The following is a 72089-nucleotide window of genomic DNA, read 5'->3' on the forward strand; positions in this document are numbered from 1 at the left end:
GACTTTTTCTCCCGAAACCCTAGTTCATGTGCCCATGTTCATCGTGCCGTAACATTGCATCCGTAGCTTTGTTTTGGGCAGATAGCACATCAAAATGTTCGTCTCAGATAGTACATCATTTCTTTCCATTGCATCATTTTCATTTGACTTCATCTTGATGCCCGAAATGCTGTTAGAAGAGTGCTACTTGAGATAATTGTCAGATCTGCCACTCCATTTAGATATTTGTCATTTTTGCCATGATTATTGTGTGCATGATATGCCCTGGTACTCTACACATGTTTTGTTAAGGGTTTTGCCATCTTTCCAGAGGTGCAACCCATGTATTTTTGTGATGTGTGTGGTTACTAGCACAAGCTTGCAAAGTGAGGCACTTGGTAATGCTGATTTCAGGGACTTAGCATTTCCACAGTCCTTGATCTGTTTATCTCATATGGCCATATGTTCATGTTGTTTCCTAGTGATCCGTGCTTCTTTTGAGGATGATCAGTAAGGATGTTTTATTAATATTGTAGTGCTCTATCCATGCATGTATTTGTTTGCAATTATGGAGCACCCTAGCTTGAGTCAATCAAGCTCTACTTTTGCTACTTCGTCAATCTGGGCGGATTGTCTACTTGTTAGCGATTTTGCCGATGATGTTGTAGTTGATCCGTGCATGCTATGCTATTGTTCTTGCCATGTCTAGCTTGTATTTTGTGCATTCTTGATGGATGTATGCTTAACTTTTCATGACTTGCTCCGTAGTGAGTGCATCGAGCTCGTAAACATGCCTACTTGAGATATGTTTCAGCATGTGCCAGTTTTCACTAAGTCTGAAAACTGATTATGCTTTTGCTATGTTCACATGCTTGCAAATGTGTTTTCTGATCCCTTTTGGCTCAAGGTCACCAAGGGACTTTTGTTAAGCTTTTTGAGTAGCTCCTTGCCATGTTTTACGTTGCCATGTTCAGGTTCTGTAGAATGTAGTTTTGTTGCTCCAAAGAGTGCTACCTGATCTGAATTTCCAGACAAGTGTTAATTTCACCAAGTCTGAAATCTATTTACCATATGCAATTTGGCCATGCTTGTTTGAACCTGTTAATGGATGAATTGGCCATAGCTCGGTGCTAGACTTTTGTTAAGCATCTTGAATTCAACCCTTCCATGTATTTTGTTGTCATGTTTGGGTGCTTTAGCATGTTCATCTCGTTGCATTTAGATGGCTACTTGTTGTAAATCTCAGACCGTGGCCATATTTGAATTGCTTGCCATTTCCAAACCGTAACTCCGATTCCGGCGTTCTTTATATGGTTTTCAAGCGATTTCATCTCATGTTTCCAGTGGCACACTTGGATTTCCATGTTGAGGCCCGGTTCATGCATTCCTTCTCACATCTTGCATATGCATCCCGCATCGCATCCCGCATAGGATACCATGTTTGCATCATATTGTTTGAGCTTTGCACGTGGTTGATTGTGTCCTTGTTGCTTGTTTGTCTTGTTTGGGTAGATCCGGGAGACGAGTTCGCTAACGAGGAGCCCGTTGAGTTTGCTTTCGAGGATCCAGTCAACTCTGACAACTTCGCAGGCAAGATGATCATACCCTCGAAATCCCTACTATCTTTGCTATGCTAGATTGCTCGCTCTTTTGCTATGCAAATGCTAAGATGCCTAGCACTTGCTTTAAAGCCTCCCAAATTGCCATGTCAAACCTCTAACCCACCATGTCCTAGCAAACCGTTGATTGGCTATGTTACCACTTTGCTCAGCCCCTCTTATAGCGTTGCTAGTTGCAGGTGAAGATTGGAGGCCGTTCCTTGTTGGAACATTATTTACTTGTTGGGATGTCATTATATTCCCATGTTATTTTAATGCATCTCTCCTAGTGTTTTGTTCTACTCTTGCCGCCCTAGTTTCCGTCATATCGGTGTTATGTTCCCGGATTTTGCGTTCCTTACGCGGTTGGGTTATAATGAGAACCCCTTGATAGTTCGCCTTGATTAAAGCTTTTCCAGTAGTGCCCAACCTTGGTTTTACCATTTGCCACCTAGCCTCTTTTTCCCTTGGGTTTCCGGAGCCCGAGGGTTATCTTATTTATACCCCCCCCGGGCCAGTGCTCCTCTGAGTGTTGGTCCAACCTAGAGCCCCTTGCAGCGCCACCTCGGGGAAACTCGAGGGCTGGTTTTAGTTGTATGGATTGCTTATCTGAGTGTGCCCTGATAAAGAGATATGTGCAGCTCTTATCGGGATTTGTCGGCACATTCGGGCGGTGTTGCTGGATAAGTTTTAACCTGGCGAAGTGTCTTGAAGAACCGAGGTACCGAGTCTGATCGGAACGTCTCGGGAGGAGGTCTATTCCTTCGTTGACCGTGAGAGCTTGTCATGGGCTAAGTTGGGACTCCCCTGCAGGGATTTGAACTTTTGAAAGCCGTGCCCACGGTTATGGGTAGATGGGAATTTGTTAATGTGCGGTTGTAGATAACTTGAACCTTAACTAAATTAAAATGAACCAACAGTGTGAGTTACCATGATGGCCTCTTCTCGGCGGAGTCCGGGAAGTGGACACGGTGTTGGAGTAATGCTTGCGCAGGTTGTTCTCTAGATTACTCACTCGCGCTTTGCCTCCTCTTCTCGCTCTCTTTTGCGAACAGGATAGCCACCATATATGCTAGTCGCTTGCTGCAGCTCCACATATATTTACCTTACCTTACCTTTTAAGCTTAAATAGTCTTGATCGCGAGGGTGCGAGATTGCTGAGTCCCTGTGGCTCACAGATTACTATTACACTAGATGCAGGGCCTGATGATTCCGCTCCAGGTGATGCGCTCGAGCACAAGTGGGAGTTCGACGAGGACTCTCAGCGATACTATGTTTCTTTTCCTGATGATCAGTAGTGGTGCCCAGTTGGGGGTGATCGGGACCGTGTCGCATGTTGGGTTGTCTTTTATTTTGGCGCCGTAGTCGGGCCATGAGTGTTTGGATGATGTAACGTTATTTATGTACCTTGATTGACATGGCGAGTGTAAGCCAACTATGTTATCTCCCCTTTATTATTATATTACATGGGATGTTTGTGAAGATTGCCTAACTTGCGACATATGCCTTCAATGCCATTATGCCTCTAAGTCGTGCCTTGACACGTGGGAGATATAGTCGCATTGAGTGTGTTACAAGTTGGTAATCAGAGCCTACCCCGACCTTAGGAGCCCCATTGCTTGATCGTTTTTAGTAGCCGAGTTGTGTCAAGAAAAATGTTTTGAGTCATTTAGGAATTATATATCGGAGAGGTAAGGAATTCTTTTACTTCTCAGTCTCCTCATCGCTCTAGTAAGGCATCCTGACGTAGAGTTTTGACTCTTCTCTTCTTAAATTTCACTAAGAAAAAATTTTAGGATCACGCGGGTATCTTGGAATCGTTCCGATGGTTTTATGACGAGAACATTGTCTTGGTGCCTCCTGTCAGGGGTTTTGTGGAAGTGTCCCGGGGAGTGGAGCTCTGAGGTGTTGTCGTCATAATTTTATCATCGCAGTTCTGGAGTACCCGAGTTTAGTACGCCGACATCAAAAATTTCTTTTATGCAGTTCGTTGGTGAGATAACCTCGACGCCACCCAGTACGGGGGCGGGAGTTCGGGAGTATCGCCATAACTTGTATAACGGATGCTTTTCGAAGGTTGAGGTAGATGGTTTCTGAAGTTTTTCTCGGTTATGTGTCGAAGGATGGATACAGCTAGATGTAGGATTTGCTAGATTTGGGTGAGATATTATGCTTCCCCTGTATCCCCAACACCTGATTGCATAACCAGAAAGGTTCGGGAGTTTCATAGGTGGGAATTCTTGTAGCTCTAGTTTCTTCTTCCACGGATATTGGTTTGAGATTGGGATTTCTTACCGAGTATTCGTTCTTGATCCGTACCTTGTTGATTTATTTCTCTACCTAAATTCTAAGTGGCTTCTCAATTTATGGATATGTGACCATTTCAAGAGGAATGCATTCGTTCATTTTGTTCGGATGTGAAGACTATATGTTGCAATTTTCATTCCGTTGGATTCAGCTTCAATATTTGTCTATCAATATGCTAATGGATTTCAACCTCTTCAGGATGGCTCCTCCAACGTGCACGACTCCGAATCCTGATCCGCCACCACCTCCACCTCCTCCAGAGGCATGGCAAGCTGCGATGGCCGCAACCAATGCAAATGCACAGTTGATCATGCAAATTCTCCAAGAGCGCAATCAAGGAAACCAAGGGAACCAAGGCAACAATCAGAATCACTTTGCTACACTCAACTAGTTCCTTGCTAACGGGCCCAAGACTTTCAGCAATTGTGTTGAGGCAACCGATGCTGACGATTGGCTCGTGGATCTATGCAAGCATTTCGAGTGCAGTAACGTCAGGCCTGAGGACTTTGTCAAGTTCGCTTCCTTCCAACTCAAAGATCAAGCTGCAGAATGGTTTCAGCAGTACAAGGATTCCAGAGGTGGACGTGTGATTACTTGGGATGAATTCTGTCAAGATTTCAGAGCTCACCATATCCCTCAGAGCGTGGTTGAAAGCAAGCGTGAGGAATTCCGCAACCTGAAGCAAGGCTCTTTGTCTGTCTATGACTACAACAAGTTGTTTCAGAAGCTCGCCCGCTTTGCCAAGCAGGACGTACCTGATGAGAAGAGCATGATATACCAGTTCAGGGGTGGTCTCAGAGAAGAAATCCAGCTAGCTCTTGTTCTCTTTGAGCCCTTGAGGTACGATGAGTTCTACAACATGGCACTGAAGCAAGAGGCCGCTCAACTGAGGTGTGATGCTTCCAAGAAGCGAGTCAGAGATGCTACTCCTTCCTCTACTCAAGTGGCCAAGCAGCAGAAGTATTGGCTTCCTCCTCCTCCGTTCCGTCAGTCGTATCAGCAGAAGAGCAAAGGTGGCAGTGGTTCTTCCCACCCACCCAGCCCTGGCTTTCAGAACAAGACTTCGTCTCAAGCTCCAAGATCGAGTGCTCCGTATCACCGTCCGCTTTTAGAGGTCACGTGCAACAAGTGCCAACAGAAGGGTCACTATGCCAACAAGTGTTTCAACCAGAGGCGTCTTCCTCCTCCTCCTCCTGTGAGATCGGCAAGTACAGTTGTGGTCAAGCATAACCCCAAGCACGCCAAGGTCAACTTGATGAACGCAGCTCAGGCAGAGGATTCGTCAGATGTCATCATGGGTAACCTTCCGGTTAACGATATTCCAGCTAGAGTTCTTTTTGACACGGGTGGATCGCATTGTTTCATGTCGAGACCTTTTGCATCTAAGCATGATTTTGTTACTCGAGTGTTGTCAAAACCGTTGGCTATTGTTTCTCCGGCCCGTCAAATGACATCTCGAGTATGTGTTCCGGATGTTACAATCACTTTGGGTGACTATAAGTTCTTGTCTTCTCCAAATGTTCTTGGTGACTCGGATATTGATCTTATTCTCGGAATGGATTGGCTTTCTAAGCACAAGGCTCAGCTTGATTGTGCAGCCAGGCAGATTCAATTGACTCATTCGTCTGAGGATGTAATTGTCTTTGCCACTCGTGATGATACCATCCGTCTGTTTTCTCTCAATGAGAAGGGTGAACTGGATGCCATCTCGCAAATTCCAGTCGTTTGCGAATATGAAGACGTCTTTCCAGAAGAGCTTCCAGGAATGCCTCCGCACCGGCCAGTTGAATTCGTCATTGATCTTGAGCTCGGCATGAAACCTATGTGCAAGCGTCCTTACAAGCTCGGACCTGAAGAGTTGAAGGAGCTGAAGAAGCAACTCGATATTCAAGAGAGAATGGGTCTCATCCGGCCTAGTTCTTCTCCGTGGGGTTGTGGTGTTATTTTTGTGAAGAAGAAGGATGGAACGGACCGACTTTGTGTTGATTACCGTCCATTGAACAAGAAGACCATCAAGAACAAATACCCACTTCCCAACATAAACGAGCTTTTCGAACAACTCAAAGGTGCCCAAGTATTCTCCAAGCTTGATCTCCGTATGGGTTATCATCAGATTCGAATCTGTGAGCAAGATATTCCCAAGACGGCTTTCAGGACAAGCTATGGTTCATACGAATACACTGTCATGTCTTTTGGCCTCGTCAACGCTCCTCCGACGTTCGCTCGCATGATGAACTTCATCTTCAACTCCTACACCAATGACTTCGTTTTGGTCTATCTCGACGACATTCTGCTTTTCTCGAAGAACAAGGAAGATCATGCCAAGCACTTGCGTTTGTTACTTGATAAGCTAAGGGAACACCAGTTCTATGCCAAGTTCTCCAAGTGCAAATTTTGGCTCGATGAGGTTCTTTATCCTGGTCATATCATCTCTGCCAAGGGCATTGCCGTGAATCCTGAGAAGGTGTCTGCAATTGTGAATTGGGAACCTCCTCAGAACGTAAAGCAACTACGTAGCGTCCTCGGTCTCGCAAGCTATTGCCGAAGATTCGTTGAAAACTTTTCTAAGATCGCGAAGCCTCCCTCAAATCTTCTCCAGAAGCACGTCAAATATGTTTGGTCTCCGGAGTGTGACATTACTTTCAATACTTTGAAAGAGAAATTGATCACTGCTCCAGTTCTGACTCCGCATGATGAATCCAAACCGTACGATGTCTTTTGTGATGCCTCTCTCCAAGGTCTTGGCGCAGTATTGATGCAAGAGAAGAAAGTTGTTGCCTATACCTCTCGCCAGTTGAAGCCCAATGAGAAGAACTACCCCACTCATGATCTTGAGTTGGCGGCAGTTGTGCATGCTCTTTTGACTTGGAGACATCTCTTATTGGGAAGAAAAGTGGACATTTTCACGGATCACAAGAGTCTCAAGTACATCTTCACTCAGCCTAATCTCAACCTCAGGCAAACTCGATGGGTCGAAATGATTCAAGAGTATAATCCGAGTATCGAGTATACTCCAGGCAAGGCCAATGTGATTGCTGACGCATTGAGCAGGAAAGCTTAGTGCAATAGTCTGATTCTCAAGCCTTATCAACCCGAGCTTTGTGAAGCTTTCCGCAAACTTAATCTGCAAGTTGTTCCTCAAGGTTTCCTCGCCAACCTTCAAGTCTCCCCTACCTTGGAAGACCAGATTAGCCAAGCCCAGCTTCTTGATGCTATGGTGAAAAAGGTGAAGATTGGGATTGCCAAGAGTCAACCCAAGTACAAGTGCTACCGCCTTGATGACAAGGACACTCTCTTCTTCGAGGATCGTATTGTTGTACCCAAAGGTGAACTCTGTAAAGTGATCATGAACGAGGCTCACAATTCTCTCCTCTCCAGCCACCTTGGGAGTACGAAGATGTATCAGGACCTCAAGAAGGCTTATTGGTGGACTCGAATGAAGCGTGAGATTGCTCAATTCGTGAATGAGTGTGATGTCTGCAGAAGAGTGAAGGCAGAACACCAAAGGCCAGCGGGTCTCCTCCAACCTCTTGCCATTCCAGAATGCAAGTTTGACCACATTGAGATGGACTTCGTGACTGGGTTTCCAAAGTCCAAGCATGGCAATGATGCTATATTCCTTGTCATCGACAAACTCACCAAAGTGGCTCACTTTTTGCCTATCAAAGAGTCAATCACTGCAGCTCAATTGGCGGAACTCTATACCTCTCGAATTGTCTCTCTCCACGGTATTCCACAAGTGATCTCTTCAGACCGTGGCAGCATCTTTACCTCCAAGTTTTGGGATTCTTTTCAGAAGGCCATGGGCACCAACATCCGCTTCAGTACAGCTTTCCATCCTCAAACTAGCGGTCAAGTCGAGCGTGTCAACCAGATTCTTGAAGATATGCTCAGGGCTTGTGTGATCTCCTTCGGCATGAAGTGGGAGGATTGTCTTCCTTATGCTGAATTCTCCTACAACAACAGTTTTCAAGCAAGTTCGGGCAAGGCCCCATTTGAAATTCTGTATGTTAGGAAGTGCCGTACCCCTCTCAACTGGTCTGAAACCGGTGAACGTCAGCTTTTGGGAAATTACTTAATCACAGAGGCAGAGGAAATGTGCAAAGTCATTCGAGATAACCTCAAAGCAGCCCAATCCCGCCAGAAGAGATACTATGATAGTAAGCACCGTGATTTGGCTTTCGAGATCGGAGATCATGTTTACCTCCGCGTCTCTCCTATGAAAGGTACTCATCGCTTCGGTATCAAAGGGAAGCTTGCCCCCAGATACGTGGGACCTTTCAAGATTGTCAGCAAGAGAGGCGATCTCGCCTATCAACTCGAGCTTCCTTCAAACTTTGCAAATGTTCATGATGTGTTCCATGTCTCTCAGCTTCGAAAGTGCTTCAAGACTCCTGATCGCACCGTCAACTTCGAGGACATTGAGCTCCAAGAAGATCTCTCCTACCGTGAGCACCCAGTTGCTATTCTTGAAGAGACTGAACGCAAGACTCGCAACAAGTTTATCAAATTTCTCAAAGTCAAGTGGTCACACCATTCCAACAGTGAAGCTACCTGGGAACGCGAGGATCACCTCCGTTCTGAGTACCCGGCGTTCTTTCAGTCCTAGATCTCGGCACGAGATCCTTTTGTAGTGGTGGAGTGTTGTAACACCCCGGATGTAACTTACCCAATATGTATTCCAACTCTTGCCGTTTCCGGCGTTAAGTTATTTTATTTTCTCGGGTTCGGGTCTTTGTCTCCATGTGTTTTTATCGTTGTCATGCATCTCTTATCATGTCATCATGTGCATTGCATTTGCATACGTGTTCATCTCATGCATTCGAGCATTTTCCCCGTTGTCCATTTTACATTCCGGCGCTTTGTTCTCCTCTGTTGGTCATTTCTACCTTTCTTTCGTGTGTGGGGATTAAACATTTCCAGATTGGACCGAGACTTGCCAAGCGGCCTTGGTTTACTACCGGTAGACCGCCTGTCAAGTTTTGTACCATTTGGACTTCGTTTGATACTCCAACGGTTAACCGAGGGACCGAAAAGGCCTCGTGTGTGTTGCAGCCCAACACCCCGCCAATTTGGCCCAAAACCCACCAAAACCTTCTCCATCTTCTAGAGCGTTCGATCACGATCACATGGCCGAAAACCGCACCTCATTTGGACTCTCCTAGCTCCCTCTATGCCTATATAAAGAACCATCCTCGAAAATCCGGATCTCCCCCGTCCAAACCCTAAAAAAATATCCCCTCCTCGCGCGCCGGACAAAGTTCTCGCCGACGGACGTGTCCGTTTCGTCCCGCCGCCGCCACATGTCGCTACGCGGTTCGCCCGGCCTCCACCCCACTTCGCCGGCCCGGGAGCCCGCGACCGGCCCCGGCGGCCCGGTTCCGCCGCGCCGCCCCACGGGTCGCCCCGCCGCCCTCGCCTCCAACTCCGGCGGCCCGCGCCGCCCTGTGCCATCACCGTTGACCTCTGCACTCCTATGGCCGGAGCCGGACCCCACCGCCGCCATCTTCGTCGACGCCGGCCCGGCCCCGCGCCGCCCGCCGCCGCCAAGTCGCCGCCCCGGCGAGCTCCCTCACCGGCCGGCGAGCCCCCCTCCTCCGCCCCAAGTTCCCCGACGTCTCCGGCGAGCGTGTGCTACAGTAACCCCGGTGACCTCGGGAGGCATGCAGATCTCAGATCCAAATCACCTCGGTTGACTTTTTCTCCCGAAACCCTAGTTCATGTGCCCATGTTCATCGTGCCGTAACTTTGCATCCGTAGTTCCGTTTTGGGCATATAGCATATCAAAATGTTCGCCTCAGAGAGTACATCATTTCATTCCATTGCATCATTTTCATTTGAGTTCATCTTGATGCCCTAAATGCTGTTAGAAGAGTGCTACTTGAGATAATTGTCAGATCTGCTACTCCATTAGATATTTGTCATTTTTGCCATGCTTATTGTGTGCATCATATGCCCTGGTGCTCTACACATGTTTTTTTAAGGGTTTTGCCATCTTTCCAGAGGTGCAACCCATGTATTTTTGTCATGTGTGTGGTGACTAGCAGAAGCTTGCAAAGTGAGGCACTTGGTAATGCTGATTTCAGGGACTTAGCATTTCCACTAAGTCCTTGATCTGTTTATCTCATATGGCCATATGTTCGTGTTGTTTCCTAGTGATCCGTGCCTCTTTTGAGGATGATCATTAAGGATGTTTTATTAATATTGTAGTGCTCTATCCATCTGTGTCTTTGTTTGCAATTATGGAGCACCCTAGCTTGAGTCAATCAAGCTCTACTTTTGCTACTTCGTGAATCTAGGCGGATTGTCTACTTGTTAGCGATTTTGCCGATGATGTTGTAGTTGATCCATGCATTCTATGCTATTGTTCTTGCCATGTCTAGCTTGTATTTTGTGTATTCTAGATGGATGTATGCTTAACTTTTCATGACTTGCTCCGTAGTGAGTGCATCGAGCTCGTAAACATGCCTACTTGAGATATGTTTCAGCATGTGCCAGTTTTCACCAAGTCTGAAAAGTGGTTATGCTTTTGCTATGTTCACATGCTTGCAAATGTGTTTTCTGATCCCTTTTGGCTCAAGGTCACTAAGTGACTTTTGTTAAGCTTTTTGAGTAGCTCCATGCCATGTTTTACTTTGCCATGTTCTGGTCCTGTAGAATGTAGTTTTGTTGCTCCAAAGAGTGCTACCTGATCTGAAATTCTAGACAAGTGTTAATTTCACTAAGTCTGAAATCTATTTACCTTATGCAATTTTGCCATGCTTGTTTGAACCTGTTAATAGATGAATTGGCCATAGCTCGGTGCTAGACTTTTGTTAAGCATCTTGAATGCATCCCTGCCATGTATTTTGTTGTCATGTTTGGGTGCTGTAGCATGTTCATCTCGTTGCATTTAGATGGCTACTTTCTGTAAATCGTAGACCGTGGCCATATTTGAATTGCTTGCCATTTCCAAACCTTAACTCCGATTCCGGCGTTCTTTATATGGTTTTCAAGCGATTTCATCTCATGTTTCCAGTGGCACACTTGGATTTCCATGTTGAGGCCAGGTTCATGCATTCCTTCTCACATCTTGCATATGCATCCCGCATCGCATCCCGCATAGGATACCATGTTTGCATCATATTGTTTGAGCTTTGCACGTGGTTGATTGTGTCCTTGTTGCTTGTTTGTCTTGTTTGGGTAGATCCGGGAGACGAGTTCGCTAACGAGGAGCCCGTTGAGTTTGCTTTCGAGGATCCAGTCAACTCTGACAACTTTGCAGGCAAGATGATCATACCCTCGAAATCACTACTATCTTTGCTATGCTAGATTGCTCGCTCTTTTGCTATGCCAATGCTATGATGCGTACCACTTGCTTTCAAGCCTCCCAAATTGCCATGTCAAACTTTTAACCCACCATGTCCTAGAAAACCGTTGGTTGGCTATGTTACCGCTTTGCTCAGCCCCTCTTATAGCGTTGGTAGTTGCAGGTGAAGATTGGAGGCCGTTCCTTGTTGGAACATTATTTACTTGTTGGGATATCATTATATTGCCATGTTATTTTAATGCATCTATATAGTTGGTAAAGGGTGGAAGGCTTGGCCTCTCGCCTAGTGTTTTGTTCCACTCTTGCCGCCCTAGTTTCCGTCATATCAGTGTTGATGTTCCCAGATTTTGCGTTCCTTACGCGGTTGGGTTATAATGGGAACCCCTTGATAGTTCGCCTTGATTAAAGCTTTTCCAGTAGTGCCCAACCTTGGTTTTACCATTTGCCACCTAGCCTCTTTTTCCCTTGGGTTTCCGGAGCCCGAGGGTCATCTTATTAAACCCCCCCCCCCAGGCCAGTGCTCCTCTGAGTGTTGGTCCAACCTAGAGCCCCTTGCAGCGCCACCTCGTGGAAAATCGAGGGCTGGTTTTAGTTGTACGGATTGCTTATTTGAGTGTGCCCTGAGAAAGAGATATGTGCAGCTCCTATCGGGATTTGACGGCACATTCGGGCGGTGTTGCTGGATTAGATTTAACCTCTCGAAGTGTCTTGAAGAACCGAGGTACCGAGTCTGATCGGAACGTCTCGGGAGGAGGTCTATTCCTTCGTTGACCGTGAGAGCTTGTCATGGGCTAAGTTGGGACTCCCCTGGAGGGATTTGAACTTTAGAAAGACGTGCCCGCGGTTATGGGCAGATGGGAATTTGTTAATGTCCGGTTGTAGATAACTTGAACCTTAACTAAATTAAAATGAACCAACAGTGTGAGTTACTGTGATGGCCTCTTCTCGGTGGAGTCCGGGAAGTGGACACGGTGTTGGAGTAATGCTTGCGCAGGTTGTTCTCTAGATTACTCGCTCGCGCTTTGCCTCCTCTTCTCGCTCTCTTTTGCGAACAGGATAGCCACCATATATGCTAGTCGCTTGCTGCAGCTCCACATATATTTACCTTACCATACCTTTTAAGCTTAAATAGTCTTGATCGCGAGGGTGCGAGATTGCTGAGTCCCTGTGGCTCACAGATTACGATTACACTAGATGCAGGGCCTGATGATTCCGCTCCAGGTGACGCGCTCGTTCTCAAGTGGGAGTTCGACGAGGACTCTCAGCAATACTATGTTTCTTTTCCTGTTGATCAGTAGTGGTGCCCAGTTGGGGGTGATCGGGACCATGTCGCATGTTGGGTTGTCTTTTATTTTGGCGCCGTAGTCGGGCCATGAGTGTTTGGATGATGTAATGTTATTTATGTACCTTGATTGACGTGGCGAGTGTAAGCCAACTATGTTATCTCCCCTTTATTATTATATTACATGGGATGTTTGTGAAGATTGCCTAACTTGCGACATATGCCTTCAATGCGATTATGCCTCTAAGTCGTGCCTCGACACGTGGGAGATATAGTCGCATCGAGGGTGTTACAATTGTGCATAGAAAAAAAGCAGAATTCTTTCAAAGAGGTTTGAGTGGCTGGGATGTTTCCTATGAAATCTTGTAACGCCCTCGATGCGGCTATATCTCCCACGTGTCGAAGCACGACTTAGAGGCATAACCGCATTGAAAGCAATGTCGCAAGTGAGGTAATCTTCACAAATACATAAGGGAAAGAGATACATAGTTGGCTTACAATCGCCACTTCATACAATACATGAATAAAGCATTACAACATCCAGATACAATCAAGGTCCGACTATGGAACCAAAATAAAAGAAGACTACCTCAAAAGCTACACAGATCCCCGATCGACCCCAACTGGGCTCCACTACTGATCAACTAGAGCGAAACAATACAAAGGACAAGATCTTCAACGGGCTCCTCCTAAGCTTGGTTGCATCATCTGCACGGACTCATCGGCACCAGCAAGCTGGTTTTGGAAGTATCCGTGAGTCACAGGGACTCAGCAATCTCGCACCCTCGCGATCAAGACTATTTAAGCTTATGGGTAAGGTAAAGGTATGAGGTGGAGCTGCAGCAAGCGACTAGCATATATGGTGGCTAACATATGCAAATGAGAGCGAGAAGAGAAGGCAAAGCACGGTCGAGAATCTATGATCAAGAAGTGATCCTAGAACAACCTACGTCAAGCATAACTCCAACACCGTGTTCACTTTCCGGACTCCGCCGGAAAGAGACCATGACGGTTACACACGCGGTTGATGTATTTTAATTAAGGTCAAGTTCAGGCTTTCTACAATCGGACATTAACAAATCCCCATCTGCCCATAACCGCGGGCACGGCTTTCGAAAGTTCAAATCCCTGCAGGGGAGTCCCAACTTAGCCCATGACAAGCTCTCACGGTCAACGAAGGAATAGACCTCCTCCCGAGACATTCCGATCAGACTCGGTATCCCCGTTCTTCAAGACATCCTCGACAATGGTAAAACAAGTCCAGCAAGACCACCCGCTGTGCCGACAAATCCCGATAGGAGCTGCACATATCTCGTTCTCAGGGCACAACGGATAAGCTAAGCGTACAGGAGCCGACGTAACCCAAGTTGCCAAGGGATGGCCCTGCACGGTGCTCTGGGTTGGACCAACACTCAGAGGAGCACTGGCCCGGGGGTTTAAAATAAAGATGACCCTTGGGCTGGCCTAACCCAAGGGAAAAAGAGGCTAGGTGGCAAATGGTAAAACCAATGTCGGGCCTTGCTGGAGGAGTTTTATTCAAAGCGAACTGTCAAGGGGTTCCCATTATAACCCAACCGCGTAAGGAACGCAAAATCCGGGAACATAACACCGATATGACGGAAACTAGGGCGGCAAGAGTGGAACAAAACACCAGGCATAAGGCCGAGCCTTCCACCCTTTACCAAGTATATAGATGCATTAACTAAATAAGGTATATTGTGATATCTCAACAAGTAAACATGTTCCAACAAGGAATAACATCTCCATGTTCCAACAAGGAACAAACTTCGATCTTCACCTGCAACTAACAACGCTATAAGAGGGGATGAGCAAAGCTGTAACATAGCCAATCAACGGTTTGCTAGGACAGGGTGGGTTAGAGGCTTGGTTCAACAATATGGGAGGCATGATAAGCAAATGGTAGGTATCGCGGCATAGGCATAGCAAAAGAGCAAGCAACTAGCAAGAAAAGATAGAAGTGATTTCGAGGGTATGATCATTTTGCCTGAAATCCCGCAAGGAAGAAGAACGAGTCCATGAAGAAGACAAACGGACGTAGACGAACGGGTCCTCACAATGCGACGTTACCAGAACCAACCCGAATAAGCAAACACCGGAAAGAAGCACACAACATAGTAAACAACCACACAAGAACATGGTATGATATGCGAGATGCGATATGGGATGCATATGCAAGATTTGATAAGGAATGAATGAACCTGGCCTCAACATAGAAATCCAAGTGTGCCACTGGAAAGGTGAGGTGAAATCGCTTGAAAACGATATAAGGATCACCGGAATCGGAGTTACGGTTTGGAAATGGCAAGCAATTCAAATATGGCACCGGTCTGCGATATACAGCAAGTAGCCATCTAAATGCAACAAGATGAACATGCTACAGCACTCAAACATGGCAACAAAATACATGGCAGGGATCCACATATAATGCTTGACAAAAGAGGAACACTAAGCTATGGCCAATTCATCCATTAACAGGTTCAAACAAGCCTGGCAAAAGAGCAAACGGTAAACAGGTTTCAGACTTAGTGAAATTAACACTAGTCTGGAATTTCAGATCAAGTAGCACACTTTGGAGCATGAAAACTATACGCTACAGGGCCTGAACATGGCAAAGTAAAGTATGACATGGAGCTACTCAAAGAGTTTAACAAAAGTCCCTTAGTGACCTTGAGCCAAAAGGGATCAAAAAATACAATTGCAAGCATGTGAACATGGCAAAAACATAATCAGATCTCAGACTTAGTGAAAAACTGGAGCATGCAAAATCAGATATCAAGTAGGCATGTTTGCGAGCTCGATGCACTAACTACAGAGCAAGTCATGACAATCTAATAATACACATTATACAAACTAGACATGGCAAGAACAATAACCTAGCATGCACAGATCAACTACAACATCCTCGGCAAAATCGCTAATAAGTAGACAATCTGCCCAGATTCACGAAATAGCAAAAGTGGAGCTCGATTGACTCAAGCTAGGGTGCTCCATAATTACAAACAAAGACATGGATGGATAGAGCACTAAAAGATTAACAAAACATCCTTACTGACCATCCTCAAAAGAGGCACGGAACACTAGGAAAAAACATGAACATATGGCATAATGATAAAAACAGATCACGGACTTTGTGGAATTGCTAAGTCCTTGAAATCAGCATTAACGAATGCACCACTTTGCAAGTTTGTTCTAGTCACCACACATATCAGAAAAATACATGGGTTGCACCTCTGGAAAGATGGCAAAACATATAACAAAACACATGTAGAGCTTAGGGGCATATCATGCACACAATAATCGTGGCAAAAATGGCAAATAGCTAATTGGTGCAGCAGATCTGACAATTAACTCAAATAGCTCTCTTACACCAGCATTTCGGGCATCAAGATGAACTCAAATGAAAATGATGCAATAAGATGAAATGATGTGCTCTTTAAGATGAACATTTTGATATGCTAAACGCGCAAAATGGAGTTACGGGTGCAAAGTTACGACATGATGAAGATGGGCATATGAAACATGGAAATTTCGAGGACTTAGTGAAATTATACCTCCGTGAAAAGTCAATGCGGGACAGAGAGAAGCGGGACGGAACGGATCGGGATGCGGGGAGGCCGTTTGGTTGGACTCCCGGTGGATCTCATCCAGGCGGGGTGGATCTGGCCGGGAAGGGCTCCGGCGAGATGAGGCGCTCTCTGGCGACCGCCGGCGACGATGAAGCGGCGACGGAACGAGGAGGAGGTAGCGGGGAGGCGCGGCTCCGGCGGGGAGGTCCGGCCAGTGGCGCAGCTTGGCGAGGGAGCTCGGAGGCGGGGCAGCTGCACGGAAGCCGGGGCAGCTGCTCGGAGGCGGGGCGCGAGGGGGACGAAGTTAGGGTTTCGGGTAGGAAGGAGATCCGAATTTCGGGGGGGTGTTTAAATAGGCATAGAGGGAGCTAGGAGAGTCCAAATGAGGTGCGGTTTTCGGCGAAGCGATCGTGATCGAACGACCGAGATGATGGAGGAGGTTTAGGTGGGTTTTGGGCCAAAATGGAGGGGTGTTGGGCTGCAACACGCACGAGGCCTTTTCGATCCCTCGGTTAACCGTTGGAGTATCAAACGAAGTCCAAATGGTACGAAACTTGACAGGCGGTCTACCGGTAGTAAACCAAGGCCACTTGGAAAGTCTCGGTCCAATCCGGAAATGTTTAATCCCCACACACGAAAGAAAGGTAGAAATGACCACCAGAGGAGAACGGAACGTCGGAATGCAAAACGGACAACGGGGAAAATGCTCGGATGCATGAGACGAACATGTATGCAAATGAAATGCACATGATGACATGATATGCAATGCATGACACGCAAGCAATGACAAGGCAACAATAGCGAATAACTGGAGGATACCTGGCATATCGGTCTCCGGGTGTTACAAATCTAGTGCAAATGAATCATATGGAAAAATTCATATGGTTTACAATCCTACGAATCAAACAACCAAGATAGGAAAAATTCCTAAGGATTAGTATCCTCCAAAATTCCTTCGAGAATCCTTTTAATCAAAGAAGCCTTAATCTATTTTATGATTCATGGAATTGTGCATTTTAAAGCATAAAGTAAAAAACAAATAATGGCAATTCAACTAGAAAAATAGTTTGGGCAGTTTTGAGATTTGTGAATTATGCTTAAGTTCAAACATGGAGTCTGCTAGATTGTACATGTGGAAAAATCAGGTGGGGGGCTAGAAGATGGTGGGAGATGCCGAGTGGAGGGAGACTATGAAGGAGTGCACAACTGTGTGATCGATATTTACAGAGGGGGCGAGAACGTGTGCTGTTGCGTGTAGTGGCGGAGCCATGAAAAATGTCCCATGAGCTAGGGTGCCAAGCATTGCTAATCCTTTACAAGGAGGCCCAATTCATCAACTTAAACCATTTTTACCAGCAATTGTTTAATGATCACATTCATATTAGCCTCGATATATAGTGATGTTAGGGGGGCAGGGCCCTTGCTGCCCCTATCTTCGCCATTGTGCACGCGTCTGAGAGATGAAGCGGAAGGCATGGATGATGAGAGGGGGGCGTTTGATATATAATTAATGTGGGTGTATTAGCTACATATGTAATCCTATATAAAGAGGTGTAGATTGATCGATGTTGACGTGGGAAAGAGGGTGAGACCTCACTAGATATATAGATTGATCGGTTTATGTGGAAAACTATGAAAGATCTAGCTATACACACACACACACACATAGAGGAACATCGATCGTTGCGCATGCACGTGAGAGATAAAGAATGCCTGATATGATGGAGAGGGGGATGTGTGAGTGTGTGCCTTCATGGGAGACCAACCTGAAGAAAAAGATTGCATGTGTGCCATGGATAATGCCGACTGGTAGTGTGTGTGTGCATGCATGCATGAGAGAAAGTTAGCGGTACAATTATAAAGAGAAGACCAATGTGTGGGTGTAAAAGACTAGGTGAGGTCATAATCAATGTTAAGTTGAACTCAAATACTTGAATAAGAGATCATGATGTTTGAAACCCATGCATGCATGAATATAACGGAGATCTGCGTTGTGTGGTTCGAAAACGAGCATGTTGCAATGTATACACATTGAACAAGGTCAAATTGGTTTGAATTTGAGATACCGATGGCAGACATCGTTTGGCCACATTGCAGCCGTGCATGGACACACTATTCTAATTGGAGATGATGGGTGGCTTTCGCATCACATATCTATATCTATACCCCTATATGTATTATATTTTATATTTTTTATATAGTGTGCAGGTAACTTTAACTTTGAAAGATGGTCGTTGGATGAGGCCAATCCGATGGTGCAGAGTTGGCAAATTTGAGCACTACTGGCCGTTGGATATCATCTAGATTCCACCAGATTTTGCCACATGTACAATCTAGAAGACTCTATGGTTGAACTTAAGCATAATGCACAAACCTCAAAACACAAGCACTTCTTATTTGTTCTAGAATCTTCCGTATCAGAATTGCCCAAATGTTTTTCTACATGATTTGTTTTTACTTTATGCCTTACAACGCACAATTCCATGAATCTTAAAATAGATTAGCTTTCTTATAAAAACTAGATGATTTTGAATGAAATGAACTATAAGAATTAAACGAACATCTACATCATGCATATATGACTCAAAGCATACATGCTATAATGTGGTATTTATTCATAATTTGGTTGCCAAATCTCATGCGTGCAATGCACGTGTACCTTACTAGTCTAAATGGTGTCTGTGTGTGTTGTGCGTGTTAAACACATTGTAGGTAGTATATCATACTAGTCTAAATTGTCTTTTTTGGTACACGTTAAGCTTGTTCTCCCGAAATTTCAAGCTGCGCCTTGTTATGCCAAAATTTCAAGCTAGCGTATCTGTCTATCATGCTGAGAAACTCTCGCCTCTTCAACCCGCGCCTTGTTAGCCCGAAATATTTAATATATATCTTTGTATCTTGTGCTCCGACAACTCCCTCCATCTCAACCCGTGCCTTGCTATTCCAAAATTACAACGCGCGCGAAAACTCCTACCTCCTATGAAATCCCGACATGCGAAATGCCTGTGATACCCCTGAACTGAAAGAACCGCCTCAAATCGGTGGGGGTACTTTTGTAACTTACCCCACATTTCGGACAAGCGCGTCCCTAAGCCATGGTTCCCCACTCCCATCCCATCCGTCCATCCATTCGTACACCGAGGCCAGCAAAACCCGCGAAGCCCCACACCCTCCTCCGTCCGCCACCTAGTCGGAGCCTCTTCCCCGATGACGTCGTGCACAGCAACACCTCGACGTCCCTCATCCATCGTACCAGATGAGGATCCGTCGTTGATCTGGTCGTCCCGCCGGTTCAGCCACCCTGTTCTCCACCTCCAAGGAGCTGCCCCGACGTTCCCCTCATCTTTCGCGCCACCTCCATTCCCACACCGCCGTCTTCACCTGCACCACCGGAAGAGCATCATCATCACCATTTCCTCGGATGAAGCTACGGCTTAATCGGCACCACCAAAGAGGTTGTACATTAATCGCCACATTCTCCTCTTGATTCAATCTCACGGTGCTGCCAGCGCTCGGTCCCAGGACGACACGGTGCGGCTCCATCCACGGCGGCATCGATGGACACTTCCTCCACGGCGTCACTCCCTCGGCGGCGACGTCCACATCAGTAGGAGCTGCTGCTGCATTAGACCTCGCTCACGCTGCTGCTCTGCTCTTGCTCTTGCTCGCGCTGCTGCTCTCGCTCCTGCTTGCGATGCTGCTCCGATTTAGCTACACTTCAGTCGACTGAATCGACTTTTGGATCAGTCGATTTTCAGGGTGGTGGGGGCTCGCCGGAGTTAAGGAAGAACCAGCCGCAGCGGGGAGGGGGGCTCGCCGGAGAGGTATCCCACTATCTATCTTAGGGTTCAGGGTGGGGGCGGTGGTCATCGGCGATGGTGGGGCGGTGGCGTGGGGATCGCCGGAGAAAAAGCTCGGCACGTGGGGGACTACAGGGATGGCCGGGGCGGCGGCAGACCGGCAGTGGGGAGTGTTCTCTGGTGAGCGGGGCGGCGCACCGCCGGCTGCGGGCGGCAGGGGGTGGCTATTTGGACGGTGGTGGCTGGCGGCTCAGGGGGGTGGAGGTTGAAGATGAACTGCAAGCCCTTGATTTCGTATCCAACGGCTGGAAAATTGACTAACCAGAGATGAATAAGTCAGTCGGCTGACTTGTAGCCTCACCTCTAGTGCATTCAGTTTCGATGGTAAAATTCAGTTTCGACAGCAAATTTTAGTTTCGACAGTTAAGTTCAGTTTCGACAGATAAATTCAGTTTCGACAGTTAAGTTCAGAGATGAGCGGTTGATGTATACATCTAGCACTCTGTGGTTATGTATTTTACATGATCTATTGGAGATGCTATTAGAATTCCACTCAGGTTAACGTTGTCTCTCTTGTCCTGCTTTAGCCTCGGTGTCGTACAATTCACTGGAGCTGCTCCAATGACGAAATCCTCCATTATCGCGGAGCAGTACCTCGGGCTCCATCTCCAGACGCCTAATATCTTCTTCCCCTCCTCCGACAGCCAAGTCAGCCGGAGCATCCTCACCGGCCAATCCAATCACGCTGAGATCGACATGGCTTCGCCAAAGAGGTTGTACACTTCTTGTGGTTTGACTTAATCTCACCATGCTTCTTTAGATCCTGTGAGCTTCCAATTCTTGTGAACCAAACACCCAGATTGGAAGAAATCCTGTGCTTTTAAATTCTCTGTTTTGCACATGCATTTCTATCCTATTACTGTCTATTTCCTATCCCTGCATTGTTAGACTCCTCAAATTCAAACAAGCCCTTACACAATTACTTCTGTTACAGATATGTGTCAAAGAAAACCTTGTTTGGTTTGTCCTCCTCCTGCGGTGCTGTGTTCCGCCCTAGCTCAGCTGCTCCAACGATGGAAGGGTTCACCATAGCAGGGATCCGCTCTCCACACTATCTTTCACCGCCTCAGATCTTGTTCCCCGCCACTGGCAGCCACGACAACTGCATTAGCATCATCAACTGAGCAAATGACCTTGAGGACTACACGGGTCCGCAAGAGAGGTCACACTCTTCCGTGTCTTCTTACGTTATGCATCGCTTAATATGATGACATGCTACTTTATCGTCGTGTTCACCTATTAGACTCTGACTCAGGTCCAAACTTATGCTGAAACTTGAGTTTTTAAATGGTCGTGGGGTACATATTGGTGCAGCAATCAGTACTATCTGTCTATTATCTGGTTAATCTCGGGTGTCTACTATGAGTTTCATGTTGGGTGCAAACAAACATTAAAGGAGCCATTATCTGTATTTTTACCTAAAGCTATCATCTGCCTGCTATCATTTGTTTTGCGTCTATCCATAGTTTGCTATCATCACTCTGGATTTGTGCATGCACTCCTTACACAATCTCACTATGTTTTATTCCTATGCATGTCCGTTATTGTACACAATGGAACTGAACATGTAGAGCAAAAGAGATGAGCCTTGCGTGGCAATAAAATTTCAAGCAGACGTCGCTCCATGGTGGGCACAAAGGCAGCCCCCCGTCGGTGTCAAAACCGGCGGATCTCAGGTTGGGGGTCCCGAACTCTGCGTCTAGGATCGATGGTAACAGGAGACAGGGGACACGATGTTTACCCAGGTTCGGGCCCTCTCTATGGAGGTAATACCCTACTTCCTGCTTGATTGATCTTGATGAATATGAGTGTTACAAGAGTTGATCTACCACGAGATCATAATGGCTAAACCCTAGAAGTCTAGCCTATGAATATGGTAATGAGTATATGCCTCCTCCTTTCCGGACTATCCCCTTCGGTTTATATAGACACCGAGGGGATCTAGGGTTTACATGGAGTCGGTTACACAAGAAGGAATCTTCAATCGCCAAGCTTGCCTTCCACGCCAAGTAGAGTCCAATCCGGACACGGTGCAGCCTTCGGTCATCACGTCTTCACAGCCCATCATCCCGGCCCATGGATAAAAGGCCGGACGTCCGACGACCCCTTAGTCCAGGACTCCCTCAGTATACCCTGAACCTGGCTTCAATGACGAGGAGTCCGGCGCGCAGATTTGTCTTGAGCATTGCAAGGCGGGTTCCCCTTTCTCCGAACTCCAAGATAGTATTCAGATGCGATGATAGTATCCGGACCTGCCATACACCACACACAAACGCATAGAGAATATATATATTTTCACACGAGTTCCGTCCGCTGACAGCTCTTCACAACACGACATTACGTCTATCCAATCACAACCTTTAACCGTTCTTTGTCTATCGCTCCATGTTTTGAGACGCGGTTGCTATTGGCACTTCCTATGAAAGCAGAAACCATGTCCCCTTATCACGGGGTTCTCATCAATGCGGGCATGGGTAACCCAACCGTGCCGTTTATATAGCATTTGGGAATAGGCGAGTTTTTAGGACGAGTGGGGAGGCGCTTGATATTCGCGGCCTTTATAAAGGACACTCTCCCTTTACCGTCAACCTTCTTCATATTTAGTCCTTTCGTCCTCGAGCTCTAATGCCCAAGTTTTAGCTTTCCCTCGTTCGAGAAAGCACTCCGGTCATGTCCGGATCTGGAGCTGGAGGCAAGTGGATGGCCTCCTCCGTCGAGGAGAAGGACATCACGGAGCTCCGGGAGCCCGGCTACTTAGCAAAGGAGATTGCTCAGCGACTCCCTGCAACAGGGCAAGTCGTCCCTTCCCTCGAGCCCCATGAGAGGGTCGTGTTCCTCACACACTCCATCCACGGGTTGGGATTCCCTCTTCATCCATTTGTCCGTGGATTGATGTTTTACTATGGGTTGGACATCCACGATCTGGCTCCAAATTTTAGACTCAATATATCGGCATTCATAGTTGTGTGCAAGGCCTTTCTCCGCATCCCACCTCACTTTGGCCTATGGCTGAAGACTTTTAATGTAAAGCCTAAGGTGCTGTGTGGCCAACAGGACGAGTGTGGAGGTGCCATGGTGGGCAAACTGCCCAATATCACTTGGCTCGAAAGATACTTTGTAGAGACGATGAAGGGATGGAAATCGGGGTGGTTCTACATCACCGAGCCGCGTGACGGCAACTACGCGGCGGCTCCCGAATTCCGATCTGGTGCCCCAATGCGGCTTACCTCCTGGCAAGAGAAGTCCCTGACTTGGGGATCTTTGGAAGAGATCACGGGCTCCAAACTTGCCTCCGGAACATGATAACTCGGAAGATCAAGCTCGTTGATGTGATCTAGGTAATGCTTGTACGCTGGATCCTTCCCTGTCACACCGGACCTGTAATTTGTGGGAGTTCGATTCGGCCAAGCACCAGACGCTGCTACGGCTCTTCGGCACGACGCGTAAACATATCTAGAGGGTGCTCTTCAAGGGCAGCGAGACACCTCCACCCTCAACCAAAGATCATGGGCTCAACTTTAAGTGACAGGCTAACTCGGTAAGCCATCAAGGTATAATCTTTAAGGACACACTTCGAGGAAGGATACTAAGCCTTCTTACCAAATAAAAGAAAGACAATCCCAAATGCTAGATCCCCGATCGTCGCAACTGGGCTCCACTACTGATCAACAGGAAATGAAACAACACAACGAACAAGATCTTCATCGAGCTCCCACTTGAGCTCGGTAGTGTCCCCTGCACTGGCATCATCGGCACCTTCATCTGTTTTGGAAGTATCTGTGAGTCACGGGGACTCAGCAATCTCACAATCTCGCGATCAAGACTATTTAAGCTTAAAGGTAGGAAAAAGGGTAGTGAGGTGGAGCTGCAGCAAGCACTAGCATATATGGTGGCTAACTTATGCAAAAGAGAGCGAGAAGAGAAGCAAAGCACGGTCGAGAAGCTAATAAGTGATCCTAAAACTACTTACGTTCAAGCATAACACGAGACCGTGTTCTCTTCCCGGACTCTACCGAAAAGAGACCATCACGGCTACACACGCAGTTGGTGCATTTTAATTAAGTCAAGTGTCAATTTCTCTAAAACCGGATATTAAAAAATTCCCATCTGCCCATAACCGCGGGCACGGCTGTCGAAAGTTCAAACCCTACAGGGGTGTCCAAACTTAGCCCATCACAAGCTCTCACGGTCAACGAAGGATATTCCTTCTCCCAAGAAGACCCGATCAAACTCTGAATCTCGGTTACAAGACATTTCAACAATGGTAAAACAGGACCAGCAAGACCGCCCGATGCGCCGACATCCTGATAGGAGCTGCACATATCTCGTTCTCAGGGCAACACCGAATGAACACTATGTACAGCTAAAACCAGCCCTCAAGTTCCCCCGAGGCAGTGCCGCAAGTGGCTCTGGTTAGGACCAACACTTAGATAAGCACTGGCCCAGGGGGGTTAAAATAAAGATGACCCTTGAGTCTGCAGAACCCAAGGGAAGATGATAGGCTGTTAGGCAAATGTAAAACCAAGGTTGGGCCTTGCTAGAGGAGTTTTATTCAAAGCGAACTGTCAAGGGGTTCCCATAACACCCAACAGCGTAAGGGGCGCCAAATCAAGGAACATAACACAGGTATGACGGAAACTAGGGCGGCAAGAGTGGAACAAAACACCAAGCATAAGGCCGAGCCTTCCACCCTTTACCAAGTATATAGATGCATTAAAGTAAATACGTTATAATAATGATATCCCAACAATATCCATGTTCCAACATGGAGCAAACTTCAACTTCACCTGCAACTAGCAACACTATAAGAGGGGCTGAGCAAAAGCGGTAACATAACCAAACAATGGTTTGCTTGGATGGTTGAAAAAGGTTAGAGGCTATCATGGCAATTTGGGAGGCTTGATATAGCAAGTGGTAGGTAGCATGGCAAAGCAATAGAGCGAACAACTAGCAAGCAAAGATAGAAGTGATTTCGAGGGTATGGTCATCTTGCCTGAAATCCCGCAAAGAAGAAGAATGAGTCCATGAAGAAGACAAACGGACGTAGTCGAAGGAATGCTCACAACTCCGGAACGGAACGGAAGCTAACAAGAGAAGCAAACCGGAAAGAAGCAAGCAACATCGTAAAAAACCACCACATAAACATGGCATGATGCGCAACCAAGTATGATGCATGTCCAGTTTAAATATGCATGGCATGGCAAAGTGCACAAACAAAACTACAAGTTAAGTGGAGCCCAATATGAAACGAGTTGCATATTGACGAACATCCACATTCGATTATTTAGTTCTCTCTCGTTTATGTACCCAACAATATTAAATGTTGTTAACATGGCAAGGGGTGAAGCACAATTAAACCACACTATCTAAGCAATTTAAATGGGGCCGAAAACAACAAACAACAGTAATTTCAGAGAATCCCCATATGCATTTAGCAATTTAATGCAAACAACAACTTTAAACATTTTAAATGTTATTATCATGATGCGGATGACATGTGCAAGTTTATGCAATTTTATGAAAATGTTGACATGAGCATAATATGAAGCATATGTCATCGTGGCGAAAACGAAAGGGGTGCCACGGCAACGAATCCAAAAATGATGCCACGGCAACATATCGGTTCTGGTAGCTCATGGAGATACTGGTGCAAAAGGAAGTGTGGAGAGAGCTTGCAAAAGATGGCGGGGTGATCCCGGTTACCGGGTTCCCACGAGTCGATGGCATGGAAGCGAGAGACACAACGGACACGGTGCAAACGAAAGGGTGCATCTTGTACATCGCAAGCATTCATCCACGGGGTCAATGGCTCGACGGTTATACCTTCGAAGTGCGTGGTTCAGGACGGTTCGGGTTCGAAGGGATGTGGACGGAAGCAGTTGTTCGCGGAAGTCGTGGTACATGTTTGAGAAGCGGTAGAGGTACGGGTCTTCGACAAAGGTTGTCGTACACGTTCTAAGGTCGTCGGTAGAGGTTCTCGCAATCTCAGTGATAGTAGTGGTACACGTTCGTTTTCGGAGAGGTACTTGATGAATCCAACGTTTTCGGGACGACGGTAGTGGTACATGTCATACGTAGTGGAACTTGACGGTTCCGACCTCTTCGAGGGTCGTCATGGTACTCGTTCACGTTGTAGTCGAACATGTTCAAGAAGAAACTTATGCGGCTTCGTGGAACTTGGCACATCCAAAGGGTACTTGACGGGTCCGAGGTCTCCGGACGTAGTTGTACTTGTTGTTACATGTAGTCGAACTTGAGGTGCTCCTGGCACCGGACTTGCGGCGTTGGACAGAACCATGGCGACGTTCAACCGCTACCCCACGTCCATGAAGAAAAACGAAGCTCGGGCAGGGAGTCGAAGTACCAGGCAGGGGCCCGATGCAGGGTCGACAACCGCAGGACTTGGCGCGGGGGATGTCCAGAAGCTGCTGCTAGGGGCCCTAGCGGCGGAACTACAGCGGCTTAACGCAAGCAGGGCGTCGTGGCTCCGGGAACATGGCGTGGACAGTAGAGGCAAACACGGAGAAGAGGAGGCAGGGCATGGCGCTGGTCGATGCTGGACTTGCGCGGTCGAGGGAGGAGCGGGCGGTGGCCTCCGAGCAACGAGGATCCGGGCGAGGATGTCGAGGCGGGTAGCAGAGGCGCTGCGCTGGTCGTGGTCGCCGGCAGCGACTGGACACGGCGGCGGGGGCTTGCCGTGGCGCACTGGTGGCCGGGGCCAGGCGGCAGGAGGCGGAGCATTGGCGCGATGCGTGTGTGCGTGTGTATGGCGGCGCTGTGGGAGGACGAGAGCGAGAGGGCGAGGATCAGTCGGGGCTAGGTTAAGCAGGGTGCTGGCTGGGCCTTGGGCCTTTTGGTGGAGATGGAATCCATAGGCCTGGTTGGCTGGGCTACAGGCTGTAGGCTCTCTTCTCTCTCTCACTCTCTTCTCTTAACCATTAAGAGAAATGAAAATAGATAGAAGAAGAAAAATATAAAGAGAGGGTTAGGGATGGAATTTGGGCATGGGGGTTATATTCCCGGACTCACAAGAATGTGCATGATCCAAGAAAAAATGGAGTGGGCATTTTTCAAAGTTTAAATTCAAACTCATTTGATTTAAATTAAAATGGTTCGAATAGGAACTGAGGGTTAGGAAGGTCCAAAAATGCTCGGATTTTTGGTGGATCTCCGGAAAATGGAGAAAGGATATATAGCAAAGTTAGAGGCCAAGAGTTGTGATAAAAAAGGCATTGGGATTTTTCAAGTCTGTTAAGGTGAATTCCAAACTAGTGGAATATTTAATATAGCTCCCTAGTATTGAGGTATATGTTGTAAAGAGAAACACCATGTGAATTCCCTCGGTTTAATTGGACCCAAGATCCATACGATTTATTTAGTTGAGCTGGAAAGATTAAAGACATGATGGCATGATGCAATGCACATGATGCAATGATGAATGCAACGAACCAAACAAATCACACGACGAAAGCTCGGAAATCAAGGAAGGCATCTGAAGCTCCGGTCTTGGGGCGTTACATATTCTATTTGGTTAGACAACATAAATGTGAACTATTTCATGCCCTGTTTTCCTCCCTACTATCCATTGCACCTATTGTCAGTGTGAAAACCGGCGGATCTCGGGTAAGGAGTCCCTAACTGTGCGTCTAGGATCGATGGTAACAGGAGACAGTGGACTCGATGTTTACCCAGGTTCGGGCCCTCTATATTGAGGTAATACCCTACTTCCTGCTTGATTGATCTTGATGAATATGAGTGTTACAAGAGTTGATCTACCACGAGATCATAATGGCTAAACCCTAGAAGTCTAGCCTATGAATATGGTAATGAGTATATGCCTCCTCTCTTCCGGACTATCCCCTTCGGTATACATAGACACTGAGGGGATCTAGGGTTTACATGGAGTCGGTTACATAAGAAGGAATCTTCGGTCACCAAGCTTGCCTTCCACGCCAAGTAGAGTCCAATCCGGACATGGTGCAGTCTTCGGTCTTCATGTCTTCACAGCCCATCAGCTCGGCCCATGGATAACAGGACGGACGTCCGAGGACCCCTTAGTCCAAGACTCCCTTAGTAGCCCCTGTACCTGGCTTCAATGACGAGGACTTCGGCGCGCAAATTTGACTTCGGCATTACAAGGACGGTTCCCCTTTCTCCGAACTCCGAGATAGTATTCAGATGCGACGATAGTATCCGGACCTTCCATACACCACACACAACCGCGGAGAGAATATATATATTTTCACACGAGTTCCGTCCGCTGACAGCTCTTCACAACACGAGATTACGTCTGTCCGGTCACAACATTGAACCGTTCTTTGTCTACCGCTCCACGTTTTGAGACGCGGTTGCTATTGGCACGTCCTATCAAAGTAGAGACCGTGTCCCTATATCGCGGGGTTCTCATCAATGCGGGTATGGGTAACCCAACCGTGTCGTTTATACAGCCCTTGGGAATAGGTGAGTTTTTAGCACGAGTGGGGAGGCTCTTGATATTCACGGCCTTTATAAAGGACACTCTCCCTTTACCCTCACCCTTATTCCTCTTCAGTCCTTTCGTCCTCGAGCTCTAACGCCCAAGTTTTAGCTTTCCCTCTTTCAAGAAAGCACTCCAGTCATGTCCGGATATGAAGCTGGAGGCAAGTGGATGGCCTCCTCCGTTGAGGAGAAGGACATCACGGAGCTCCGGGAGGCCGGCTACTTAGCCAAGGAGTTTGCTCACCGACTCCCTACAAAAAGCGCAAGTCGTCTCTACCCCGAGCCCCATGAGAGGGTCGTGTTTCTCACACACTTTGTCCGCGGGTTGGGATTCCCTCTTCATCCATTTTTTCCATGGATTGATGTTTTACTATGGGTTGGACTTCCATGATCTGGCTCCCAATTTTATCCTCAATATCTCAGCATTCATAGTTGTGTGTGAGGCCTTTCTCCGCATCCCACCTCACTTTGGCCTATGGCTGAAGACTTTTAATGTAAAGCCCAAGGTGGTGCGTGGCCAACAGGCCGAGTGTAGAGGTGCCATGGTGGGCAAAATGCCCAATATCACTTGGCTCGAGGTCTCCTTTGTAGAGATGATGAAGGGATGGCAATCGGGGTGGTTCTACATCACCGAGCTGTGTGACACCAACTGGGCGGCGGCTCCCAAATTCCGATCTGGTGCCCCGATGCGGCTTACCTCCTGGCAAGAGAACGGCCTGACCTGTGGATCTTCGGAAGAGATCACGGGGCTCCAAACTTGCCTCTAGAACATGATAACCCGGAAGATCAAGCTCGTTGATGTGATCCAGGTCATGCTTGTACGCCAGATCCTTCCCTGTCAGCGCCGAATCTGTAATTTGTGGGAGTTCGATTCGGCCAAGCACCAGATGCTGCTACGGCTCTTCGGCACGACGCATGAAGATATCTAGAGGGTGCTCTTCAAGGGCAGCGAGACACCTCCACCCTCGACCAAAGATCGCGGGCTCAACATTAAGCATCAAGTTAATTCGGTAAGCCATCAAGGTATAATCTTTAAGGACACACTTCGAGAGAGGATACTAAGACTTCTTACCAATTTCTTTTTCAGGCCTGGGTGGACCTAGCGAAACGGATTAATAGTCCAGCACCGCTGCCCGAAGGCGAGGGAACCCCTCTCCTTACGAAGATGCTACTTCCAGCGCCTTACCACGTGCCAGAGAAGAAGGTCAAAACCATGGCCAAGGGGCCCAGGAGTGGGCTTTGCCGAATGAACACCTTGGTCGTCTCATCTGACGATGAGATGGACCCCTCAGCCGTCGACAATGACGAGGAGGAGGGAGGTGACTCTCCTCCTGCGGTAGGGAGGAAGAAAAGGGAGGCCTCCACGAGTTTGGAGGCGGAATCGCCCAAGAGGGGGAGAGGCTCCCACGCGGATAACTCCGTTTGGGATGTTTATAGCAGCCCGGAGTGACCTCGTCGGACCAAGCCACGGGCCGCCTCGTAAGTACCAGAATCTCAAAACGTCTGGCCTTTTGGGTTTGCAGTATTGATGTACCTTAAATTTTGTCATTGCAGTCCGGCACATGATGACTCGCTGCGATCCTCCACAGAGGAATCGCTGGACTCAAAGGAGATGGCTAGCATGTCTCCGCCGCCTGCTCATTCCGTCTCTCCCAAGGGTGACGATGAGGTGGAGTCGCAAAAGACCTTCCCCGACCAGGGGGAGGTTCCGGAGATCGTTGGGGCGGTGCCCCAGGATGATTCTTCAGTCGCCAGACACACGTGGGGGGGAATCCCTTATGGGGATTGATGACGGGGGCCGAGTTCCCCTTGGTCCTGAGCAGGACACCACTCCGGAGATCCATGCGGCCCCGGACTCCGGGAACAACATTCCCCGAAAGGAGGGAGCGTGCCAGTCCTGCCGGTGACCTCTGTCCAACCAGAGGCACCGGAGAATCTACTGGAGGCGCTACGAGGCGCCTCTATTGTGGATGAACACCGTGTCCTTATGGGCACGGTAATAGAGAAGGTTCAGTTCGTAAAAAGCAGACTGACCGAAGCATGCACTAGCCTTCTATCAGGCTTTGAGGTAAGTAATGCAGTTGAAGGAAGAATGTCACGGTATAGACAGCAGCCCCTGATGCTCTATTTGGTATTCGGTAGGAAAGAGCCAAACAGAGGATCGAGAAAAAATGTCGCATGAGTCTAACATAAGTTATCTTTTCTGAATAAGCAGGTATCGCTACAGGCTGCCACTTCTCATCCTGCGGAGGTTTCCGAACTGAAGCGGAAACTGAAGCGGGCCGAAGAGGAACTTGGCCTCGTGAAAAAGAAGCTGGAGGATAGCCAAGGTATGCAGTGACCCGCGGGTGTATTTTTTTAAAAAAATGAATAGTCCGTTCGGACTAAAGTGTCATAATCTTTATTAGGGGCCATGACCGAGGTAGCCGCCCTCAAGAAGGCGTTAGCCGAGGCCGAGGATAAAGCAGCTAAGGAACGCGCCTCATGCGAGAAGCACGAGGCCCGGGTTGACGAGGCGCAGCAGCAGCTCCAAGGCGTGATCGAGAGATTTCAGTCCTTGGAGCGTGATTGTAAGGTGCACGAGTCCGAACTAGAGAAGGCCCGTCAGAGCGCATAGGACGCACGAGCCGAAGCCCAGAACGCCCTCCAGGAGATTCAGGTGGCCAAGAACATTGCGGCGGGTGAGTCTTTCGCCATGCAAAGCAAGTATGTAAAAGAAACGTTCCTTGTACTTATCCGGATTTGGGTTTTCCAGGGGCGTTTACGGATCTGCCGCGCGGTATATCAGATGTTGTCGAGCATTATAGAGCCTAAGATGGGATGTCTACGGAGAAGTTGTTCTGGTCCCAATATCATGGACCCGAACTTCCGATGCCTTTCAGCGACCAGCTGAAGTAGTTGGTCGAGCTGCACAAGTCGGCAGAGCTAGCCATGAAGGGCTTAATAGTCCGGCTGTAGCTTGCCGAGCCTATACCTAGCAGCTACTTCGGGCTTGTTCAGCGGCTTGTAAGTGCCTGTCCGTGGCTCAAAACCGTGAAGCGGTCGGTCTGTATTGAAGGTGCTTGTATGGCGTTTGCCCGCGCCAAGACGCATTGGGCGAAGTTAGATGCCAAGAAGCTGATGACCAAGGGGCCGCCAGAGGCAAGGAGCATCGTCGGCCCGAGCACTATTTTGATGGTGTCCTGGAGGGGTCCCGCCTTGTGGCGGAGCAATGTTCAAAGGATATTATATTCCCATGAGAACATGTGTATTACCTTGCCCTGTAATATGGAACAATGGTGTAATGTAATGTAGTGCTTATGATTTAAATTTACCTCATGTGCGGCCGTTTATTAACTCTGAGGGATGACCAGTCATCGGCTTTTGCCCCCACGTAGATAGTACGGGGGCGTTCGGGATAACTCTAAACACTCTTTACCCACATCCTGGTCCATAAAGGAGGTGTTTAGCGCAACGAACAAGGCAATCAGACTATGCGGCCTTTACCGCCCTGACTTAGCCATAGGAGTTTGACAAATAGGAAAGTTGGCGAAGCCCCTGGTATTCGGAAGGCCGAACTAGGGGCACTATGCACGCCTAATCAGGGGAACCGATTCTTCGCAAGAAGCGGAAAAAATCTCCAACGATTTGGAACCTCTCGAACAGCTGACCGACTCTCGCCGCATGATGATAGTCAGTTTTCAGCTTTCTTTACTGAGGTGCTCGTCTGGAAGAATAGGGACACAATCACAGTAGTTCTCCCTTTACTACCCTAGCCGATATAGCAGAACGTAAGGTAGTAAGCACAGGAGCCGGACAACCCAACTATTGACCAAAGACATGATTCGGAGCCGATGCATATAATGCTATAAGTTCGGGGTGCCGAACTATACTATAAAAGTGTTCGGACTTTTTATTGCCGTGGTGTTGGGTGTAATGAAGCCCCTGGCGTAGTAATACGTACCATGGTGTACGTTTGCAGAGGGTAATTAATACCGAGGTGAGTGAACGGAAAAAATGAAATAATAGGCTAACGCTACCGTGTATTCACCATCAAGGCGTGCTTTGTACAAGCGATGCAAAAAGCATGTAGGGCTATTTAACATGTCGTAACCAAGGGCGAGCTTCATGCGGGTATGAAAAGAAAGAATGGCGATCATTTTAATAGAGATCACCTGGGGGTTCCCTTGTAAGACAGAGCTCCTTGCCTCCTTGGTGTGTTCTGCAAGCGGGTTGTCCGCGTAGACCTTCAAAAGAGAAGAAAAAACCAACAGAAAATAAAAAGTAAAAGTGTGTGAATCCCGGGGTCGGTCGAGCCGTACAGTGGATCATGAAGAAGTTATGCCTCCGTCAATTCCCATGGGGTTTTGAGTGCGTAATTTATATACGCGCAGTATTAGTGCCATTGCCTCCTCGGGGCTGGGACAGAGGCCAAATTGCTAATTCAGCTCCTGACGAGCCGAGCTGTCCTGCTGCAGTGTGGTCCGAACCCTCTTGATGATGTCCAGGGGCTCGGCAGCCAGATAATAATGCTGCTTGAGAAGGCCATTCTGTACTTCTGCTTCTAGGGCACCAGTATGTTCCTCTGTACGGAGGGAGCGTTCTGTGTTTCCTTTTACTGTAATGATGCCATGTGGGCCGGGCATTTTGAGCCTGAGATAAGCGTAATGTGGCACCGCATTGAATCTAGCAAATGCGGTCCAGCCGAACATGGCGTGATAGCCGCTGTGAAATGGGACGATATCGAAGATTAGTTCTTCGCTTCGGAAGTTATCGGGGGAACCGATGTCACAAACCTAGAATTGTTTGCAATAGTTGCATAAGAGAGCATTCATGCATCATGTCTAATTTTATCTGAAACTTGAAATGGGGACATGTGGAAGCCTCAGAGAACATTTCTAAAAATGACCAAGATAAAAATTGCTTCAATTAAGTCCAAGAAAATGTTCCTGTGAATCTCTGGAAATATTGGCAAGGGATAAAATTCAAACCAATATTTTTAGAATCTCAGAAGCAATTATTTTGGGCCTTTGATTTAATCCAATAAATATTTGAATTGGATCTATATTTATTATATAATAAATATATGTTAAATAATTCTGAAAATTGTTGTGTGGATTTGGATAAGTCCATTTAGTTCACACAATTATTTCTATGAATTTTGAAAATGGTTTGGTCTTGAACTAAATCAAAACATAATAGCAAAAACAGAAAACAGAACAAAAATAGAAATAAGAGAGAGAGAGAGAGGCCACTTGGGCCAGCTTACCTGGCACTGCCACCTGGCTCGGCACTTTGGCTGAGACCCAGCCCAACTCCCCACCGTCTTCATCCTCTGCCAGTAGGCAGAGGCATGTCGACGCGCCCGCGCCCGAGCTCCACCTCCTGCTTCCACCTGGGGCCCCGATCCTTCCCTCGTTGCCGCTCTGGACCCCTCTCGGCCTCTCCCTCACTGGCTGCTCTCCCTCCTCTCCTCTGCTCCCTCTCCCCGCCCGGACCGAATGCGTCTATTGCCGCCGTCCGAAACCACCATAGCCACAGCCACCTCCTCGCCTCTCCGAGCTATCCCCGAGGTCTGCCGTGACGCCCTCTTCCTCATCGCCGAGTCACATGACGCAGGGAGGCCCATGACGTCGTCCTCGAGCTCGCCATCGCCCTCTGCATCCGACAGCCGCCGTCCTCGATTCACCGTCGTCAGCACCTCCCCCGAGCCGCTGAGCCTACCCGTCGACCTGCCGTGAGCTCCTGGTCCGAACCCCTCTCTTCCTCGTGTCTATTTCGTCCCCTAACTAGCTTTCCCACCATGGCTGAGCACCGCTGTCCGCCATGGCTGGCAAGTTCTGCGCTCCCGAGCTCTACCGCTCGCAGCCGAGCATATCATCGCACTCAGTGCATTTGCAGGATCCCAAAACACCCAACCGCCGATCCTACAGTGCTCTGTGGCGTTGTTTTGGTCGATGCCGAACTCCGGCAGCCGCCGCGGGCTCCACCCCGGCGAGCTCCGGCCACCCCGCGCCCTCCCATGTGCCTCCCTGGGTGCGCGTGAGCAAGGGCAACCCTCTGGTGCCCTTGGCTTGGCCCAACACCACCCATAGCGCCACTCCGGCGAGCTCCCGCCGCGGTTTTGGTCGTCGCCGGCCGAACTCCGGCGAAATTGACGTGTCTGGCTTAATTAGCCACTAACCACCCTGTTTAGCTTAACACTAGACACTGATATGTGGGTCCCGAGCATAATTAGGTTAGTATATTTTTCTGTTAAGATTAGTACTAATACGTGTGGACCCCACATGTCAGCTTTGACTTTGGTCAAGTCAACGTTGACCGGTCCCCCCTGTCATCCACCCCAAACCAGCCTAAGACACAGACATATGGGTCCCACAGGTCAGGTTTGACCTGGACCGCGCCCTGTTGACTTGTCGACGTCACACCGACGTCATGCTGACGTAGTAATTGCTTTTCTAGTTTTTCTTATTCAGAAATGATTTAGAAATTCCAGAAAAGAGTTAAAACTTCTAAAAATCATAGAAATTCAACCGTAACTCCAAATGAAATAATTTATATATGAAAAACTATCAGAAAAATTCAAGGAATCCATCTGTACCATTTTCATGCATGTTTGAACAACTTAACCTCACTGTTTAGTCCAAAACATGATAATGCACTATTTGAATTCATAGTTTGAATTTGAATTTGAACCTAGTGTTCAAACCAACTCCATTTAACTTGTTGCTAGTTGCATTAGCTCAATCATAAGCATATTGCCATGTCATGATCATGCATCATATTGTTGCATCGCATTGATTGTGTTCTTCCTTGTTTGCCGGTAATTGTGCCCTCTCGGTAGACGCTGCTCCGATGCTGTGATCGTTGACACTGATGAAGACTCATTGTTATCTTCAGAAGTGCCAGGCAAGCAAAACCCCCTTGTTCATTCCGATACAATCCCACTCTCTCGCTCCTGCTCTCTTTTACTGCATTAGGACAACAACGATTCAATGTTACATGATGCGGTAGTTGAACCCCTTTCCTCTGCATGACCTGTCATTGCCACAGTAAATAGATGAAACCCACTAGCATGAGTAGGAGTTGTTTGAGCCCTAATGTGCCTACTCATTCATGCTTTTTGTCATGCCTGCTACTACTTAGAGTTGAGTCGGGTCTGATTCATCGGGAATGAATTGGAATGTGGTGAACATGTCCTACTGTTGAGAGCTAAGTGTGTGAACACGATTTGGTAAAGGTAGCGGTGAGAGGCCATGTAGGAGTACATGGTGGGTTGTCTCATTGCAGCCGTCCTCAGGAACTGAGTCCTGTGTTTGTGATCCATGAACAGTTACTACCACACATTGGGTTCCGGTAACTCGGCCCCTCTCGGCTTATTAATCAACTCGATCTCTGTCCAGGAGTTGCAACTAGTTTCTGCTATTTGTAGGTAGTGTTAGTAGTCTACCAAGTGGCACCTGGTATAGGTGGGCTTGGGACAGACTAGGCACCGTGGCACGGTGTACCAAGTGGCACCCGGATGGTGGGCTTGGGAACCCTTCTCACATCGTTTGGGGCCGTGAGCGACACCCTGGCCGGATCTCCTTGCGGATGGAACCCGAATAGGCGATAAACCTGGACGAGAGACTTGTTGGTTAGTCAGGTCGTGGCCGACTCCCTCGCCCGGCTTCCGCTTGAAGGTTGCCGAGGTACATGACGTGTACAGGGCTATAAGTGGTGAGAGCGTGTGTGAAGAAGTACACCCCTGCAGGGTTATCATTATCTATTCGAATAGCCAGATTCCTCGGATATGGAAACTTGGACCCCTTGCATAGTTCATAGACAAGCGAAAGTGGATACTTTAAAATGCGCAAGATAAGTGTGAGTGCTATGGATGGCGTTCTCGCACGGAGACGGGAGTGGATCCATAGTGGTGTATTGGTATGGTGAATATGTGGACTCGTGTGCGCCACCTCAGAAGAGTTACTTGCAGTCGTAGTTCAGGTTAGCCACTGAGTCAAAGCTGGCTTGCTGCAGTTAAACTCCACCACCCCTTTATTGATACCGATGCATATGTAGATAGTTCTGATGTAAGTCTTGCTGGGTACATTTGTACTCACGTTTGCCTATTTTATGTTTTGCAGAGAGACGTCAGTCTCGCTAGTAGTTCCGTGTGTACTTCGACGTTTAGCTTGATACCTCAGCTACAATCTTGTGCCCTCGGCAGGATCTGGTAGATAGTTAGGCTTCTCAGCCTTTTTCATTTATAGATGTCTGTACTCAGACATATTAAGCTTCCGCATGTGCTTGATTTGTATGCTGTGATTGTTGGGTCATGAGACCCATGTTTTAATATCTCGCTCCTCGGAGCCTAATGAATAAATACTTTGAGTCGTAGAGTTAAGTTGTGATGCCATGTTGTATTTACACATATCGAGCATATTGTGTGTATGATTGAAATGCTTGCTATGTGTGGGATCCGACAATCTAGTTGTTTATCCTTGGCAGCCTCTCCTATGGGGAAATGTAGTCCAGTGCTTCCTTGAGCCATAGTAGTCCGCTACAGCCCGGTTCACCGGAGTCCTGCTAGCCCAGCACTACTGCTCAGATCACTTGACTGGCCGGCATGTGTTTCACTTCGTTCCTGTGTCTGTCCCTTCGGGGAAATGTCACGCGGTGACATCCGGAGTCCTGCCTAGCCTGCTACAGCCCGGGTTCCCGGAGTCCTGTTAGCCTAGTGCTACAGCCCGGATTCACATGCTGCTGGCCGACATGCTCGATGTGATTCATGTATGCCTGTCCCCATAGGTTAGTGCCGCTTTGGGTTCACGACTAGCCATGTCGGCCCGGGTTCTCTGTCATATGGATGCTAGCGACATTATCATATACGTGAGCCAAAAGGCGCAAACAGTCCCGGGCCATGGTAAGGCGACACCCGTGGGAATACCGTGCGTGAGGCTGCAAAGTGATATGAGGTGTTACCGGCTAGATCGATGTGACTTGGAATCGGGTCCTGACAGCTTTGGTATTAGAGCCTGACTGCCTATAGGATTACCAAGCCAGACCGGTCGAAGTTGAGTCTAGAAATGCTTTAGTTATGTAAGGGAATTGATTGTGGAAGGGAACGTAAGGCTCTTTTTACTCCTTATACCTCATGCCCTCTGATCTGAGTCATCCTCTTCTTTTCTACGGGAATTAAGAACTAGGCCTTCTCATCTATCTATCAGGATGACGTGTTACTAATCCGTAGACTTATAGGATTGTTGGATTCAAGTCTCAGTTCAGTTCCTTTTACCTCCTTATGCTCATAGCTGGCCTCAAAACCTTGATATTGTAATGTTGAGTGGTCATGCCACTATTTTGCAGGGTGTCTCAAATCATTTTGAGAAATTACAACCGTTATGCTGTCCGAGTCATCCCAGGTGTCTAAATAGTCTGATGCATTTACAAATCCTTTCTTCCCGTTCCCAATGTTTCTTCGGGCTAGTTTAACCACACTAATCAGTGAGTTGAGGTACTTTGTTGCCTCGACATATATGTTGGAGCTATTACTATGACCCTAGGTGTTTTAGGGAGTCACCTAGTGATCTAGCCATGTTTTGTATCCCCAGTGTGATGATTCTGGCCACCATTCTCGAAAGCATCCCGTGATGCCATTTAGTAGTAGGTATTCTACTCCTGGGTTTTCGAACCCGAGATTCACCCTACTTCATGTTGTTAGTATTTGCTAGTTCCCTTAAGATATTAGTAACCTTGCGACAGTCCTCGAGGTCCGTGATATTTCCTTCTTCCAAATACCATGAACCATTAAGGCAAATGTTCTTTGAACCAAAAGCTCACAATCAGAGTACTCTTGAGGAGTTCTCCATCCATAATTGTGAATCTGCCAGTCCTTCTTCTTCTGCATGGGTTATCCGGAAGAAATATGTTGAGCTTTGCTCAACATACTAATCTATGCCTCCATAGCTCAGAAAATTACATGTTCCTTGAGTTGTTCCTCTTCAGTTGTATCCCGACCATCCTCTGTCAGTAGATAGCCAAGAGTATGTGTGCATTTGTGTTCATCGGTGCCTTTTATTCTTGTGGTCCGTCAAGCCATTCTATTTTGGAATGACTAGGAGAAACAAACTCCAGTACCCCATCCATATCTAGGGTTGGGTGAAAATAGTTGTATTCCGCAGATCAAATTGCCAATCTAGCTTTTGTTCTGTTCTACCTGGAGTGTTACCATCTTTATGTCAAGAATGTCATGAGACCTGCACCACCTCTTATGAATTCTTGACGGAGTGATACTTCTCGCCATCATTATTCATTCCTCCGTTCCGTGTTTTTATAACTGGAATACCGACAAGTGAACCGTGATGTGTGAAATCAATACTCCTAGCAACCATGTTGCTTGGTAGTAAATGGACGAAATTCTCATTCTTAGCGTGTTGGTTATCAAATCATCATCTTAAGATTGATCGTGCTACCTAGTCCTTATTTCTGGTGCACTCTTCGATCAATGAGTTAGGATTGCGTCAATCCCTCACTCTGCTGATCATATCATCTTGCCCTGAAAAGCAAGGTTGTTCTCGAGCTTAGTAACGTATCGGTGGTTCGTGATTTTCCGAATATCTTCTCGGAAGTATTACTTGGTTGACACCTGACTTCTATGTTGAGTTCGTGATCAAGTTGGTTTTCTTATAAATCACCCCTTCTCCAAGAATCTGTGTTGGATATCCCTGAGCTAGTTGGTTAAGCTAGACAACAACTTGGAGAGTTGGAAGGTAAAAGCTGTGCTTAACTTAGTTCATCTCTAAGGGATATCTTCTGTATGTGTGTTGAAGACAGATGATATCTTCATCAACTGGTCCTCGTGATCAGTTGTTGGACCTATTGTCTTACCAAATCTTTGATTTGAGTACGGGCTATCGTCAAATCAAATCAGAACCAACGATGTTCGTAATGTTGTCTTACCCGTGGTTGATCCCTCGAGCATACACCATTACCTCTTTTGGTCTGACCAATACTATCGTCGTGTTCACATGATGGTGGAAGTCCAGTGATATGGAAATTTCGATGAGTTGTTGTCGAGCCCATCAACAGCATTTTGCCTCCCCCATGATTCATGTTGAACATCAACCTAGTATTGAAAACTTGTAAGCAATGCCTTCGTGTCCCATTCATGAAGCATATGTTGGATGGAAGAAGTGACTTCCTCGAATTCATGTGCACTTGGTGCAAGTTGCCGCCGTGAGTTTGAGAAAGATTGTTTTGTTCCCTTGGAATCATCCCAAATCAGTCATGCATACGTGCGAAGTATTCTATGATTTGGTAGATTAATTACCTCCACTCCATATGTGTTCCTAGCACACCAAGCCACTGATTAACTTGTTCAAGGAAAAGAAGTCTATGCTTGGGAACTAATCCATGGACTTGCGTAAGACTTCAAAATCCTTGATGATGGTTCCCCACCTGAACTCGGTAGTGTGTTATTATAAGACTACTACGTAGTCATGCTCGTCTTGGATAGCGTGTTCACAGGGTTGTAGCAGAACCAGCTCATGTTTTGGAGCTTGCTATCACAGTTCATTCCCCGAGTATCTCGCAACGTCATCTCGTCAAATTGTGTTGCAAACTCTCATTTTCCTTCTAGACATGATGAGTCTGGAATGTCCTGACACCAACCAGATCTGAATCTCAGGTAGATATGATGGTTGGAACATTCCTGACAATTGCATTCTGTTCCCAGCTTGCACCGCCTTGTGCCAATCTTCCTTGGACTGCCATCTCAGCAATTGTTGTCCAATATCATCTTCAAAAGTGGACTTACCATGGGTCCCCTCCTCCTCCGATGATAAGCAAATTATCCTTTCCGTTGTCTTCAACAAGGTAGTCCACATCATCCATTCTAGTCCGAGTATGCCACTTCTTCGAACTATTTCAAACGATCAATTGTAATTTGCCTTAAGCTGGTATGAAGAGTTTTAATGATCTTTGAATCAAAAGTAATTCTTTTTGCCACTTAAGGTAATAGTTCCATGAGTCACCTCCCCCAAGGTGTCCCGTTATGGAATCATGGCAATTATCTCCTTGCTACTTTGAAACCATGCACTATCCTACTCCAACATGAAGATGTTGCCTACCAAATTGGACCTTTGTCATCTGCTACCTTTTCCTCATTCCAAATGTTTGTTTTGTGTCTCAGCTCAAGAGATGTTCTAATGTCTCACTCCATGAGTTGATCTTGTGATCATCAAGATGATCCTAAGTTGCTCGATCTTCAAGAAGATCGATTCTTCTAGATTTTCCTTTTCTTCTCGTTGTCATGCAGGATGAAGATCTCGTAAGCAAGGATGTCAAGATCAATTGGAGCAATGAATCAACATCTCCGAGAAGGGCAGTTGGATTGAGAAGCCTGTGTTAGTTTTGTGACCCCTCTGTCTTCTTACTCCACTTCTTGAATCTCGAGACGAGATTCTTGTTTAGTGGGGGTGAGTTGTCACAACCCTACAATTGTTTGCAATAGTTGCATAAGAGAGCATTCATGCATCATGTCTAATTTTATCTGAAACTTGAAATGGGGACATGTGAAAGCCTCAGAGAACATTTCTAAAAATGACCAAGATAAAAATTGCTTCAATTGAGTCCAGGAAAATGTTCCTGTGAATCTCTGGAAATATTGGCAAGGGATAAAATTCAAACCAATATTTTTAGAATCTCAGAAGCAATTATTTTGGGCCTTTGATTTAATCCAATAAATATTTGAATTGGATCTATATTTATTATATAATAAATATATGTTCAATAATTCTGAAAATTGTTGTGTGGATTTGGATAAGTCCATTTAGTTCACACAATTATTTCTATGAATTTTGAAAATGGTTTGGTCTTGAACTAAATCAAAACATAATAGCAAAAACAGAAAACAGAACAAAAATAGAAATAAGAGAGAGAGAGAGAGAGAGAGAGAAACCACTTGGGCCAGCTTACCTGGCACAGCCACCTGGCCTGGCACTTTGGCTGAGGCCCAGCCCAACTCCCCACCGTCTTCAACCTCTGCCAGTAGGCAGAGGCGTGTCGACCCGCCCGCGCCCGAGCTCCACCTCCTGCTTCCACCTGGGGCCCCGATCCTTCCCTCGTTGCCACTCTGGACCCCTCTCGGCCTCTCCCTCACTCGCTGCTCTCCCTCCTCTCCTCTGCTCTGTCTCCCCGCCCGGGCCGAACGCGTCTGTTGGCGCCGTCCGAAACCACCACAGCCACAGCCACCTCCTCGCCTCTCCGAGCTATCCCCGAGGTCTGCCGTGACGACCTCATCCTCATCGCCGAGTCACATGACGCAGGGAGCCCCATGACGTCATCCTCGAGCTCGCCGTCGCCCTCTGCATCCGACAACCGCCGTCCTCGATTCACCATCGTCAGCACCTCCCCCGAGCCGCTGAGCCTACCCGTCGACCTGCCGTGAGCTCCTGGTCCGAACCCCTCTCTTCCCCGTGTCTATTTCGTCCCCTAACTAGCTTTCCCACCATGGCCGAGCGCCGCCGTTCGCCATGGTCGGCAAGTTCTGCGCTCCCGAGCTCTACCGCTCGCAGCCGAGCATATCATCGCACTCAGTGCATTTGCAGGATCCCAAAACACCCAACCGCCGCTCCTATAGTGCTCTGTGGCGTTGTTTTGGTCGACGCCGAACTCCGGCAGCCGCCGCGGGCTCCACCCCGGCGAGCTCCGGCCACCCCGTGCCCTCCCATGTGCCTCCCTGGGTGCGCGTGAGCAAGGGCCACCCTCTGGTGCCCTTGGCTTGGCCCAACACCACCCATAGCGCCACTCCGGGGAGCTCCCGCCGCGGTTTTGGTCATCGTCGGCCGAACACCGGCGAAATTGACGTGTCCGGCTTAATTAGCCACTAACCACCCTGTTTAGCTTAACACTATGCACTGACATGTGGGTCCCGAGCATAATTAGGTTAGTCTAATTTTCAATTAAGATTAGTACTAATACGTGTCGACCCCACGTGTCAGCTTTGACTTTGGTCAAGTCAACGTTGACCGGTCCCACCTGTCATCCACCCTAAACCAGCCTGAGACACTAACGTATGGGTCCCACAGGTCAGGTTTGACCTGGACCGCGCCCTGTTGACTTGTCGACGTCACACCGACGTCATGCTGACGTAGTAATTGCTTTTCTGGTTTTTCTTATTCAGAAATGATTTAGAAATTCCAGAAAATAGTTAAAACTTCTAAAAATCATAGAAATTCAACCGTAACTCCAAATGAAATAATTTATATATGAAAAATTATCAGAAAAATTCAAGGAATCCATCTGTACCATTTTCATGCATGTTTGAACAACTTAACCTCACTGTTTAGTCCAAAACATGATAATGCACTATTTGAATTCATAGTTTGAATTTGAATTTGAACCTAGTGTTCAAACCAACTCCATTTAACTTGTTGCTAGTTGCATTAGCTCAATCAACAGCATATTGCCATGTCATAATCATGCATCATATTGTTGCATCGCATTGATTGTGTTCTTCCTTGTTTGCCGGTAATTGTCCCCTCTCGGTAGACGCTACTCCGATGTTGTGATCGTTGACACTGATGAAGACTCAATGTTATCTTCAGAAGTGCCAGGCAAGCAAAACCCCCTTGTTCATTCCGATACAATCCCACTCTCTCGCTCCTGCTCTCTTTTACTGCATTAGGACAACAACGATTCAATGTTACATGCTGCGGTAGTTGAACCCCTTTCCTCTGCATGACCGGTCATTGCCATAGTAAATAGATGAAACCCACTAGCATGAGTAGGAGTTGTTTGAGCCCTGATGTGCCTACTCATTCATGCTTTTTGTCATGCCTGCTACTACTTAGAGTTGAGTCGGGTCTGATTCATCGGGAATGAATTGGAATGTGGTGAACATGTCCTACTGTTGAGAGCTAAGTGTGTGAACACGATTTGGTAAAGGTAGCGGTGAGAGGCCATGTAGGAGTACATGGTGGGTTGTCTCATTGCAGCCGTCCTCAGGAAGTGAGTCCTGTGTTTGTGATCCATGAACACTTACTACCACACATTGGGTTCTGGTAACTCGTCCCCTCTCGGCTTATTAATCAACTCGATCTCTGTCCAGGAGTTGCAACTAGTTTCTACTGTTTGTAGGTAGTGTTAGTAGTCTACCAAGTGGCACCTGGTACAGGTGGGCTTGGGACAGACTAGGCACCGTGGCACGGTGTACCAAGTGGCACCCGGATGGTGGGCTTGGGAACCCTGCTCACATCGTTTGGGGCCGTGAGCGGCACCCCGGCCGGATCTCCTTGCGGATGCCCGAATAGGCGATAAACCTGGACGAGAGACTTGTGTGGTTAGTCAGGTCGTGGCCGACTCCCTCGCCCGGCTTCCGCTTGAAGGTTGCCGAGGTACATGACGTGTACAGGGCGATAAGTGGCGAGAGCGTGTGTGAAGAAGTACACCCCTGCAGGGTTATCATTATCTATTCGAATAGCCGGATTCCTCGGATATGGAAACTTGGACCCCTTGCATAGTTCATAGACAAGTGAAAGTGGATACTCTAAAATGCGCAAGATAAGTGTGAGTGCTATGGATGGCGTTCTCGCAGGGAGACGGGAGCGGATCCATAGTGGTGTATTGGTATGGTGAATATGTGGACTCGTGTGCGCCACCTCAAAAGAGTTACTTGCAGTCGTAGTTCAGGTTAGCCACTGAGTCAAAGCTGGCTTGCTGCAGTTAAACTCCACCACCCCCTTTATTGATACCGATGCATATGTAGATAGTTCTGATGTAAGTCTTGCTGGGTACATTTGTACTCACGTTTGCCTATTTTATGTTTTGCAGAGACGTCAGTCTCACTAGTAGTTCCGTGTGGACTTCGACGTTTAGCTTGATACCTCAGCTACGATCTTGTGCCAAGGCAGGATCTGGTAGATAGTCAGGCTTCTCAGCCTTTTTCATTTGTAGATGTCTGTACTCAGACATATTAAGCTTCCGCATGTGCTTGATTTGTATGCTGCGATTGTTGGGTCATGAGACCCATGTTTTAATATCTCGCTCCTCGGAGCCTAATGAATAAATACTTTGAGTCGTAGAGTTAAGTTGTGATGCCATGTTGTATTTACACATATCGAGCATATTGTGTGTATGATTGAAATGCTTGGTATGTGTGGGATCCGACAATCTAGTTGTTTATCCTTGGCAGCCTCTCTTATGGGGAAATGTAGTCCAGTGCTTCCTTGAGCCATAGTAGTCCGCTACAGCCCGGTTCACCGGAGTCCTGCTAGCCCAGCACTACTGCTCAGATCACTTGACTGGCCGGCATGTGTTTCACTTCGTTCTTGTGTCTGTCCCTTCGGGGAAATGTCACTCGGTGACATCCGGAGTCCTGCCTAGCCTGCTACAGCCCGGGTTCCCGGAGTCCTGTTAGCCCAGTGCTACAGCCCGGATTCACACGCTGCTGACCGACATACTCGATGTGATTCATGTATGCCTGTCCCCATAGGTTAGTGCCGCTTTGGGTTCATGACTAGCCATGTCGGCCCGGGTTCTCTATCATATGGATGCTAGCGACATTATCATATACGTGAGCCAAAAGGCGCAAACGGTCCCGGGCCATGGTAAGGCGACACCCGTGGGAATACCGTGCGTGAGGCCGCAAAGTGATATGAGGTGTTACCGGCGAGATCGATGTGACTTGGAATCGGGTCCTGACAACCGAATAGTACTTCCAGTGTTATTGCGCCCGTACAACAGGCCTCTAGCCTGGTATGACTCCTTTAAAGGTAGTCTTCGTGGGCTTGACCCGTGAGGGGTCGATGCACATTTTACGTACTATATCCTGATAGAGCAGGTTGAGGCTGCTACCACCGTCCATTAGGACTCGCATCAGGTTAAATCCATCGATGATTGGGTCAAGGACTAGTGCGGCTGAACTGCCGTGGCGGATGCTAGGTGGATGGTCTTGGCGGTCAAAGTTGATCGGGAGTGATAACCACGGAATGAATTTCGGGGCGACTGGCTCTAACGCATAGACGTCCCTAAGTGCGCGTTTGCGCTCCCTTTTGGGGATGTGTGTGGCGTATATCATGTTAACCATTTTGACTTGAGGAGGAAATATATTTTGCTCCCCAGTGTTCAGCTGCCGGGGCTCCTCGTCATCGTCCTCGCACTGTGATTCTCCTTCCTTGTTTCCGCTGTTGACCTTGCTGGCTTGTTTAAAGACCCAGCCATATCTGTTAGTATGGTTGGTCGGCTTGTCTGGGGTGCCATAAATCTGTCAAGGATGATCGAGTATGCGGTCCAGGCTGGATGGTCCTCCACTATTCCTTTTATAGGGCTTCTTTCGCTGGCCGGACATGGAGCCACTGAATCTAGCGTGAACTGTAGTGTCATCGGCGTTATTGCCATTGCTTCGATGTTTGTTTCTGTTGCGCCGAAGCTTGCCAGTGCTGTTTTTGGCCTCAGAGGGGCCTGTTTCGTTGGCTGTATTTGTACTATGAGCCACCCAACTATCTTCTCTTGCGCAAAAGCGGGTCATAAGTGCTATGAGGGCTGCCATGGATCTCGGCTTTTCCTGGCCGAGGTGGCGGGCAAGCCATTCGTCCCGGATACTGTGCTTAAAGGCCGCTAGGGCTTCAGTGTCTGGACAGTCGACTATTTGGTTCTTTTTGGTTAGGAACCTAGTCCAGAATTTTCTGGCTGATTCTCCAGGTTGTTGAACTATATGACTTAGCTCATCGGCGTCTGGTGGCCGGACATACGTTCCTTGGAAGTTGTCGAGGAAAGCTTCTTCCAAGTCCTCCCAGCTGCCGTCGGAGTTCTCAGGCAGGCTATTTAACCAGTGCCGAGCTGGTCCTTTGAGTTTTAATGGAAGGTATTTGATGGTGCGGAGTTCGTTTCCTTGGGCCATGTGGATGTGGAGAATAAAATCCTCGATCCATACTGCAGGATCGGTTCTGCCGTCGTATGATTCGATATTGACGGGCTTGAACCCCTCAGGTAAATCATGGTCGAGTACTTCATCTATGAAGCAGAGCGGGTGTGCGACGCCTCTGTATCGGGCCGCATCGTGGTGGAGCTCTGAAGTATTCCGTCTGCGGTATTCGGCTCGAGCGTGGTTAGGTTTGTCACGTCCAAGTAAGTAGTTGTCGTCGCGCCTCGAGGCACGCCCTCATGATCCGTAGATCGATCTTGTGTGTCCTGCTCTACTATCCAGGGTCTGTGAAATATCGTACGTATGACTCCGGACTCTTCCGTTCCTATTTTGACAGGGTGGTGGGGCGGTCTACTGTTCGGCCTGAGTTGCCGCTTTATCTCGACCGTGGGGTGGCCGTTCTGCCGTCCTGTCCCGACCACGTGGTGGTCGATCCCCATTGCGCAAGGGAGATATATGCTCCAGCGCTTCCTCATTGAATTGAGGTAGCAATCTATGTTTCGGGTAGCTCTTGGCCGGGCGGTTGAGGCCGTATTCCTCGTCTCTTAGGACATCAGTCCATCTGTCGATGAGCAGGTCTTGTTCAGCTTGAAGCTGTTGTTGTTTCTTTTTTAGGCTCCTTGCAGTGCTATGAGCTGATGCTTAAAGCGCTCCTTCCCGAGAGGATCCTCAGGCATGATGAAGTCTTTGTTGCCAAGGCTTGTCTCCTCCTCGGAGGGCGGACAGTAATTGTCATCCTCTGGGTCATATTCTATGTCCTGTTCGTCGGGGTTATCTTGCCTGCTATCGTGTTCCTGTTCGGATGTAGCCCCGGCGCCGGTCTTCACTGTTTTCGGTCTCGTCTGGAGTACTATTTTCTCTGGTGCCTGTGTTGCCATCCTTTGGGAGCCGGGGCTTGGGATGCCGTTTGGTCCGCCAGCGCTTGGACTATGTCTTGGAGGTTTTGTTCGTATCCGGCTCCTCTTTGTCATCGCCGGATCCTTTAGGTGAATCAACCGTGCACACGTCATATGAAGAGGTGGCCGTCCAACATCCAGTGAATGGAGGGTCTTGGCATTGCTCCTTGTCGGCATCGTCGTCCATACTGTCAATGTCTTCGGAGGCATAGTCAAGCATGTCAGTTAGGTCATCGACGGTGGCTATGAAGTGGGTGGCGGACGGGAAGCGAAATTCCTCATCATCTGTCTTTAGCTCGAACCGGACATAGTTCGGCTGTGAGTCCTTTTCCAAGGACAAATTCTTTAAAGATTTTAGCACGTCGCCCAAAGGCGAGTGTTGGAACACATCAGCGGCGCCGAATTCGAAGATCGACAACCGATCAAGCTCGGTGTCTGCGGGTGTACGCAGTTTGGAACTTATAGCCGGAGACGAGTCTGAAGTTCCGTTGAAGCGAATGTTGCAGGGCGTTGAGTCCATGTGCGGCTCCAACTCCACGGACTCTGAGGCCTCGGATGGCTCGATCTGCTTTGGCTCTAAGGTCGTTACAGCCGTAGGAACCATCTCCTGGTGTGATCCAATGACAGATTTAAGTCACGTTCAACGGGATGAGGGGGAGCAATCGCCGCATGCTCAAATCTCTTGAAGATCAAGTCTCCACGGATATCGGTGACGTAGTTCAAGCTTCCGAATCTGACCTGATGGCCGGGGGCATAGCTGTCGGTCTGCTCCAGATGGCCAAGCGAGTTGGCCCGCAGTTCGAAGCCGCCGAATATGAAGATCTGTCCAGGGAGGAAGGTTCCTCTTTGGACAGCATCATTATTGACGGTTGAAGGGTCCATCGAGCCTCTTGTCGACGACACAGTGGAACTCTCTATGAAATCACCAATGTCGGTGTCAAAACTGGCGGATCTTGGTAGGGGGTACCGAACTGTGCGTCTAGGATCGATGGTAATAGGAGACAGGGGACACGATGTTTACCCAGGTTCGATCCCTCTCTATGGAGGTAATACCCTACTTCCTGCTTGATTGATCTTGATGAATATGAGTGTTACAAGAGTTGATCTACCACGAGATCGTAATGGCTAAACCCTAGAAGTCTAGCCTATGAATATGGTAATGAGTATATGCCTCCTCCTTTTCGGACTATCCCCTTCGGTTTATATAGACACCGAGGGGATCTAGGTTTTACATGGAGTCGGTTACATAAGAAGGAATCTTCGATCGCCAAGCTTGCCTTCCACGCCAAGTAGAGTCCAATCCGGACACAGTGCAGTCTTCGGTCTTCAAGTCTTCATAGCCCATCAGCCCGACCCATGGATGACAGGCCGGACGTTCGAGGACCCCTTAGTCCAGGACTCCCTCACCTGTCTATCTTACAATGTATGTACATTCAATTACTTTTCTGGTTTATCAGACATTTAAATTGGAGGGATGATGGCACTATCTGTGGGAGTAAGAACACGATCTTCAGAAAAGATCGTGCTACCTGTCGATGGAGATACAACCACGGTTGTACTTGCCCAAGAACCACCCCCACCACACATAACCCAGACTCACGTAGATTGTACCTCTACCCAGTTGGATAGAGAACTAGCTACACCCCTTCTAACCCCAACCCCAGTAGATAGTAACCAGTCCTCGTTGACACAACACCATCTCCAGCACAGAGCACCCACACACGAGCAGTTAGTAAGGCAACTGCAGTGCCCAAAGCACGAGGACCACCACTCTGAACCCCAAGTCAACGCTCAAAGTAGAATGAGAATTGTTCTCAGGTCAGGATCCGTAGCTATGGTTCATACTACTTTGCTCTTGCATCACTGTATTTACTCGTACCAACTAATTTCAAATTTGAATGATGCAATTGAAACTCCAATGGGGCAACAGGTATGTTTTAAACCTGTTTCTTTAACATGTTTGCTGTTGTAACTTGCTCTATGTTGATTTCAGTTTCAATTGAATAAACAGTTATATTCTCATGCCATGCACCTTACAAGTGTTGTTATTGCTGTGTAGTTTCCCACACTTATATTCTGTCTAAGCTGCTATGTCTTAAATAGATATGATTCGAACTGTATCTATCTCGATTTGGCAACATAAACTAGAATGATATAGACCATACAGTGACCATACTACATAGAAATGTGTTTGTTTCATGTTGTTATCCTGTCCACCTTACTACTGAACTGGTTTACCAAAATGAGTTTCATATACTACATTGTAAACATGTGATGTGTTTGTTCGTTTCTCTTTTATAATGCGGATAAAATATTGGAGAAGAGTACCATGTTATGCAATGGTACAGGAAGTAATGCAGATAAGGTTCAAGATAGTGAGACATCCCTGTTGGTCTCTAACAAAGCTGATAAAACTATATTAAAGACATTGAGACAACCCCAAAGTCCTGTCTTGATGTAGTGTTCGAGTTACTGGCTACTACTGCTGGCACCAGCTCTTCGAACTCGCTGCCTGAATCAGTTTGGCTTCTTGAGTCTCAACTTCAAGTTGAAAGACATCGATCAGCTGTTATGCGACAGGAAGCCGAAGGACTGAGGAAGTCCCTGCAGAATTCAAATGCATACTTTCTGGTTCAACAACAAGTGCTGGAGGATTTAAGCGCCAAACAAGAGTAAGTTAATAAGCTTGCTAAGCATCTTGCCAGCATTATGGGTACCCAGGATATTGTTTCTTGAGCTCTTCTGAAGTGGTTTCAGTTCTGGAACAATGGGCCTTCTAACGGCAATAGAAACAATGGGCCTTCTTTGGGGTGTAGAAACAATGGGCCTTATACGGACCATAGACACAATGGGCCTTATATGGGTCGTAGACACAATGGGCCTTCTACGGGCCCTATCATCAATGGGCCTTCTATGGGCCGTATGATCGGTTGGCCAAACATGGGCCAATAACAGACAACATTATGGCCGTAAATGGGCTAGAGTTGAAATCGTCCATTCATGAGCCGACCATAACAGGCCATCGTTAATTGGCCGTATTTGATGACACTATGAAAACGGCCCAACGTATTAATGGGCCACAAACGGGTCGACTGTAACCACGGGCTTAATTTGGCCCACAAGCAGAAAAAGACAGTAACGGGCCGAAAGTAAGCGAATGCTGGAAATGAGCCCAAGAATAAATGGGCCCTGAGAAGGCCGAAAGATAACATGTGCTGGAAACGGCCCAACGGAATAATGGGCCGTTAATGGGTATAAAGTGATACACTATTAATTACGGGCCAGTTTTACAACGGGCCGTTAATGGGCTGAGGGTTACTAAGGGCCTCATATGGGCCGAAAGATGTCATGGGACATACAAGGGCCGGAAGTTAAAATGGGCTGGAATTATATTGGACGGCCCAGATGATGCTACTGGGCATAATTCAGATAGGACGTAAACGGGCCCTTGGTTAGCGGGCTGTAAATAGGCTATATGCAAAAAGGCCATTAGCAGGCTTGCCTTGGGCCGTCCCGCCACCTTTTGACCAAGTCAAACGGGCCGGCCTTTTCACAGGAATGGGCCTCTGTTGGGTCGTGCCACGTGTCGACGTATCATAGGCGCTTTGGGTCCAATGAGTGGATGACATCTGTCCCAACGGCGAGCCGACACGTGTTCCTTCCAGCCAATGATGATCTTACACGTGGAAAATCCCCATTGGTTGGGGATGTTAACGGGTTATCAGATTCAAAATCGGACCCGATAGCTTAACGGTGTTCCGTTACGATGGATGCCACGTGTCGGTCACCCTTGACGAAAGCACTTATGTGACGCGCGATTTATCGGAAGTGGACACTTCCGTGATGATAATTTTGGTAATGTCATGGAACACTTCTACGACAGCACAGGTATGACTATCTTGATTTTGTCATAAGTTTGTCATCGATGTACATGCATGACAGAAAATGTGACCTACTGTGACAAACACATACCATCATGGAAGTGTATTTTTTGTAGTGGTACTACTCGGTCTGACCGAAGTGTACAAATCGGTGTGACCGAGTTCACTTTCTCTGTGAAACCCTAGCATCTCGAAGTCAATGAACTGTGTCTCGGTCTGATCAATTTCACATGTTTAGACTCTAAAGTTGCTTCGGTGCCACCGACTTAGTCATATCGGTAGCTCCGAAATCCTATCTGCAGAAAACTAAAATTAATTTTTTGAGTTAATCTAGTTACCAAAATAGTTGTACTATGTGATGCTCATCTACTCTACCTATACCTATCTATTCATAAGGTCGGTGTCAGCCATGTCAGACAACAGTGTCATCCAGAACAGGTCAGAGGAGCAACAGAATCTCAGTGAGGGCACTAGTCCCTCAAATAGCAGCTATGATGGGGGTAGCAGAAGCACCCCAAGCAACCTACCTAAGGCTGCAACTAGGCAGAGGAAGAAGAGAAACTCTGTATCTGAAGATGAAGACTTTGCGGTTGATGAGGAGGTCACTTCAAATAAGAAAGTGATCAAGAAAGAGCAAGTTGTTGCTGGTGGCATCAAGCCTGGAATGAAGAAGAAGGCTCCTACTCAGAGGAAGCCCATGTCCAAAGCGAGAGCCTCCACTCTTGAAACTTTGAAATCAACAGAAGAAGAGGCTGTTGGGGGCAAGAAAAGGAAGGAAAGGGTCAAGAAGACCATGGCTAGATTGATTGGAAAGCCTTCCATGATGAAGGAATCTAATGAGGATGATGAGGAAGAGGAAGAAGAAGCTTTTGCACCTCCACCAAATTCTCAGAAGCTTATGGGAGATTCCATCAAGTCTGGGACTGCACCATCTAAGCCCAAGATAGCTCCCAAGTCATCAGCTCAAGCTTCAAAGCCTACAACACCTAAGAGATCCACAAGAAACATCCCAGCTGCTGAGAAGAACAAGGCCCCTGTGCCTGAAGTTCAAGAGGATGAGGAGCAGCAAGTGCTCGGGAAGCTCAAACCAAAAAATCCAGATCATGGTGACAACATCCAATTGCAGAGAACATGAAAGTGAGAAAGGATGCAGGTCTCAAACTATGGAGACAGACATACCCATATGCTGTGAGGAGCAGGACTGCTGTGGATTACAGATTTCACACCAAGGAGCAGCAAGACTTCTATGAGACAGTTCTCTTGGATAAGAAGCCCATAGTCAGTGACATGAGATGGGAAGACTTCTATGAGACTGGAAATTCATTGTTGACAATAAAGATTACTTCCCTGGAGTTCATGAGAGCTTCGGAATGAATGGAGTTGACACATTTGTTGGTCAGAAGATGACTAAATTGAATGATGAGATGGTGATGCAATTTTATTCAACTTCACATTTTTACCAGATGGCAAGATAGTCTAGATAACTGAAGGTACAAGGTACCAATCCTCCAGTGCTGAGTGGGCCAAGCTGATCAATGCCTGTGCAGAAGGTAAAGATGACAAAAATGTCTATGCCAAGCCCAGGAAAGACCACAACTCCATGGCACATATATACAAGGAAATACGTGATGATGCCTTGGTGAATCACAAGTTTTTCTCCTTCTACTATCGATTGTCAGGGCTGCCCACTATCAACACTATATTGAGGCATACTCTGTTACCCAAATCAGGAGATGACAGGATGATAAGAGGTCACTCAATCAACTCGGTACATATGTTTGATGGGCCAGAGAAGTTTAAGGTGATGACCTTGATTGTTGAAACTATCAAGAGGACTGCTGCAGATCAGAAGAGGTCATGTGGATATGCCCCCCACATTCAGATGATCATCAACTCCAAGATGGGAACATGCACATATCTACTACACAGAGATCACCTTCCCCTAAGGCCAGACTTAGAGGAAAATGTTGTTGTCATGGATGCTTCACATCCTACTTCTGTAGAGGCTTAGGAGAAGCGAGAGAAAGCAAAGGCAGCAAAGACTTCCAGGATGCCAGATGTCTCAGCTATAAATCTCAATACCAAGCAGGACCAGCTCAGCTATCTGCTTGAGCCATAGTGAGAATAGAGAAAGGACTAGCCACCCTGACTCAAAATCAAGAGAGCCTTGAGAGGTTCTTTGAGACAAATCTACATGATCTAGATGTCAAGGTCACAGAGATTCAAATCTCAGTTGAGAAGATTCAGGAAGACCTTGAGCACAGGAGTGACAGGCCAACCACAGAGGCATTTCAGAGAGGGTCTAGAGCACATAGGTTTGTAGCTGTGCCAGTCATTGACACAAGAGCTACCACTTAAGCACCTGCGGCAACTTCCCCAGTTGCCCCTCCAGTTGCAACTCCTCCAGTGCCTCAGACATCCTCGGAAGCTTTTGCAGATGTTGTCCTCTCCACGCCATCTTCGCACACCGGATTTCATGGAGATCGTGCTTAGATGTGTTGCATAGCACTATGCATTTTCAAGCTTTTTGGTAACTTGTTGCCAAAGGGGGAGAAAGTGTATAGATCGTAGGCTGGGAGAGAGAGAAAGAGAGAGTTTTGCTTTTTGTTTGCCTCTTTTTCTATTTATCTTTTGATCGTTTGCTTGCCACAATATTTGTGCTTGTGTGAGAGATACTCTTATGGTCATGTGTTTGATCATAGTATGCTTTAATGTGTGCTTGAATGATGTTATGATGTTATCTTAATACTTGTGTATGATCAATCATGTTTGCCCTAGTGATGAGTGCATGTTATTTATATTCTATCATTTTTAGTGCTCCACCAAGATGTATGTGATATGGAAGAGTAACCCCTGATCCTAATCGACTATGCATTTGAATTCAAAAGCAAATTTTAAACAATGCACAAATTTAGGGGGAGCTCTTTCTTATCACATACTTCTCAAAGCGACAATGTATTTCATTCATATTATCATTCATTGAAGCTTTGATCTATATGTTGTCATCAATTACCAAAAAGGGGGGATTGAAAGTGCAACTAATCCTTGGGTGGTTTTGGTAATTCATAACAACATATAGCTCATTGAACTAATATCCATTCAAGTCGAATATTCCAGAAAGGTCAATGATTGGCATGGCATGGACTAGAGATGTGGACCCCTCAAAATGCTAAGGACAAATATTGGCAAAAGCTCAAGACTCTACATCTCTATTTTTGTGATCCAAGATCACATTGAGTCCATAGGAAAAGCCAATACTATTAAAAAGGGATGATGTGTTGCTTAACGATCTACTTACTCAAAATGCTTAGTGATATGCTCCAAAGCCCTCAACCACTTTCTCAAATCCCAATATGTCCTAAACCTAAAGTCAAACCTGGCCCCACCGATTTGATCTATCTAGCGCAACCAAGTTCCTTTGACATAGCCATAGCCAGAAACCCTAATCAATTTGGTCTCACAAATAGGGATTTCGGTCTCACCGAGATGGGATTGCAAACTCTCTGTTTCCCTTTGTAACTTTTCAGTCTCACGGAAATCAGTGATTGGTCCCATCGAGTTCGCAATGCAAAATCTCTGTTTCCTTTTTGTAACATTTTGGTCCTACCGAAATGAGCGATCGGTCCCACCGAGTTTGCCTGACTCTGTTTTCCCATTACTGAAATCGGTCGCACCGAGTTAATGCAATCGGTTACACCAACATGAGGTTTTGCCCTAACCCTAGCGCATCGGTCCTACCGAGTTGATCATGTCGGTCGCACCAAAAATCCTTATGTTCACATTTTGAACTGAATCGGGCTCACCAAGTTCACCTATTCGGTCTGACCGAGTTGGGTCAAATGTGTGTAATGGTTAGATTTTGTGTGGCGACTATATATACCCCTCCACCCCTTCTCTATTCAAGAGAGAGCCATCAGAATGTGCCTACACTTCCACTACTCATTTTCTGAGAGAGAACCACCTACTCAGGTGTTGATACCAAGAAATTCTAATCCAACCACAAGAATCTTGATCTCTAGCCTTCCCTAAGTTGCTTTCCACTCAAATCATCTTTCCACCATAGCCAAATCTATGAGAGAGTTGAGTGTTGGGGAGACTATCATTTTAATCACAAGAGCAATGAGTTCATCATCAACACACTATCTATTACCTTTTGGAGAGTGGTGTCTCCTAGATTGGTTAGGTGTCACTCGGGAGCCTCCATCAAGATTGTGGAGTTGAACCAAGGAGTTTGTAAGGGCAAGGAGATCGCCTACTTCATGAAGATCTACCCAAGTGAGGAAAGTCCTTCATGGGCGATGGCCATGGTGGGATAGACAAGATTGCTTCTTCATGGACCCTTCGTGAGTGGAGCCCTCCATGGACTCGCGCAACTGTTAGCCTTCGTGGGTTGAAGTCTCCACCAATGTGGACATACGATAGCATCACCTATCAGAACCACGCCAAAAATCTCCGCGTCTACATTGCGTTTTCCCTCTCCAAACCCTTCCCTTTACCTTCATATGCAATGTTTTACTTTCCGCTGCTACACTCTTATAATTGCATGTGTAGGTTGATTGCTTGACTTGTGCAAAGTTGCTAAAATATACTAAGACTTAAAATTGGGAAAAGGCTAGATTTTTATTTGGTCAAGTAGTCTAATCACCCCCCCCTCTAGACCTACTTTCGATCCTATAGATGTACAACATCATATGCGCCTCATACAAGATGGCGACAAGACGGTCGAGCAAGGGCCATCCCCTTCGACCATGGAGGCGAGCACGAACCTCTTCAACAAGATGAAGACGTCACCCCAATGGGACTCATACTCCGAGTCAAGCTACGAGACCCCTCATGAGACTTCTCTTTGGTCTTGAAGGAGAGTGATGATTTTCCACTTCCTATGGCATTCATCTTTGGAGGCGTTATGGATGAGGAGGTTGAGCATGGGACTATCCCTTCAACCAAGGCGGCGATAGGAGTTGAGCATGGAGAGATATGTCACCATATTGAGAGTGAGTGACTTCACCACTAGCCCCATATATGACGAGGTTCCCCAATTCCCATGTGAGGAGAGCCACCACCACCACCACTTGAGTGATTTGAGTGACTCCACCATATGTGACATTGAGTGCACCTACCTTGAGGGAGTCAGTGAGCCACCACCACATAGAGAGAGTGAGGTACTCCCTCCGTTACAAAATAGATGACCCAAGTTCATACTAATTTTAATACAAAGTTAGTACAAAGTTGGGTCATCTATTTTGGAATGAAGGGAGTACTTGATAGGGCATGCGAGTCCATTTTGATTTCTAACAACATAACCTCTACCTATATTGTGTCTTCTCATTTGGAGCTAGGTCCCATATATGATGACGTGCCGATCCTCGATGACTACGTCCTTCCTTTGGACAAGACGATGTCCATGGTGGACTATGATGCACCCGCCATGGTTCCATCACAACGATGATGTTGACCATGATTTGGTCTTTGACACCTCACTTACACCACATGAGTGGAATGACAAAGGTAACATAGGTGATAGTGACGCTCTGGTCCCACTAGTGGACATTCTTGGCATTGATTGCTTGCATGATGTTGATCCACCTATTATCATCCTTCATGCTAGTATGATTTCCCCATGCGATGATTTGTCCATTTATGATGAGTTTGATGATTTCCATGTGGAGCCTATTAGTGGTGATGCCATGTTACATAGGATTTCTTGTGATAATTCTCTTGGTCACATCATGTTTGACAATCCACTAGACTTGTCATATGCTATGCATGACGACGGCACTTGTTCGGTGAATCACCACTTAAGTGATTGGTTTTGCACTAATTCTAACCACATTTGTTTTTCCAAGTGTTTGTTGTTCGTGATCCTTTTGAAGGAATCACTGGACGGTGCGACATTGGAGAGTTCCCATTTCGAGCTTGAAGATAATGAGTACTTGGTGAACGTTCACTTCTACATGGCGAGACCATCTCTTTCCCATGGTGATTTGGTTTTCGATCTGAGGTCTGATCTTTCCCAAGGGGGAGGGGATGATGTGGAGCATCCTACGAACATCACCATGTCAAGAGTCCGTTCGGCAAGTGACACGTGCGACATCTACTTCACATACATAAAGGTTAATAATCTCTTTTACATGTGTTCACTTGACCCCTTCGAGGATGGTATACTACTTGACATTCCTCTCATCTACATGTATAGGTATTACCGGAGCTTCATCAACGACGAGGAGGAGTTCAAGCGCAAGAGAACATCTACACCATCCAATAAGGGAGAAGGAGGAGGAAGAAGGACCCCAAGACGCGAAGCACCGGAGGCCTCGAACCACCTCGGGTGCCTAGCCTCCTACGCCCTGGGTGCCCAGACCCCCGGCACCAACCGAGCATGGCCCCTGACCACCCCGGGTACCCGGGCTTTCAACTCCGGGTGCCCGCACCCCTATACCTCGGGTGCCCGGCCCCTCACCTGGCGCTACCTCGGGTGCTCGGACTTCACCCTCGGCTGCCCGGCCTCCTCATATCCCAATGACCCCCGGGTGCCCGGACACATTGGACTGTGCCTGCATGCACTACGGGCATAACGACCCTTGTACCCCCTATCGGTGTCAAAACCGGCAGATCTCAGGTAGGGGGTCCCGAACTGTGCGTCTAAGGATCGAAGGTAACAGCACGCAGGGGACACAATGTTTACCCAGGATCGGGCCCTCTTGATGGAGGTAAACGCCTACATCCTTCTTGATTGACTTTGATGAGTATAGGGGTTACAAGAGTTGATCTACCACGAGATCATAATGGCTAAACCCTAGATGTCTAGCCTGTATGATTATGACTACCTCTATGGACTAAACCCTCCGGTTTATATAGATACCGGAGGGGGCTAGGGTTTGTACAAAGTCGGTTTACAGAGAAAGGAATCTTCATATCCGAACGCCAAGCTTGCCTTCCACACCAAGGAGAGTCCAATCCAGACACGGGGGGAAGCCTTGTATCTTGTATCTTCATGGCCCACCAGTCCGGCCCACGTCACATAGCCCGGGCGCCCGGGGACCCCCTAATCCAGTGTAATGCCCACGATGCGGCTATAGCAACCACGTGTTGAGGCACAACTTAGAGGCATAACCGCATAGTGGTTTTGTCGCAAGAAGGGTCATCTTCACAACATCCCATGTAATGAACAAGAAAGGGATAAACAGAGTTGGCTTACACTCGCCACATCACACAATATTCAAATAAGTTTATACATCATCAGAGTAACACTCGTCCGACTACGGAAAACCAAAAGAAAAAGAAGATAACCCAACTGCTAGATCCCCGATCCTCCCAACTGGGCTCCACTACTGATCATCAGAAACGAAACATAGTAACGACCAAGTTCCTCGACGGACTCCCACTTGAGTTCGGTAGCATCACCTGCACTGGCATCATCGGCACTTGCAACTGTTTTGGTAGTATTTGCGAGTCACGAGGACTCAACAATCTCAAAACCCGCGAGATCAAGACTATTTAAGCTTATGGGAAGGATAAGGTAATGAGGTGGAGTTGCACCAAGCGCTAAGAAAATGTGGTGGCTGACATACGAATACAAGAGTAAGATGAGAAGCTATGCAATTGTCGTGAAGCTAGAAGTGATCCTGAAACTACTTACGTACAAACATAACCCAAACCGTGTTCACTTCCCGGACTCCACTAAAAAGAGACCATCATGGCTACACACGCGGTTGATTCATTTTAATTAAGTCAAGTGTCAAGTTCTCTACAACCGGATATTAACAAATTCCCATCTGCCACATAACCGCGGGCACGGCTCTCGAAAGTTTATACCCTGCAGGGGTGTCCCAACTTAGCCCATCACAAGCTCTCACGGTCAACGAAGGATATTCCTTCTCCCGGGAAGACCCGATTAGTCTCAGAATCCCGGTTACAAGACATTTCGACAATGGTAAAACAAGACAACCAAAGCCGCCTGATGTGCTGACAAATCCCGATAGGAGTCGCACGTATCTCGTTCTTAGGGCAACACCGGATGAGACATCCTATGAGTAAAACCAACCCTCCGGTTTCCCCGAGGTGGCCCCGCAGTCTACTCGGTTCGGACCAACACTCAGATGACCACTAGCCCGGGGGGGTTAAAATAAGGATGACCCTTGAGTCTGCAGTACCCAAGGGAAAAGGCTTAGGTAGGCAAATGTAAAACCAAGGTTGGGCCTTGCTGGAGGAGTTTTATTCAAGGCAAACTGTCAAGGGGTTCCCATAACACCAAACCACATAACGAACGCAAAATCAAGGAACATAACACCGGTATGACGGAAACTAGGGCGGCAAGAGTGGAACAAAATACCAGGCATAAGGCCGAGCCTTCCACCCTTTACCAAGTATATAGATGCATTAAAGTAAATAAGAGATAATAATGATATCCGAACAATATCCATGTTCCAACATGGAACAAACTTCAACTTCACCTGCAACTAGCAACGCTATAAGAGGGGCTGAGCAAAAGAGGTAAGATAGCCAAACAACGGTTTGCTAGGAAAGGTGGGTTAGAGGCTGGACATGGCAATATGGGAGGCATGATATAGCAAGTGGTAGGTTGCGCGACATAGAGATAGAACGAACAACTAGCAAAGCAAAGATAGAAGTGATTTCGAGGGTATGGTAATCTTGCCTGCAAAGTTCTCCGAGTTGTCGAAAGCTTGATCCTCGTAAGGTACTCAACAGGTTACTCATTCATGTACTCATCTCCCGGCTCTACCCAAGGCAAGAGCACAAGCAATGGAACAACAATCAATCATAGTGCAATGCACAAGCAACATGATGCAAAACAAGGCGTGATATGCAAGACATGATATGCAATGCATATGCGTGCTCCGGAAGAGAAAGGATGATCGAGGCATGAACTTGGCCAACCAAGTATGCCGCTGGAAATATGAGATGATTTCGATTGAAATCGATACAAGGATCACTGGAAGCGGATGCACAGTTTGCAAATGGCAAGCAAAACAAGAATGACACAATACTGCGATTAACAACATGATGCCACTTAGAATGCCATAAGAAACTAAGCTACTGCACTCCAATATAACACCAAAGCATAAGGCGGTGATGTATACGAGATGCTTGACAAAACATGAACACTAAGCTACGGCTAAATCACACTAGAATAGGTTCAAACAAGCATGGCAAAAGTGCAAAAGATATCAGCATCACAGACTTAGTGAAAATACTAACATGTCAAAAACAACACCAGGAAGCAAAGTTTTGAGCAAGCAAACAACATGCTACGGGAATATATCATAGCAAACCAAGGCATGGCATGATTCTAATAAAAGCATAGATAATAAGTCCCTTAATGAACATGAGCCAAAAAGGCAAGAAGATATTATGGCACCCATGTAAACATAGCAAGTTTTATTAACAATTTTAGACTTAGCAGAAAAACACAGCATGTCATAAACAAATTTATGAAGGCAACTTTGCAAGCTCATGCCACTCACCACAAAGCATTGCATGACAAAATAAGCATACCACTAGCAAGATGACATGTTCATGAAGCTAACCATGGCAATAGCAAGTTCATAGGATGCATGGATCACTAGCAACAACCATGGAAAGGTTGATTAACATGTAAACAATCTGCCAGGAACATTTTATAGCAAAAGTAGAGCAAGAACAAGACATGCTAGACAACTCCAAAATTGCAAACAGGGGCATGGAATGATAGATCATAACCACATGTTCAAAACACCATTACTGAAGTATCCCAAAATAAGCATGTATCACACTGTAGCATCAAGTTTACATGGCATCAAAATAACAGAAGGAAAAAGACAGCAAAATCCTAAGTCCCTGAAAACAGCAACATTAGGGAGCCTACTTTGCATGCTTGTGCTAGTCACCAAATAGATCACAAAAACACAAGACAGGCACCTCTATAAATATGGCATGTTGTACTTCAAAACACATGTAGACCTCATGCTCATATGATGCACACATAAAATGCAACAAAAATGACATATCACCATGATCTGATAAGTACCAGCTCCAAACATTTTATAGCACTCTTGCATCAATGAATGGCATCATAATGAACATTAACATGCATGGAAATGCTTCTAATGTGAAGATCTCAACGAGACGAACAATTTGATATATCATATGCATGATTCGGAGCACCGAGCGTGGAGATACGATGCGATGAACAGGGGAATACAATATTACAGAAAATGACATAGAAGAATTTCAGGGTCAACCTCCGGGTCCGGATCTAGGGTTTCGGGCACAGGAACCGAGGCGGTGGCGGATCTCGCCGGATCCTCGCCGAAGAAAGCTGGTGCGGCGGCTGGAGCTAGACGGAGCGAGGCCAGAGCTACGGGCGGAGGAGCCGGCGACGAGGAGCGGGGTCAGCGGCGCGGGGACGACGGTGGAGTTTGGGCGGCGGCGGCCGGCGTCGGAGCGGCGGGCGGGGAGCTTCAGCACAGATCTGGCGGGGAGTGGCGCCAACACGGTGGCGGCAGGTGGTCGGCGGCGGAGGCGTTCGAGGCGGCGGGGACGCGCGGGGGCGGCGCGGCGCGATGGGCCGGGCGGGCCCTCCTCGGGCTCGCCAGGCCACTGCCGCGGGAACATGCGGGGGCGACACATGGTGGCTCAGGAGTGGAGGGGAGCGACGGCGTGGACGTGTCCGGCGCGGTCCGGATGCGTCCGGCGGTGAGGAGGAGCGGGGCTAGGGTTTCGGGACCCGTATTTTGACGGGGAGATGCATATTTATTGGAAGAGGGAGTTTGGAGTGTCCAAAAGATGTGTAGTTTTCACCCACACGATCGTGATCCGACGACGGAGGACATGGAGATGGTTCAGCTGGGTTATTGGGCTAGTTTGTAGGGATGTTGGGCTGCAACACCAAAGAGGCTTTTGCGGTTACCCAGTTAACCGTTGGGATATCAAACGGACTCCAAATGGAATGAAATTTGACAGGCGGTCTACCGGTGGTGTACCAAGGCCACTTGGGAAATCTCGGTCCATTCCGAGAACAGTCAACACCTGCTCACAAAAAGAGACAAGAGGGCTGCGCCGGTGCATGTGGGAGTGTCGGATTGCGAAACGGACAACGGGGAAAATGCTTGGATGCATGAGACGAACACGAATGGAAATGCGATGCACATAATGACATGATATGAAATGCATGACATGAAAAAATGCAAAACGAAGACCACGAAGGGAAATCTCATAACTTAAAGCCGAAAATGGCAAGAGTCAATGTTACAAATATGGGAAGTTACATCTGGGGTCTTATAGAGCTGCGTCGCGATCGCACTGGGCCTTGGAGGCTGGGAGGCTCGGCCTTGGCACGGTGCAACCGACGTGGACGCAAGTCTCTACGCATGGTCAACGAAGCAGGGGACTGAGAGGGGCATGGCACTGGCCTTGTTCTCGCTGAAGAGAGATGCAGAAGAAGTGGCTCACGACGGCAGCAGGAACTTGGCAGCTGGCGGGGGTCTCCGATGACGGCGAAGCTCGGGAAGTGTTGGATTTCGGGTTCCGGCAAACCCTTGAGGTTCGAACACTGGGGTGCGCGCGGAGATCTCGCTTCCTACCTACCTGCACCCCTCCGCCTCGCTAAGACCTAAACTATGGAAAGAACAATACAAGAGACACAGGGTTTATACTGGTTCGGGCCACCGTTGTGGTGTAATACCCTACTCCAGTGTGTGGTGTGATGGATTGCGTCTTGGGCTGATGATAATGAGTGATACAAGGAAGAACAGCCTCGCAAGGGTCTGTTCTTGGCTGGGGCGAAGAACTGCTGGGAGGAGTTCAGCCACCTTTCTCCCTCTCTCTCTCTGATCGAACCCCTCTCTAAAGAACCTCCTCTTCCGAACCCCCTTTGCTCTATGGGTGGCTGGTCCTATTTATAGAGGCCCTGGTCCTCTTCCCAAATATCGAGCGGGAAGGGAGCCAACAATGGCAGGCTAATTTGAAGGGGGACAGCTAGTACTAGCTACCCTGACAAAAGTAGTCTTCGCCTGCGCAAAGCTCTGGTGGTGACACCGTCTTGGGCTCCACGATGACCTCCGTCTTGCAGTCCTTCTGGTCTTGGTCTTGTTGCACCGAAATGGAAACCTTTGCCTGATGCCTCGGTACTCCGTGGCTGCGCTTGCCCCCTTTGCACCAAAGAGGAAAGGAGGACACTGCGCGGGCTGGCACCCGCCCGGCGCCCTTGGTCGTCATGGCTTGCATCACGGGCACATCGTGAGGTACCCCGCCTTGATCTCTCCGCCTCCTCGCGAGCCAGCCTGATGAGGTCGTGCCTGAGGAAGCTCCGTGTCGTCCGCCCCGCGAGGCCTGGACCCTCGCGAGGGTCTCGGGTCTGTGTTGATGAAGATGGGCCGTGCTGGGCCCCCCTTTGAGCCACGCCGCAGGCCGCAGGCAGGCAAGTCTGGGGACCTCCGTTCCTAGAACGCCGATAGGAAGAAGATGGCAGCAAAGTTTAGTTCCCGGCGGAGCTTGGTGGCCGCCGACGAAGATGAACGGCGGTGACAGCAACTTAAAGGCAAGGCGGGGACGGTAATCATATTCCGGAGGAGGGGGCGTCATGGTGCGGGTGGAGAAGCTCGGAATCCATGGCGGGACGGTGGCACGAAGCAGGCTCGGTGGGAGGAAGGGCATCTCAGGCGCTCTTGGGGTCGCCGACAACAGGAACGGGAGGAACGAGTGGGACTCGTGCTCGAGACGAACAGAGTGACGTAGCGGCTCTATGCAGAGCCTCAACGACAGCGGCTTGCGGAGGTGCTGGTGGTCGAGGTCGTCGGCAGGAAGGCGGGAAGGCGAGGAAGCATCTTGGTGGCGATGAGATCCGGGCGAAGAAGGCCCTGGTGCGACGCAGGTGACACGGTGGCGCGGACAGGGCGACTTGGCGCTAGAACAGGTTAATGCAGGGGCGGCAACGCTCGCTCGTTCGCTCGAACCAGATGAAACAGGGGCGACGACAAGGGACTTGGCGCGGGGTCATGGGGATGGAGCAGAGGCGATCTCGATCTGGAGGATCTAGGGGCGTGGATGGCGCTCGAATCCGGCGACGTACATGCCCCGGACGTGATGAAGCAGGTGAACGACACCACGGCACGATGGCGGAAGCTCCGGTTCGCCCTGTTCGAACAGACAGAGGAGATATGTGAGGCGAGAGAGATATTACAGAGAGAGGGAGAGAGAGCATCGGGGAATCCGGGCTGGTGGTTGGGCAGGTTTGGGCGGCGGATGGAGCAGCACCGGCGGCAAGAGTGCAGGGGATCAAGGTCGCACGGGGCCTGGGGAAGGAGCAGAGGAGCAGCTCGGGCAGAGAGGAAAACGAGGAGGGAGGTGGATCTGGAGGCAGTAGGTGGCGAGCGATGGTTGGGGAGGGATGGATCCCGAGGGGGATTTGGTTTGGCCATGGGGATGCAGGAGATGAGTGCAGCGGCGGCAAGGATAAGTCCCTAGATTTTAGGGTCTTGTCCAGATTTAGACTAGGAGTCTCTTATATAAGGAAAGAGGGGAAGCTTAGGGTAGATTCGTACCCTCCGATCGAAATTGTGCAGTTGAGAAAAATACACTAGGTGAGTGCAAAACTAAACCGAAGATGATTGGGGAACTAGGTGTTGCGCGATTTGGTCCCTCCGGTCAAAATCGGACGATCAGAGATAACTAGGTTGGGAAGTCCAAATAAGAAAACAGAGAAGTTTTATAGATGTTTGGGGATGATCCGGACCCAACGCTGACAACTGAGTGGGTCGGGTTCGGGGAAGTTTTCGGACGCGCGAGGGGGTCTAAGAACTGTACAGAGAGACTCCGGTTTAAGCAAGAGGGAAAACGAAGAACAAGGTTGGTCTCGAAACGTTCACGAAAGCAAGGGGGGACGCGGCAACTATGAGCGGATGCAAGTGTGAAAACAATGACGACAACGAATTGTCGATGCAATGCAGATGATGCGATGATGAGATGCAACAAAAAAATAAACACACATCGGCAACAAAATAACTGGATGGTATCTAGAGCGCCGGTCTCGGGGCGTCACATCCAGGACTCCCTCAGTAGCCCCTGAACCAGGCTTCAATGACGATGTGTTTGGTGCGCAGATTGTCTATGGCATTGCCAGGCGGGTTCCTCCTTCGAATACTCCAAAGTAGCTGATCAAAAGAACTATATCCGGCTCTGTACAATAGTTACAACCCTGGGCCACGAGGGCAAAACACTTTAACCAAAAATAGGTTATGTCTTCCGATAACTTTTTTGGTGAGGTATTGTGTCCCGGCCTTATTATTATTTCGAACCGTTTTCCAGCCTCTCGTTTCGCGTTTTGAGACGCGGTATTCATTGACACGTCTTGTCAAAGGAGAGATCATGTCCCCTTACTGTGGGATTCTCATAATACGGATTTGGGTAACCCAACTGTGTCACTCACATGACTCCTGGGAGTAGACGAGTTTTAAGACTCGTGGGGGGACGCTTGATATTCACTGCCTTTATAAGGAGACAAGGATCCACCATTTTACCCCATGCCTTCTTCCTCCTCAGCCCATCTACTCTCGAGCTCCAGCGCCCAAGCTTCAACCCTTTCCATCCCCAGCAAACGCTCCAACCATGTCCGGATCTCGAGCACAAGGCAAGTGGATGGCATCCTCCGTCACGGAGGAGCACATCAAGGAACCCCATGAGGCGGGGTATTTAGCCAAGGAAATCGCCCATCGGCTCCCCGCCAAAAACCAGATCATTCCCACACCAGAGCCCAATGAGAGGGTAGTATTCATTCCCCACTTCCTTCGCGGGCTAGGGTTTCCTCTCCACCCTTTCGTCCGCGGACTCATGTACTACTACGGGCTAGATTTCCATGATCTAGCCCCAAATTCATTCCTCAACATCTCGGCGTTCATCTCGTGTGTGAGGCATTCCTCCGCATCCCCCCCCCACTTCGGCCTATGGCTTAAGGTATTCAATGTGAAGCCGAAGGTGGTCGAGGGTCAACACGCGGAGTGTGGCGGCGCCATGGTGAGAAAGCTCCCTAACGTCACCTCACCCAAGGGGGCCTTCATAGAGACCGTGAAGGGGTGGCAACAGGAGTGGTTCTATATTACAGAACCTCGCGACGCCACATGGGGTGCCACTCCTGAGTTCAAAATCGGTCCACCAATGCGGCTCACCTCATGGCTCAAGAAGGGCCTAGATTGGGCGTCATCCGACGAGGTGATGACGCTGCAAAAGAGCATCAAGAGCATGGTGGACAAGAACACCAGCCTTGCCAGCATGATCCAGGTGATGCTATTTCGCCAGATTCTCCCCTGCCAACACCAGACTATCCATATGTGGGAGTTTGATCCAGCAAGTCCCCGGACCTTGCAGGGGTTCTTCGGCATGGAGCACGAAGATATATGAAAGCTGCTTTTTAAGACCCAAAAGACATGGCCGCCAACGACCGAAGACCTCGGCCACGACTGTGCTCATCCAGCCACTCCAGTAAGTTTTTTAGATTTCTAATCATATCTTTGATTTGTGGATCCAAAGAGTAGGTTTAAATCTTCCCCTTATCCCACAGGGCTGGACGAAGAAGGCAGAGCGGATCAAGTGTCCGGCTCCCCTGCCCGAAGACCCAGCTATTCCTCTTCTAACGAAGATGCTGGTTCCGGTGCCGTACCAGGCGCCGGAAAAGAAGGCCAAGAAGAAGAGCAAGGAGGTCTGAAATGGCCTTCACCGCAAAGGCACTCCAGACATATCGTCCGAAGATACCGGAGCTCTCTCCTCCCATGATGAAGACGAAGAGGAAGTAGAGGAGAACAATTCTCACCCTAAGGGGGGGAATAATAAAAGGGGAGCCTCCGTAGATCTAGAGGCAGAAGCGTCCAAGAAGGGGAAACTCTCCCTTTCAGACGATTCAAAATCGGACGCTGAAGCCGTCCCCGGATGGAACCCCAGGTTGTAGCCCTCGGTCAAATCGTAAGTATTTAAGGATAATGCATGTAACCGGCTTTATGCCTTGTGATCCTAACACACAGAATCACATATTGTAGTCCGGCCCACGATCTCCCCCAATAATCATCGTCATCTGGAAATTCGCTGGGTTCCGACATGATGGCGAGCGAGTCGCCTCCACGAGCCTACCCACCCACTGCTATGGACCACACTAAAGTGTTGTCCCGACGGCCCCCCCAGGCCACGGAGAGGTGCAGGAAGCCATTAAGGCGGCGTCAGAGGGCAATACCTCTGCAGCCGAGAACATGGGGGAGCTGACCCCCATGGAGATTGGCAACGGGGGCCATTCCCAATTCGGCCCCAACCAAATATCATTCTGGAGGCCACTATGGCTTCGGAATCAGCCAAGCAGCCTCCTTCGAAATAAGGTGGTGCGCCGACCCCATCGGCAACCTCTGTCAATCCGGAGGTGCCGGACACTCTGATGGAAGCGCTTGAGAGCGCCTCCATCATTGAGGAACATCATACCCTTATGGGTGCGGTGGTTGAAAAGGTTCGGTCCGCTAAGAGCGGATTGAACGAGGCCTTCACTAGCCTTCTAACAGGCTTTGAGGTATGTGATGCAATATTTTTTAACTATAAAATGAATGTCTGTGCATAGTCAGCAGACCCTGAGACTCTGTTCGGCGTTCGCTAAGAAAGGATGAACAGAGGATCAAATATTTCGCAGGATATTATCATACATGTCTATTTGAACAAATAGTGTTCGAAGTTAGCAGCAATCGCCCATGCCGATGAAGTGTTTGAACAAAAGCAGTGGCTAAAGCGGGCCGATGAAGAGCTTATCCGCACCAACAAACAGTTGGAGGAGAAGCAGGGTATGCGATAGCTATTCGCATCTAACATGATATTTGTTTGTTGTTGTGTTATCTTGCTGAGTTTCATAATCATGCTCACAGCTGACTCGCCCGAGGTCGAGACCCTCTAGAATGCACTGGCCGAGGCCAAGAAGGAGTTGGAGGAGGAACGAGCCACCCGCCGAAAGCTTTGTCGAAATGGTTATGGAGGTGACAAAGAGCTTGTCGAAATGGTTATGTCGATGCAAGCTTTGACACTGATCTGGATGACTCAAAGTCGCAAACCGGATACGTATTTATTTTTAATGGTGGAGCTGTAAGTTGGTGCAGTTCCAAGAAGAGCATCATGGTGGGATCTACGTGTGAAGCGGAGTACATAGCTGCTTCGGAAGCAGCGAATGAAGGAGTTCATATCCGATCTAGGTGTAATACATAGTGCATCGGGTCCAATGAAAATCTTTTGTGACAATACTGGAGCAATTGCCTTGGCGAAGGAATCCAGATTTCACAACATAACCAAACACATCAAGAGACGCTTCAATTCCATCTGCGATCAAGTCAAAGAGGGATACATAGAGATTTGCAAAATACATACAGATCTGAATGTTGCAGACCCGTTGACTAAGCCTCTTCCACAAGCAAAACATGATCAGCACCAAGACTCCATGGGTGTTAGAATCATTACTATGTAATCTAGATTATTGACTCTAGCATACAGTGGCTAATGTTTGTTTATAATTATATAATAAATGTTGCAGTAGTACATGATGGGATATCATTGACATATTCACTAACCTCGCCACTAAAAGTTTGGTTATGTTTTGTGTGGATGAACTGTTCGAAGATTGAGGAGGTCTCAATGTGAGGAGAAGGAAGAGAGGCAAGAGCTCAGGCTTGGGGATGCCCAAGGCACCCCAAGTAAATATTAAAGGACACTCAAGCGTCTAAGCCTGGGGATGCCCCGGAAGGCATCCCATCTTTCTTCAACAAGTATCAGTATGTTTTCGGATTCATTTCGTCCATGTGATATGTGTGAATCTTGGAGCGTCTTTTGCGTTTAGTTTTCATTTTTCTTTTATGCACCATGCTAGTATGAGATAGTCCATGGTTGATTTATAGAATGGTCATTGCACTTCACTTATATCTTTTGAGTGTGGCTTTATATAATGCTTCATGTGCTTCACTTATATCATTTGAAGTTTGGATTTCCTGTTTCTCTTCACATAGAAAACCATTGTTTGTAGAATGCTCTTTTGCTTCACTTATATTTATTAGAGCATGGTATTTTGTAGAAAGAATTAAAATCTCTTGCTTCACTTATATTTATTTAGAGAGTCAACATGAATTGGTCAATTGCATGGTTAGTCATAAAATCCTACATAGAACTTATGGATCATTGAATATGATGCGTTTGATTCCTTGCAATAGTTTTGCGATATAGAGATGGAATATGTGGGAGGTACTAGTAAACGGTTGTGGTTAGTAGGAATATTGGTCTTAAGGTTTATGATTCCCGAAGCATGCACGTATAGTCTCTCGTTATGCTATGAAGTTGGAGCATGATTTATTATTGCTTGCCTTCCTTATGAGTGGCGGTCGGGGACGAGCGATGGTCTTCTCCTACCAATCTTTCCCCCTAGGGGCATGCGTAGTGGTACTTTGCTTCGAGGGCTAATAAACTTTTGCAATAAGTATATGAGTTCTTTATGACTAATGTGAGTCCATGGATTATACGCACTCTTACCTTTCCGCAATTTGCTAGCCTCTATAGTACCGTGCATTGCCCTTTCTCACATCGAGAGTTGGTGCAAACTTTGCAGGTGCATCCAAATCCCGTGATATGATACTGTCTAACACACATAAGCCTTATTATATCTTTCTCAAAACATCCACCATACCTACCTATTATGGCCCTTCCATGGCCATTCCGAGATATATTGCCATGCAACTTCCACAGCTTCCGTCTCATGACTTGAGCATTCATTGCCATATTGCTTTGCATGATCATATAGCCGAGATAGTAGTTGTGGCTCAGCCACCGTTCATTAGTTTCATACATGTTACGCTAGATCATTGCACATCTTGGTACATGCCAGAGGCATTCATATAGAGTCATACTTTGTCATAGGTATCGAGTTATAATTTTTATTTCTTTTGAGTTATAAGTAAACATAAGTGTGATGATCATCAATTTTCATTTTTAGAGCAGTACCCCAGCGAGGAAAGGATGATGGAGACTATCATTCCCCCACAAGTTGGTATGGTATTCCGGACAATGAGAGAAAAAGGAAAAAGAGGAAAAAAGGAAAAAAAGAAAGGAAAAAGAAAGAAAGAAAAATAAAATGAAAACGAAAAAAATAAACAAAGAGAGAAGGGCATTGTTAGTATCCTTTACCACACTTGTGCTTCAAAGTAACACCATGTTTTTCATATGGAGAGTCTCCTATGTTGTCACTTTCATATACTAATGGGAATTTTTCATTATAGGATTAGATGCACACCCACTTAGTTTTCATATTGAGCTTTCATACACTTATAACTCTTAGTGCATTCGTTGCATGGAAATCCCTGCTCCTTGCATTGATACCAATTGATGGGCATCTTGACAACCCGTTGGTTAGCCGCATCGAGGTGAGACTTTCTTACTTTTTTCGCTTCTTTATATTTACCCCAACCATCATACTCTTTTCCACCCGTAGTACTATATCCATGGCTTGCACTCATGTATTGCATGACAGTTGAAAAAGCTGAAGCGCGTTAAATAGTATGAACTAATTGCTCGGCTTGTCATCGGGGTTGTGCATGATAAATACTTTGTGTTGAGAAGACAGAGCATGACAAGACTATATGATTTTATAGGGATAGTTTTCTTTAGTGTTGATATTTTGAAAGACATGATTGTTTGTTGGGATGCTTGAGTATTGATGTCTTTATGTCAAATTATAGACTATTGCTTTGAATCACTTATATCTTAATATTCATGCCATGATTAAATATATGATCAAGTTTATGCTAGGTAGCATTCCACATCAAAAATTATATTTTTATCATTTACCTGCTCAAGGACGAGCAGGAATTAAGCTTGGGGATGCTGATACGTCTCCGTCATATCTATAATTTTTGATTGTTTCATGCCAATATTATACAAATTTCACATATTTTAGGCAACTTTTTATATGATTTATTGGACTAGCCTATTGATCCAGTGCATGTTTTTTGTATCGCTGAGTATCCATATCAAATGAAGTCCAAATGCAATAAAATTTTATGGAGAATTATTTTGGAATATATGTGGTTTTTGGGAGTTGGAATCACCGCAAACGGAGGCCCACACAGCCCACAAGACACCAGGGCACGCGTGGTGGTGGGTTGTGCCCTCCTAGAACGTCGGTGGGAGCTCTACTTGAGGCACAAGGAAGCTTATACCTGGAAAAAAAATCATGTTAAAATCTCAGCGCAATCGGAGTTATGGATCTCCCAGAATTTTAGAAACGGTTTTCGATCAGATCTAGGGAATGCGAAACAGAAGAGAATAGAGAGGGAGATCCAATCTAGGAGGGGCTCTCGCCCCTCCGCCACCATGGAGGCCATGGACCAGAGGGGGAACTCTCCTCCCATCTAGGGGGGAGGCCAAGGAATAAGAAGAAGGAGGGGGATCTCTCCCCCTCGCTTCTGGTGGCGCCGGAGTGCCGTCGAGGCAATGATCGGGACGACGACCTACATCAACAACCTTGCTACCGTCAACACCAACTTTCACCCCCTCTATGCAGCGGTGTAACACCTCTTCTTCCCACTATAATCTCTAATTAAATATTGTGCTCAACTCCATATATTATTTCCCAATGGTCTATGGTTATCATATGATGTTTGAGTAGATCTGTTTTGTCCTATGGGTTAATCGTGATCTTGGTTAGTATGACTGTATATTATATTTATGGTGATGTCCTACGATGCCCTCCATCTCACGCAAACGTGAGGGGTCCCCGCTGTAGGGTGTTGCAATACGTTCATGATTTTCTTATGGTGGGTTGCGAGAGTAACGAAAGCTTAAACCCGAGTAGGTGGGTTGTTGCGTATGGGAGTAAAGAGGACTTGATACTTAATGCTATGGTTGGGTTTCATGACCTTAATGGTCTTTAGTAGTTGCGGATGCTTGCTAGAGTTCCAATCGTAAGTGCATATGATCCAAGTAGAGAAAGTATGTTAGCTCATGCCTCTCCCTAGTATAGAATTGCAAGAATCAT

This window comes from Triticum urartu, chromosome 3, assembly GCF_003073215.2.
Source record: "Triticum urartu cultivar G1812 chromosome 3, Tu2.1, whole genome shotgun sequence".
NCBI lineage: Eukaryota > Viridiplantae > Streptophyta > Magnoliopsida > Poales > Poaceae > Triticum > Triticum urartu.